The 72,089-nt window shown below is 36.2% G+C and overlaps 1 long non-coding RNA gene and 1 pseudogene across 1 annotated transcript; one reads left to right on the forward strand and one right to left on the reverse strand.

Annotated features, from left to right (window-relative positions):
- Nucleotides 1-12,216: 12,216 nt before the first annotated feature.
- LOC144287947 (uncharacterized) lies at nucleotides 12,217-50,295 on the reverse strand. Its single transcript, XR_013355819.1, has 3 exons — nucleotides 50,116-50,295; nucleotides 40,652-40,760; nucleotides 12,217-12,322 (listed from the first exon to the last, which is right to left on the reverse strand). It is a non-coding gene; the product is annotated as an uncharacterized LOC144287947 (long non-coding RNA).
- On the forward strand, nucleotides 31,324-32,058 carry LOC144287552 (ubiquitin-conjugating enzyme E2 E2 pseudogene; annotated as a pseudogene).
- Nucleotides 50,296-72,089: the final 21,794 nt, after the last annotated feature.

Genomic DNA, 72,089 nt, shown 5'->3' on the forward strand with positions numbered 1-72,089 from the left:
AGTATTGTGCTAAGTAAAATAAGACAGAGAGGAAGACAAATATTATAAGATTTCACTCATATTTGTAATTGAAAACAAAACAAAACAAAACAAATGAACAAACAAGACAAAAACAAACCCATTGATACAAAAAACAGACTGGTAGTTAGCAGAGAGAAGGATGTGGGGGCTGAGCAAAATGGGTGAAGGGTGTCAATTTTATGGTAACAAATAGTAACTATATCTTAGTGGTAATCACCTTGTCCTTCAGAGAGATATCAAATTATGTTGTACACCTGAAACTTATACAGTTTACCTTTGAACAATGTGGGAGTTAAGATAACAAAATCCATGAATAACTTTTGACTCACCAAAAATCCAACTACTATTAGCTTACCATCGACTGAAGGCCTTACCAATAATATAAATGGCCAACTAATATCTATTTTATGCATAAGTATTATATACTGTATTCTTACAACAATAGCTAACTTTTTCTTAATTATTTTTTGTTATCTAGGCTAAAGTTCCATCTGCAAGTTTTTTTAAGTTGTCACAAATCTCCAAAAAATGTTCCAATATATTTACTGAAAAAAATTCACAAGTAGGTGGGCTCATGTAGTTCCAACCCGAGTTGTTCAAGGGTCAATTGTATAGTGTTATACACCAATTTCACCTCAATTAAAAAAAAGAAATCTAAAATAAAATTAAATGAAGAAATAAACAATATGTTAGACATTAGGAATATAAAAATGATTAGTTACATCCCTGCCCTCAACAATTTCAGCCTAGCTGGGGAGACATTTAAGGAAACATAATTTCAAAACCTGTAGTTGAAAAAACAAACAAAAAAACAAAACAAAACAAAACAAAACCTGTAGTTGTTATACCGGTTGTGTTCTGTGAGCATATAGAAGAGAGATTGTCTATCCCTATCCTTGTTCATAAAAAGATAAGCCAAAGTATTAGTCTCATGAGCTTTCTAGGCAGCTGGACTAATAAAGGTACAGAAGAATAAGAAAACAAGCCAGAAATGCACATGAATTGCTCAGACAAATGCTAATAGTAAATCTGGTACTCAGCCTAACTGTGACTAAATTGCCTATAAAAATATATAACCTCTGAAGGCTGGGCAGGTGGGACTGTCAGATCATGAAGGGCCCATATGCCATGCTCAGAGACTTATCCAATAGGCAATTAAAAAAACAATTAATAAAACTGGTTTTAAAATAAAAGATATTTCATTCCTTGTCCTCTCAAAAATCCTCCCAAAATAATAAACGCAAGGAACAAAAATTCTACTCTTATTTTCAATGAAACTAGAAACATTTGTAGCGAGAAACTAAAGTATATGAAGATTGAACTCTGAGGAGTGGCAAATAAATTTTCACAGCAAAAGGTCAAACCAACTGCCAGCAGGAGAGAATATTTAGGAGAAGCTGGCTGGTTTACTCTGAGGAACTTAAGAAATGGCAAGGACTCCAGCAGCCAAGTACTGCAGAGGTCCTGGGTGTGGGTGCAAAGCTGAAGATAGCTAGATTGTTTGAAGTCTGTATTAAAAGTACATTAAAAGTTTCCAAATGTTCACTAGGTTTGGCTACTATACCACAACTAGGGGAAAGGGAGGTATGTATCCTGGAGATTTTGAATCAGAGAAGTTCCTGACTCTGGGATTCCATACACAGAAGCAAAAGTATCAGATGCTTATGAACAATATGAATAATGGGACAATCCAGCTCCCTTTTGCTGCCCAGCTACAGAACAAACTTCTATCACTGAACTTATTCCCACCCAAATACCCAAAAGAAAGTGATTAGGACAAGTGGCTAGAAGACACTTTTCTAGAGAAACGTAGCTTCCATGGAGGGAATAACTGCAGATCTTGATGTGGAAGTCTCCAGTGAAAAGCCTGGACACCCTACCATCCTCAAGCAAAACCAACCTTTCAAACAATCCAAACAATCCTTGCCCAAACTCTAGGAACCTCCAATCATTTTTTCAATAGTTACTCTTAAATAGGTATAGACAAAATGATAACTAGACATTTTAGTGAAGCCTTCAACATAAAAGATAGGGACAAACATACCAAGGAACTTAAAAGAAAGAAAGGTAATGCAAGGATGAGAAGAAATAACAAATTATGGTATTATTAATATTCTTACAAATGTAAAGGAGAGAACCAGTATCACATACAAAAAATAAAAGGATAATGTAAAAGAAAGAGAAAAATAGCTCTTAAAAAAATTAGAGATCCAAAACCAAAATTTAACTAGAAAAGGCAGAAAAGGCAGAAATGGGAAATAGGAGAGGAAAAGACAGAAAATTAGGGAATACATCCAGGATATCAACATGACAAATGACAGAGAGAGAAAAGAAGAGAAACGATGACAATTTTAATTTCTCATAATTGAAAGGTACCAGTCACCAGACTGTAAGATTATATGAGCAAATAAAAAGATTATTGTTTGGACCCACCAAGTTTTTGAGCAATTTTATGCCAGAAGGTAATTATTAGGTCATTATCACCCAGCCTAAGTCATGCTCTACATTCTAGCTGCCTGGGGTGGAAGATGGTCTTGCCTTCCCTAAGAGTCATGCAATATATAATTTGCTAGTTTTAAGAAGAGAGTTTGCTCACATTTCTGTAGATCGGCAATTTGGGCTGGTCTCTGCTTTCATCTCACATGCTGCTGTAATCATCTGGCTATTTAACTAGGAGTGGACAGTATAAGATGGCCTTCTTCAGTTCTGGCCTATGTGAGCAGCCCAGCTCTGACTTTTTCACATGTGGTGGAAAAGTTCCCAACAGCAAGAAAGGGGAAATCCCAGGGCATAAGTATTTTTCAAGTCTCTTATTCTCTATTGGCCAAGGCAAGACTCAGGGCCAAACTAAGAATCCTGTAGGAAAGATTACATAAGGATATAATAAGGCAAAGGAGGATTCCCAGGGGATCTTACTATAACAATACATCTATTTAACCAAAAAAAGGTTACTTAGAACTTTAGATCTAGACTGAGTAACTTACAGGAAAAAGAACAGTAAATAATATTCCTTATGATATTGACTTGGCTTTAAAAAAGCTTCCTGGGCAGCCCCGGTGGTGCAGCGGTTTAGCGCTGCCTGCAGCCCAGGGAGTGATCCTGGAGACCCTGAATGGAGTCCCGCATCGGGCTCTCTGCATGGTGCCTGCTTCTCCCTCTGCCTCTCTCTCTGTGTCTGTGTCTCTATGAATAAATAAATAAAATCTTTTTTAAAAAATTAAAAAAATAAAAAATAAAAAAGCTTCCCAATCTTAGCATTTATAATTATTGTCAACCATATATTTAGTCATTCACTTTCTAACAGGTGTCTCTTGCTCTAGATTGTAAGCTCTATGAAGACAGAGACCCTATCTTCCCTTTTTTAAAATTTCCACTTCCACTAAGGAAGTGGCTAAATGCTTAACCATTGCTTTTTAAATGAAGAAATGGGGTAACAAATGTACACACAGAAACGGGCAGGTTCTAGGGTCCATGATAGCACCAAAGACAGGTAGAGACCAGGAGAGAGAAAGTTATTTAGCTACTTTACTTTAGTACACAGGCTGATGTTAGGAGGACACTTGTGTATCTCACACATAATATGAATATACCAAAAGTTTGTGACCTCTGATCCTTGTTAGCATTTTGCTCTCTATCCTGTTAAGAAGCTTCTAAAACTATGTAGCCAAAACTTTGTGACCTCTGATCCTAGTTAGCATTTTGCTCTCTATCCTGTTAAGAAGCTTCTAAAACTATGTAAATGTCCCTGCAACCATAAATGTTTTATTTTAAGGGCAGTTCTCAAATTCTTCATTCTGGGACCATTTTACACTTGTAAAAATACTGAGGACCCCAAAGAGCTTTTGTTTATGTGGGTTATATCTATCAATATTGCTCATGTTCTGTATTTCAACTGAGACAATTTCAAATAGGTAATTATTTTAAAATAATAACAAACTCATTACATGTAATGAGTTATTACATAACATAAAATATGTTATTTTGTAAACATAAATAGCATATGTTTACAAAAAGAAAAACTGTTTTCCAAAGGAAAACACTTTACTGAGAAGAGTTGCACTGTTTAATACTTTTGCAACGCTCTTTTAATATCTTAGTAGAAGTAAACTGGATTCTCCTTAGTTGATGTTGTTGCGATTTTATGCAGCATAGAGCCTCTGGAAAATCCAACAGTGTATTTATTAAAGAAAGAAAGGGAAGAAAGGAAAAAAACATCTAAGTATTATTATGAAAACACTTGTCACTTTGTCAGTTCTCTAAAAGGGTCCTGGGTATTTGTCAGGCATTTGGCAAGTGAAAGTAGCAAAAATGTTTTCCCCTAAAGTTGGTCATCTTCAAGGTAATACAAGTGCAAGATACTATTTATATAACTGAGCTATTGGTATTTCTTAGTACCAAACAAAATACCACTCTACAAGGTCTGTTAATAAGTTCATTACGTGGTAAAATAAATTAGGCTATCTGATAGGTTCATAATATACAATGTGAGTTGTTTTTTTTGCTCTTTGAGCAAATAGGTAAACTCAGTGATTATTCACATTCTCTTCTTTCAACTGTCCTAAAAATGGAAAACAACTCTCCAGGCAGCCCTCTTCTCTTTAGATACAATCATAATCATATTAATTATGAGATAATAACTAAAACTTCTTGAGTGTTTCATATGTTTCAGGAAATGCTCAGTGTGCTTCATTGCATTATTTTATGTAATTCTCAAAACTAATCTCTGACATAGGTACTATTCTCATTATCATTTTATAGATGAGAAAACTAAAATCTACCACGATTAAGCTATGTGTGCAAGGTCATATAACTGTAAAAAAACAAATTTCCAGGGACTCCTGGGTGGCACAGGAGTTGAGCATCTGGACTTCAGCTCAGGGCGTGATCCTAGGGTCCAGGGATCAAGTCCCACATTAGGCTCCCTGCAAGGAACCTGCTTCTCTCTGCCTGTCTCTGCCTCTGTCTGTGTGTCTCTCATGAATGAATGAATGAATGAATGAATGAATGAATGAATAAATAAATAAATAAATAAATAAATAAATAAATAAAATTAAAAAAAAAAAACGAAACAAATTTCCAGCTTTAACTACTGTCCCACATAGCTTCCCTATTCATGAGAAGGGTAATAGTAATATTTTCTACTGATTTTCATTTTATCTGAAATTTTCACCATAGCTTTAAATGACTTCTGAGATCTAGTCTGGGAAACTAACTTGTTCTCAGAATCTTGCCAATGTAAATGTGTGCCCAATTCTATATCCCTTGTGGAATGAGACATTTGGACCACAACACTTTCCTGCATTGACTGCTCTGCTTCATTCCAAACAATTTCTTCTAGAGATCATTCTTCAAACAACACTATGTTCACTCCTGTCAATTCTTTGGTCATTCTTGCCTCTCCTATTTGAATTGTTCAGCATCACTGAAGGCAGATTGAAACCAGCCTGACAGTAATGGTGAAGAATCTTCCAATAGCCTGATTGCCAACATTATCAAAGATCTAGGGCAATCTTGTGGCATATGTCACACCTTTACTCTTCTTTTCAGAAATCCTGTCAGCAACAACTTTCTGAAGACCCCTGTGACTTAGAAAATAGTCACTCTATAAACTGTGTAGAAATGAATAGCAGATGTGTGCTAGCAGCCCTGGGAAATTCAGAAGTGTCAGTTTAATATCCTGGGTGTTGCTGGCTGAACCTGAAAAGTCAATTCAGGTTATAAAAATTTCAGTAGATTGCCACAAATCCCCGAATGTTCTCTTCAGTTTAAGTAGAGCAAAGGTAATGGGCCACAAGAGAAAAGCAGGAGAAAAAAATAATGGATCCATCTCACTAATTGAGAGCTGGCTCTTGAAAAGGATAATGATACTAAAGTCTCTATTTCCCCCATAACCCCTAATTTTAATACATGAGCCATCATACATTCCAGTGTTATCACATGCAAGTCAGAATTGGAATCATAGAAATGTTCTTTTCTTCTAGGATAACCTTATTTATACCAGATACAGTACACATTTTTTTTGCCTCTTGGGTTATAACTCCATTGCCAAGCATTTTAATTATCAGTTATCCGTACTACAAATAGGATTATCACTGATGCAACTTTTGAGAAAATTACAGTAGCAACTTAATTTAAATAATGGAACAATGTGCTTTTCTTTCCTCCAGAAACTTTTTTTATTTTAATCCTTAGAGCATTATACATTGTTTTTTATCAGTTGAACCACTTACTCTGTTAATATGATTCCAGAGAAAACATCCATTTATTACCAAAGACATAACCACGTTATTTTGGCATGAATGTCCCAAAAGAACCCAGCTTTCATGAAGCATACAGAAAAATGAGAAGAGCCAAAACTATTCTCAGTTCAGTTAAGCATGATTAATTGAATGTACTGTCACTAAACTGATATTACAGTATTCTAATATAATGCAGCGTTTCAACTGATACCTACACTCAGTACTTAAAATTGGTTTATTTATTATACAATCACTTAATAAGCATCTATTCGTAGCAGTGTGCCAGATGTTGAAGCTATGAAGATTGATGGGTGTTGGTCCTTTCTCTCCAAGAGTTCACAGTCATATCTAATAGACCTACATGTAAAGAAATTAAATACAAAGTGATATGCTTTATAATAATAGAATGTACAGATCATATGAGGCCACTGATCAAGAATCTAAACCATGCATGGAAAGATTAGGAGTTTCCAATTTTTTTTAAATGTTCTTCTGAACTCATATCAAGTTCTTTTACCAAATGGTTTGTATTACTTAACTAATCATAAATAAATACATTAGCAATCAAAGCAGCCTGTCTGCTTGAAGAATCTATCCTAATAATAATATTACTCTTATTGTCACAAACACTCTGTGAGGAGGTGAGAAATATCTCCATTTTACAGATAGTAAAGGACAATACAATGAGATTAAATAACTGCCAAACATAGACTTGTAATAAATGCTCTACCTGGAATGGAAATTGATTCTTGAGCCTAAGGTTTTCCTGCTTTGCTAGCTAACTACCCAGCTAACTAACCTGCCCAACAAAGCCATCAGAACTATGTTCTATGTACATTCTCAAACATGCCTTTCAATGATTTATTTAGAAGCAGAGTTGAAATGTCCGCACCTCACATTTGAGCAACTGAAAGATAGTATATCACCTTAGTGAGAAGACACAAAGACGCTGGAAGCTAACGATAATGAGTAAGATTGGGAACTACAGCAATTATATGTGTTGCATTTAAAGCCTTACATCACTGACTTCAAAACTGCTTGTTTCCTGGTATGTTCCTGCCATATTTTCTATATGTGCATTTCCTTGTGATATAGTCTGAAATGAGTTTATTTCCAGGCAAGAAAAAAAAATAGAATAAGCAGTACTGCAATTACTTGACTGTAAATGGTAAATCCATTAGTCAAGTCATGCATTACAGTGGGAAAATGAATGTTGTAATTTGCATAGTTAGATCATGTGTGTCCAAAGAAGCAAGAGGATTTAAGACATAGAATCACATTTTCTGTGCTCAGTCTTGGCCTCTATTAGATAACTGTTGTGTAATTTGGGGCAATCTTAACTTCTTTGTGTCTTACTTTTATCATCTATAAAATAATAATAAAAGGTGATGTCCACCTCAAAATGTTATTATGAGGAAAAAATGAGTTAATACTTGTTAAAACTTAGAATAGTGCCTGGATCAAAGTAGTGTCCCATAAATATGTGCTATTATGCTAAACATAAAGTACATTTTTATCACTGCAGTATTATTATGTGGTCTAATACTATCTTGTTCAGAAAGAATATGTAATGTAAATTCAGCCTTTAAAATAGTTATGTACACTTTGAATTAATTTTCAAGGAGTACTGCCAATTCTGTTTGGCATTCTATTTGAAGAAAAAAAAAAAAGAAACTACTTTAGTCAGGATGGTCCTCACAGACTACTTCCTTCCATAATAAAGAGTAATAAATGGCTACACTCTATCCAATGTCAATCTGGAAAGATTCTAAAACACTGCACTTTGGATGTGCTGGACTAGATCCAGCTTTTCAGTGTATCACTTCTAAGGCTCCTGCTGCGATTTCAGGATAAACATGGAGAAAATTCTGAAATGGGACTGAACTATACCCAGTTAAGGATGGTTCTTATTTCAGTCTTAGAAGGGAGAAAAGAGAGGTGTATTCAGTGTAGCAAGATGACTTCATTTTACATCTCCCTGTATTTCTTCCTCCAAATGTGTAAAGACCACGATTTTTAAGGCCTTCTGCTTTTCTGTTCTTGTCAATGTCACTTCTGTCAATGTCCTCAAAGAGGTAATTAACCTTATACTGATAAGCAATTTTATCCCAAGAGCATGCTTTACTAGTCCTCTTACAGCTATTATGCCCTGAACAGGAATTGTATCCACCTCCATGTTCCCTTCAATACCTGTCAAGGCTCTGCAAATATTATTAGGTAATAACTTCTCATTAGCATTTCCTTTGGCTTTATGCTGCTAAATTTAATTTTGCCATGACGCCAGCACATAAAGTCAAGATATCATCTGCCAGGTCCTAAGTTCCTTATGATTCTAAGAGATGCAATTTCTGTATTTTCTCAATGTCCCCAGCAACTCCCAGTATAACCTGTATGGAAGGTTTTAGCACTACAAGTGTAGGGAATGGGATGCCATTTCAAGGCCCAGTAGTAAGCCTAAGCCCTGGGAGTATGACATTTCCTTCCAATCCTCTCATATACCCCCATAACACAATTATCAGGGACAGGAAACATATTTTAAGGCAAAGTGGTGAGAGCATTAGGCAATTATTTAACAATGTGCCAAACAAAAACTGAATCTCCAAATGTGGCTCCTAAAATTGTTTTCTGTCCATTTCTACCAGCTGATTTAACTACTCTTTTAACATGTGAGTTACTGGGTTCATGACATCTGCAATCCTTCCCATTTTATAGCTGAGATTCTGACTATTTTAATAATAATCCTTTCTTTTTGTTCCTTTAGGGAGTAAAAGAACAAGAATGGAGTTTTAAGAAAGAGAACATAAATTGTATTTTTGGCTTCACTACCTAGGCATTGTACATCCTTAGAAAAGTTATTCAGTCTCTCTGAGCTTGAAGTTTCTCATCTACAAAATTTAAATAATAATAATAGCTACCTTGCCATGCTGACATGAAAACAGAATGGCTAATGCATATAGAAAATTATTTGTAAATATTAAAGACTTTCCTCCTCCCCCAAAAGGGAAGAATTCTGGTAGTGTTCTGAAACTGTGGGAACATTTGAACATACATGAGTGATGAACCAAACACAGCAATTTAAAGCAGTAGGCCTGGAATGTAATGACCCAGACCTAGAAGCATAGGTGTGCTTACTGTTTCCACTCTATTCACCTCAGGAGAAAAGAAGCTATCTGCAAAAATTGTAAAGAAAGACAAAAAGTATTATTCAAAGTGATGCTGTGGAATAGCATCTAACAGCAAGAGTAAATTATTTATTACTGTATGACAAAAAAGGAAGAGAAATTTATAAGTATGTAGATATATGTAGGTGTAATATAATTGCATCTCGTAAATATATAGATGGATCAGATAAAAATACGGGAATATTAACATCTGTCCTCTGTAAGTAGTGGGATTATGACTAATTTTCATTCTTCTTTAAATTTCTTCTATTAACATATTTCCTTCCATTAATTAGCATGTATTACTTTGGTAGTAAGATAAAACATGTTATATTAAAAATAAAAAGATAAAATTTTAACACAGTGCTTTTCTGTGTCACTCTAAATCCTAAAACCCAACTATTTTCATGCCAGCTTTGCCATCTTCATTTCTTTCCCAGTCGCTTTATAAACATTCAGGTATCATTTTTCCTTTTCCTCTTTCCCATTTCTTTGCAATCCCCAAGCATTTACATTTCTGGCTTTTGATTCTCTATGATCTATTGATCAAACCATTATAAATGATGTTTCTCTTTCTCTCCTTCCTCCCAACTTCATCTCATGTTCCTGTGAGTTTCCAAACCCACCTTCCTAAGCCTTTATTTTTTTTAAAAAGATTTTATTTATTCATTCATGAGAGAGAAAGAGGCAAAGACACAGGCAGATGGAGAAGCAGGCAGAGGGAGAAGTAGGCTCCGTGCAGGGAGCCCAACGTGGGACTCGATCCCAGGTCTCCAGGATCACACCTTGGGCTGAAGGCGGCACTAAACCGCTGAGCCACCTGGGCTGCCCTTCCTCAGCTTTTAAACCCACCTTTCCGCATTCCCATTCTCCACAACTGGACACACACACTATCCCAATTTCAAACCCTTTAAGAACATACCCATTTCGCTTGCCTATCTCTTTCTCAAAACTATTCAAGTATGGGGGGAAAATTTTTCAAATTTTAATTTAAATTCCAGTTAGTTAACACACAGTGTAATATGAGTTTCAGATGCAGAATTTAGTGATCCATCTCCCACATAAATACCCACTGCTCATCACAAGTGCCCTTGTTAAACCCTATCACCTATTTAACCATCCCCCACCCACCTACCCTCTGATAACGCTCAGTTTGTTCTCTATAGTGAGAGTCTATTTCTTGGTTTGCCTCTCTCTTTTTCCCCCTATGTTCATTTGTTTTGTTTCTTAAATTCCACATATGAGTGAAATGATATGGTATTTGCCATTCTCTGACTTATTTCGCTCAGTCTAATACTCTCTAGCTCCATTCATCTCATTGCAAATGGCAAGATTTCATTCCATCAAAAAATTACTAGAACTGATACATAAACTCAGTAGAGTCACAGGATACAAAATCAATGTATAGAAGTCTGTTGCATTTCTATGCAACAATAATTAAGCAGCAGAAAGATAAATCAAGTAATCAATCCCATTTATAATTGTACCAAATCCCATAAAATACCTAGGAATAAACCTAGCCAAAGAGTGTAAAAGTTCTATACTCTAAAAACTATAAAACAATAGTGAAAGAAATTGAAGATGACACAAAGAAATTCCATGTTAATGGATTGGAAGAACAAATACTGTTAAAATGTCTATATTACCCAAAGCAATCTACATATTTAATTCAATCACTATCAAAATACCACCAGCATTTTTCACAGAGCTAGAACAAACCCTAAAATTAGTATGGAACCACAAAAGACCCCAAATAGCCAAAGCAATTTTTAAAAAGAAAAGCAAAACTGGAGGCATCACAATTCCAGACTTCAAGCTATGTTACAAAGCTGTAGATATCAAGACAGTATGTATGGTACTGGCACAGAAACATATAGGTCAATGAACAAAATGGAAAACCCACAAAATAAACCCACAACTATATGAGCAATTAATATTCAATAAAGCTAGAAAAATGTTTTTAGAAGACATACAGATGTCCAACAAGCACATGAAAAGATGCTCAACATCACTCATCATCAGGAAAATGCAAATCAAAACCATAATGAGGTATTACCTTATACCTGTCAGAATGGCTGTAACTAAAACCACAAGAAATAACAAGTGTTATGAGGATGTGGAGAAAAAGGATCCCTTATGCACTATTGATAGAAATATAAACTGGTACAGCCACTATGGAAAACAGTATGGAAATTCCTCAAAAATTTAAAAATAGAATTACCGTATGATCTGATAATTCTATTAGGTATTTAACCAAAGAAAACAAAGACACTAATTTGAAAAGATATATGCACTTCTATATTTATTGCAGCATCAGTTACAACAGTCAAGATATGGAAGCAATTCAAGTGTCCATCCATAGATAAACAGATAAAGAAGATGGGGCAGCCCCGGTGGCTCAGCGGTTTAGCGGCGGGCGTGATCCTGGAGACCCTATATCGAGTCCCACGTTGGGCTCTCTGCATGGGGCCCACTTCTCCCTCTGCCTGTGTCTCTGCCTCTCTCTCTGTGTCTCTATAAATAAATACATAGAATCTTTTAAAAAAAAAAGGGAAGATGTAGGGTATGTGTGTACACACACACACCCTGGAATATTACTTGGCCATAAAAAATGAGATCTTGCCATATGCAACAACATAGATGAACCCAGAGGGTATAATGCTAAGTGAAATAAGTCAATTAGAGAAATACAAATGCCATATGACTTCATTCATGTGTCGAATTTAAGAAACAAATGAACAAAGAAATAAGGAGACAAACACAATAATAGACTCTCAAATACAGAGAACAAAGTGGTAGTTACCAGAGGAAAGGTGGGGGGGGGGGGGGGAAGAGGTTAAGAGTACACTTATCTTGATGGTCACTAAGTAATGTATGGAATTGTTGAATCATATTGTACATCTGAAAGTAATAGAATACTGTATGTTAATTATACTTCAATAAAAAGAAAAAAATGTATTTTAAAAAAAAATTTTTTGACCTATTTGTAACCTATTCATTCTATTTCTATCATTCCAGTGACCTGAACACCCACTGAAAATTTTCCATCTGTGCTCATCCACATCCTCATTTTCTTCTAACAGTAAAAGAAATGTATTTGGCCACTTGCTTTCTTTTTTCTATGTCCTTTGTATTATTCAGGTTTAATGTCTCAATACCATGCCTCTATACAGTTTCAAAGTTTATCTGTCCCTAGTCTCTCTTTTTCCACTAAAATCATGTAACACAAACTTAAATTTGAGCATGAAATTTCTCTTACACAAAAATTTGCATTTTGTTACTATTGCCATATTAAATATTCCCTCTACTACCTTTCAGCCCCAGCACCATCTCAACATCATATTGTGGGGTTCTAAAGAACCTATGTTTCTGCAGTTAGTATTTTTAGTGCTTGCTAAGCAAATTTTACTAAAACTTACCTGGGCTTAAAGTAAGCTAAATTACAACTGAATTGATCATGAAACTCTGAGAGATTTACCTTCTAGGAGCTAGGTGTTTACATTTCAAGGGGGAATAAAACCCTAAACAAACCCTGGGTTGAAATGTCAGAGAGAACAGTTTTTTCTTCTCACTAGAGACCTATATTTACATTACAAAGGATAAAAATCTCAGGATCCTCCTTAAGGAGAATTTGTTTACATTAGGGAGCAAAGATTTCTCCCCATCTCCCAAGAGGGTATGGGGGATAACTGTTCCTTTTTGTTATAAGCCCTAGATTCTCAATTTGAGGCTTCCTCACCTAGAGTACAGATCCCAATTTGTACAGGATGACACCTCGTCCTTATCCCACTACTCAGAGAAATGTAGGCATAGAGGACAGGCCCAGTTAAGTAATAAATAATCTTACTCTCCCCCAGAATTATCATATCCACTCTAAAGACAATACAGATAAATATGAGTACTGAACACTTATCACAGACTAAGTCCATCAATCAAACTCATTCCTCTGCTCCTCCCTGGCTGCCTGTCTAGTCCTTTAAATGTTTCTGAAAAGGCCATATTATGCAGAATTTATTTGTTCACACATCCTGTGTCATCACAAATTCTGATTCTCCATCTGAAAGCCTTCTTTCATTTTAATCAACTCTAATTCCTCTTTGCCATTAAAAATTTGAGAGAAGTCTACCTTGAGTAAAATCCTTCATGTTGCTCAGTTTATTGAGCCTCACCCTAGACTATATTTCAGAGCCTTACCCTAAACTAGTAATTACACAATATACAATGTCATGTTAACTCAATTTCAAGGCAGATATTCTTAACTCTGTTTTAAATACAAGGAACCAGAATATCAGAAAAGTGAGGAAAATTTTCCAGTCACAGAGTTAGTAAGGGAAAGGACCATGATTCAGATACATGGGTGCTTAATATAAGGCCTGGCTATGTGACGATGACCAATGAAATATCAGAGGTGTGACAAGCCACCTCTCAGAATTGTGAAGGCACTTTGAATGTTTCCTTCTGCCACAAGCCCAGAATTTCCCAAATGGGGCCTTTTCATCATATACTAACCTTAGTGAAAAAGTTACAGATAAAAGGTGTAATCAAAAAAACATGATATGCAGGTACCAAAAGTAAGAAATAAATCTTTGTTAAAGCCACTAAAATTTCTACAGTCTTTGTTACTATAACTTATTTCGTATAAGCTAACCAGACACAGAAATTGTTACAAGGAATAGAACACAGCCAGAACAGTACCCTAAAATATGTAGTAACCAATATTGGGCAAAGAAACTTATTTTTGGAGAAAGAAAATAATCTATATCATGCAGAAGCAAATATTTGTTAAAATTGTCCCTTTCACTAAACTGAAGGGGACATTTTGTGACTTCAAACAAGGAAGTGGGCAAAAAGAATATTGCTAGCATGAACTGGTTGCTGTTGGCTGTTTTTTGGCAAGGTGCTGTAAGAAGGAGATGAACATAGGAAAAAAAAAAAAAAGGCCAATTTGCAAGAGAATTGGAAGTAGGGGGACCCAGAGGAGAGTCTAGAAATTCCAGGCCTTGTAGAAATAAAAGATGCAATTTGTCTTGATTTCTAAATTAGTAATAAATCTGAAAACAAAGGCTGATTAAAACTCAAGTTTCAGTGACTTCTTGTGCCTTGCATTCTGCCCTTTTTCAGATAGGGATATTTGTCATGGTTATCCAGTCCCTATTCTATTGAACACATTGGAGAATATGGGAGATGAAGGAGTGACTTGCTTTTGGTTGTTTTCTAATAAATCTCCAGCTTAAGAAAGATCACACAAGAAGCTGCTGTGGAGACTGTCATATAATCCCAGACTTTGAGCCTAACAGGATGGAACTTTTAGGCTGTCTCTATTAGGAAAGAACTCTAACATTTCATATATTTTAGGTACAGAAGGGAGATGAGTAAATTTTTGTGACCCAATAGTAGACTAAGACAAAGGTTATTATAGTTTCTAAATATTTTATGCCCCTCCTTATGAAACAATTGTACCGCCCTGCCCTATAGATGTCAGGCTTGCTTACGTGACTTGCTTGGACAATAAAATATGAATCCAAGTAAGATATGCCACTTGTGAGGAGAAGTTTTAAGAGACATTGTAAATCCAGCAACTCTCTGCCAACAAGCCCCACAACACTCCAGAGGGTCTGCTCCGTCAGCTTAGTTCCCAGAGTAAAGACACTGAAACTGAGCCACAGGTAATGAATGACCCACGAGTAAGATGTAACATGAACAAGCAAGAAGCTTTGTTGTTGTGTAAACTACTGTAGTTGTGATTGTGAGGTTGGATGTTACTGCAGTATAACAGCCTAAGCTGATGCAGTAGAGGTAAAGAAAAATGACTAGTACCCACTGTTCCTAATAGAATGACCCAGCACTATTAAATAGATTGGATTAATTCAGTTCAATAAAAGGCTCTGACCACAGTAATGCACAAATTAATCCATGTTCATGTGTGGTTTAGAATGTATGTAATAGGCACTGAGGTTTATATTTAAGAACAGCTGCAAGAAAAAGAATCCCATGTGATACTAGATGAGCCCTGAAGAGAAAGCAATCATTTGCTTGGGAAAAAAAAAAAAAAAAAGTTAATCAAAGGATAAGATATAATCTGTGGTCCAATCTTGTGACATGTTAGAGTCACACAATTCTTCCATAACAAATGGTAGATTTCCAATATGACACAGAGAAGAAAATAAATGAGGCTCTGACATCACAGCCCGTACATCACGTATTTAATGATCACGGGTAAATGGCTAACATCCGTGAACCAACATGACTTGCTAGCAATAGCACCATCACAAAGCCAATGAATATGCATCACCACATATTTCTAAAGCACAACCACAAAGCTAAGCCTTACAATCTGTTCACAAGGCAGAAGTTTGAACTTGTAATAAACAAGATCCACATATGTACATGTTAATACCAAGGTAGTGAATATCTGGTTCAGAGAAGGCAGGGCTATAGATCATATCACAAGGAATGCTGTAAAATTATGACTACATGAACATCAAGCCTGCCTTAAAACGGAAAAATTTCCTACAGTTTGCATAAAATACAATTATGGAAGCCAAGAAGGCAGTAACCCCCTCTCATCTTGTTCATGTCAAGAGGGCAAGGGGCTGATGAGAGTCTGAGACTGTGCTGCTCTGTTACACATGTGGCTGCTGTTGCCAATGCTGCTACAACTATTGTTGTTTTAGGTCTAGATCTTAGCCCCCCCTACCCACTGTCTCATTGAGATGCAACCCACTTTGGAGGCTTTTTTTGTGCTTAAACAAAGGATACGGTTTGAAGACACTGAATAAGCAGAAAAAGAGCAATGACTTTTAGACTCTGGATCATATGCCTCCCAAACTCAACAGCATGCCTTGGGCATTGTGCATAGTGGCTAGGAGGCATACCTTTGAATATGCAAAATGATTTCAATATTCCTTCTATAACACACCTAAGGAGGTGGTAGGTGTTGAAACTTGCCTCCAAAAGCTCACCTACAGGGAAGCAACTGACAATGAGGAATATAAAAGCTGCCAAGAATAGGAAGCACAAAAGGGAATGGCTTTCATTAATGACATAGAAACTTAGAGTGTTCCTTCCAACTTAATATTAGTAAGAATATTATGCTCAACCTATAATATGCAACAAGATTCCCATATACAATACCCAATTTATATTATACATTTTAATACCGTGATATGTTGCATATAGAAAATATTTTTATAGCATTGTGACATGAAAAATTCCAATTATTTTAGGAGGTAAAATAGGAGTCACAAACTTAACTGTAGGAATAAGAGAGAGAACCTCAGAGTTGGGAGACAATACAAAGCTCCACCAAGTATTCCCTAATAGAAAATTAAGCCCAGTGTAGTCATCTGATTTTTCAAGAGAATCCAGAAACCCAGAATATTATGTGAAATTGCTTGATTTTTAAATGCTGCCTACTAATTCAAAAAAGTAATAATAACTTAAACCCTGTGAGTAGTAATAATTTGTGGACCCAACAAAACACATCTACCTGACAGACTGGTCCAAAGACCCATGTTTCCAGTCTGGTAATGAAAGGGAGGGTTTTTTTTTAACCTGAAACTAAATTTTAGATTAAAGGAAAAGTATATATTTTGTCATCAAGCACCATGACTATAAAGGTTCTTTACAAACAACATGTTTCTAATGGGTTAATCTTTTGAGGTTATTCTTAAATTTCAACTAAGAACTCTATGTTATTTTATAGAACTATTTTGCTGTGAGCATAATGTGGTAGGAAGTACACATAACTGGGATATAAGAGATAGAGATTCTAGGCGTCGGCTTCACTATGCTGCTCTCCACAATAAGCAGACGGATTTGACTCTCCAAGATAAAGTGAAAGATACAAGTGAGGAATTCTCTTTAATTTGAGGTTTTCTCCATGTTTACTAGGTAATTGCTACTTGGAGGTTTGTTTCAGTGAGGGAGACTGCACGGCTTGGGGTAGGATAGGACACAGGATTCAGGACAATGGATCAATCCAGAGTCAATAGTTTCCTTGGATCCTATCAAATTCATGAGGAAACTATACACCTCATTGTGACTGGGATACAGTTGAGTAAATGGTGAAAATACCTAGAAAATAAGACTGAAGGCAGCTCTCAAACAAATGTTTGAATGGCTTCCAGGAGATGAAGATTTTTAAGCCTACATATGTAGTCCCAAGGGATAGAGAAACCAGGGACAGATTATATAGAAAGGTGGAGATATCCAACAGTGGATCTGAGTCGTCAGCCTCAATTCTGTTTCTATCCTGCCAAGGAAAGTACAAGTCATTATTCACAGATTCCAAATCTGTGAATCCACCTACTTGCTAAAATTTATTTGTAACCCCAAGTTCAATACTTGCAGTGCTTCCACAGTTGTCATCATTCACAGACATGCACATGCACTGAGTTGTGAAAAATCTGAGTCATCCACTGCACGTGTTCTCACCCTCAGGTGGAACGAGGAACCTGCTGCTTTTTTGTTTCAGCTCTCCTACTGTAAACAAGTATTCTTTCCTCAGTCTATTTAGTGCCACATATTTCATATCTGCATGCTTTTTGTTGGTGATTTCACGGTTTAAAATGGCTCCCAAGCATAGTGCTGAAATGCTGCCTAGTATCCCTATGCACAAGGAGGCTGTGATGTGCCTTACAGAGAAAATACACAGAATAAATAAGCTTCCTGAGACATGGGTTATACTGCTTTTGGCTATGAGCTCAATGTTAATGAATCAACAATATATATTAAATAAGGTGCCTTTAAACATAAACACATAAAACAAAGCTATTCATTGTTTGACAAAAATGTGACCAGAGGCTGGCAGGAATCTAACCCTGTATTTTCCCCAGGGGCAGTGATTTAGTATGCACTAACTCAGCATTCAAGGTAACTTTATAAAACATAACTACCACAAATAATAAGAATCATCAAATGGCAACATTATTACCTCTTAAGAAAAATGTCATGGAAAGATTTCATATATCAGATCAAAGGACAGCAAAGAAGCCACACAGTGCCCTTTCCAGTCTCAAAATCTAGTTCTCAGTGAAGAACTGATCCATGCCTCAGATGGGCAGTTAAATAATTTTCTCCTTTGAGCCCCCCAAATTCCATCATTCTACAATTGGTCAGGGATCTGATTGAGTCTCAGATTCCACTTTTATATAATATGAATGTTGGAAAAGATAGCACTTTAGATTTCTTCCTAGCTCTAAAATTTTATTATTCAAGGAAAAGATTTTCCTAATATTCTTCTGGAAAAATACACATTTTGTCATTAAGTACCTTGACCATAAAGATTTCTCTTTTAACATCAAATCGGATCCCATTTTTTACTCTCCATTCAGTATTTCATGTATAGAAATTTTCATGTATAGAAACTTGCTATTTCTCATTTATGATCTTTTTAATAAGTTGGTTACTATCTTCAATTCACTGGTACAAGAAAAGATTCTCAAAGTTTTCCTACATATCAGACATTCGATACTTCTAAGGAAGAACCAAAATCTCTTTGCCTTCCCCATGCTACCTTTGCTCATTCCGAAGAACTATACCCACAATATTGTGATGGATAATGTGCCATGCACTTTGGCCTTAAATCAAATGGATAGGGCACCTGGGTGCTCAGTCAGTTAGGCGTCTGCCTTCAGCTCGGGACAGAAACCCTGGGTCCTGGGATAGAGCAGATCCTGGGATCAAGCCTTCTCTCTGGCACCGCGCTCAACAGGGAGCCTGCTTCTCCCTCTCCCTTTGCCCCTCCCCCGGCTTGTGCTCTTAACCGCTCTCTCTCAAATGAATGGATAAAATCTTAAAAAAAAAAAAAAAAAAAGCTTTAAAAAAATAAATAAACCAAATGGGTAATAAGCTTATAAAAACCTACATAGTATCTCTTTCAAAATGAAGACAGCCTTGGAGTAACAAGTCTTGTTTTCCTGTAACCCTATTTTTAGAACAAGCCTCCTAACCTCCTAGTAGTTCCCTAGAAAACACTCAGAATTACATCTAGGACAATTGTGACCAGTTTTAAATCAATCCATAGCTGGGTTGGCAGCAGTAAACCATGAACATGCCTGAACTGGGTAAGAACACAGTCCATGAAGTAAGTGATAATACCTGGACAGCAGCCAACTTCATTCATTTTCCTAATTCCCAAGAAGGGGGAAAAAACACACAAAAACAACCAAAAAAAAACAAAACAAAACAAAAAAAACAACAGTTCTGAAATGGTGTGATTATCTGCATAATTTAATATTACCTATCTCACACAAAAAGGAAATGGGCTTATAGGTGTGAGTGCCTCTAAAAAAGACAAAGCAATACACAATGAAGACAGACACCAAACTAGAGAGAAAGGGAAAAAAACCCAACAGATAGAGAATGCTGTATCACAAGCAAAATAGAAGAATCAATATAGTAATTCCAATAAAGCTACTCAACTTGTTGCAGCCATGTTTGTCTTCCCCATTAAGCTCTGACTATATTGGTGATAATGATATAATTAAGTATCTTAATGACAACTATATCATTTGAGATAGTATGATTTAATTATACATGAATTCATAAACACAGTACCTAAAATGTACGTGCCTGTTAATAAATGTTGAGTTTAACAGAACTGAAGGCTTTTATTATTTTGGTTACTCACATCACTGCTTTTCAAAAAATTATGACACTCTCAAAGAAAGCATCAGGATCTCTTAGATCTCTTAGATCTCTTAGATTTTGACCAAAATAAGGTAAAAAATACTAGTGAAATGTAAATAGAAATATATCATCCTTTCTTCCCCAAAATAAGATTTATTGATTTGTCCTTAAATGTACTCAAGTATATTTGCCTTTGCCTAGAAACTTGACCAGATTGTTGAGAACATTGCTAAGTTTAATAGATTATTAATCTAGCCTAAAATCTAAGATTCAACTATGATTATTTTATTGTCATGAAATTAAAAATGATAGGAAACCATTATATTACACTCACAGAAACCAGTAAATCCCCCTACTTCATCTAAAACTCAGTTGTTTTATGTCATTAACAAAGTGTCATGAAATCCTTATGAAATTAATCTATTAATCTTACAAACAAAACTGAAAAGAGGAGGATTATATTGCTGTTCACATCACTGATTCACCTCATTATATTCAACATCAAACATTTACCAAATAACTACTATACTATGTGAGGGAATAGAAAGATTGGTAAATCAGAATTCCTGTCCTTAGAGAGATTACAGTTTTATTAGAACTATGAACAATTAAGTAGTGTGGATAGTATAGTCTCATAAATACTATATCAGCAGTAAGCATGCCATAGTGGGACAGGGAGGGATGAGTAATTAAACATGGGGAAACAAACATAACCTAGATTGGAGAAGTTAGGTAAGGAATGACCAGAAATGTTTACCACAGATTGCTGAGCCGAATATATTGACTCATTTCAATTCTCCAAATCTGGAAACACCTTAAGTGAAAGAGGCTATATTTTTATGTACTAGGCATCAGAGCAAAGTAATCTCGTAAGACATTCTTTCAGTATCCCTTGGCTAAACCAAATTTGACCTTTAGTGATGCATTTAATGGTCTTATCCAGAGAGAATATTTCAAAAATCAAAGTCCACTCTTGTAATATATAATTGGTCTTCAATCAAGACTGACAGCAGACTCATGCTTGCTGGAAAAGCTGAGGATACCACTCCCATCAACACTGCTGGCCTTTTCTACTATAAAAAGTACACCAGTGTACTACTACAAGGTCAAGTAAGTAATTTGCACACTACACAAAAGAAATATCACTTAGAGAGGGAAGGAACTAAAATACAGGTAAATAATTCCAGAAACTGTCATAGCAGTTTACATTACTTGATATCTGTAAGCTTGAGTGTGATCATATTTACATGATCCACAGAAGGATTCTTCCAATTAATCTATTTATAGATATCAATATCTATCTATCTGCCATAGTGAACAAAGCTTTCTACTATCATCCTTTATCCATAATTGGTAATGATGTTATGCAAAGAGTTTTTAGCGAAGACTATTTAGGCCAAAATATTCACATTTATACTGACAATACTGTTGATATCACCAAGATTTATTATGAATATCTCTATTAGACCTTACATAACAGTAATATGACTCTTGTAGTAGAAATGGATTGAAGTCACAGAAATCAGTTTCCAACGCATAGGTGATTCTTAAACAGTGATTCTCAAATTTTGACACAAATCGGATTGCTCAGCTCTACCTCCAGATTTTCTGATTCAATAGATCTAGGGTGAAGTCTAAGGATCTGCATTTCTAAACTCCCAGATGAGGCAGCTCTGCTAGCCTGGAGACTGTATTTTGAGATCAGCTGCTCTAAAATAACACAGCTATTGAAAATTGTTAACAAATCTACAAATGTAGCCTCTGCAATACCTAGCTGGACAAACAATAAAAGTAAATTAATAAACTTATTAATGAGCATCATGAAAAATATAACAAGCATTCACAGAAAAGACAAATGAAGACATAGAAAAGTCATCTAAATCATAATGGGGAGGGAGGGATATCAGAAAACATTCCTAAAGGGAGGTGTTTTGAAAGAAAAAATTACTATGAAGGAGAGAAAGAGTATTTTAAGTACAGAAAGCAGTATGTGAAAAGAGTCTGAGACACTGGGGTTTGGACTTACTTCCATTTATTCTAAGTGCATCCATCATCAAGCTTTTTATCCCTCAGTAAATGTGCTACTCTTAGATTATGATGAAGTGGTTATTGTTTTGTTTTGTTTTCTACAAAACAAATATTGTTGATATTTGTCAGATGCTACATATAGATCCTATGACTAATGTGTAAGGCAGTGAATGTTGAACACAGAGAGTTAAATGATCTATTTCATGTGTAGCTTCCTATGTGTTAAAGCCAAGTCATTTGCAAGTGATCATCAAAGTTGTAAAAGTCCACTGGAGGATTTTAAGCTAGAAAGCTGCAAGATCAGATGTACATTTCAGAAGGATCATTTCTGTTAATGTATGATATGTGAATTCATGGAGCTTAGACTATAAGCAAGAAGACTAGCTCAGTAGCCGCTGAATAGTCCAACCTAAACTACAGCAATGACAATGATGAATTTGAAGAATGAAAAGTGGATTTGAAGGCAACTTGCAATATACACAAAGAGTAAAGATGGCAGTTGGGTAAGACAGAATGATCAAAGATTACTTGCAAGTTTCTCTTAAAACTGAAAAAAGAAACAAAAAAGTGTACTTTATTAAAAAGTACACTTAATGTATTTATACTTAGTGGGTCACACCAATTCTGTCAATTATAAATACACAACATGAATGCAGAAAGCTAAGAAAAATGATCAAGCAAACAGAAGTCATTATAAGTTTAGGAACTGCATAGAAATATCAACATTTCTTGCTTTAGAAATAAATCTTTGTAATTATATCTCCAATTGCCAGCAACAAAATGAAGTGTTTCACATATCGCTGTCAATGAACATTGAGTAACTGCACTTAAAAGAAAAACTGCACAAAAGAAAGTGACAAACCAGACCTACCCTCTCTCCCATCTTTATTGTCTTTTTCCCACCAGCCCCACCCACATCATCACAATGAAGTCCTTGACTTCTGAATTTCTATGTTCAAGCAGTTTGGCCTATCCCTATTTACATGGATCATATAGTACTACAAACACTCTAAGAGGGACTGGGATACTAAATGTGTATTGAAATACAAACTGTCTAATGATTCAAGTGCCTAAAGGTATAGAAGTCCCCATACGTAGAATTACTGCTACAGAGAATAGAACATAAACACATTATAGATGGACACATTGCCACAGGATAAAACAATACAAAAAAAGACAGACTGCTGTTATGTAGCTATATCAAAATCTTCTAGGGCAATGTTAAGTAAGGTTCTAACAATGTCTATAAGGCAAATGACTTAGAAAATAAACTTTCCAAATGTGTTTAACAACAAAATAAATTATATACTGATATCAAGTAAGAGACCAAGGAAACCCCTTGTAATAGTACCAAGGGCAAAGTTAAGTAATATGAATCACAGGTAACAGAAATTAGCCTGTGAAGGTTTAATTCTTCCTGTTTTTAGAAAAGATGCTACAAATAAAAGAGCCACAATTATAACCTTCCATAAAGATTACATTCTAAAGACTTTAATCATTAAGGACTCATTTCAAAGTACATCTGGGATGGAAAGAGTATTTTAGAAAAGAAATTATCATTAGAAGTGGTTCCTTTAGGATATAGAATTGCATTTGCTACATATAACTAAAACCATTTCCATACAAGTCAAAGCATCACTAGAAAGAAGGAAGATAAGCACTGAGGAAAACATTCATTAATATTTATATAACTGTGAAACAACCATCAATATCTTTCCCATCCCCCTCCCAGAACATCTTCCAGAAGATGACTCAAAAGCTGCTCCTCCAATATATCTGTTTCTTTCCATCATTATCAGCACTGCCATAGTCCTCTGCTTAATTTTTTTCTGTCTTTCATACATCCTCGTCACTAGATCACCACTCTTTGTAAGGGGTTCCGTTGGTGTAATAAGAGTAAACAGGAAATAACGAGGTAGGTCATACATATTTCCTTTTATTTGTTACTTTATTCTTTACAACATACACACAAGTTTTTAAATGTGTATCAGATTTTAGTGAAGCGCTCTGCATAGATATAGGGAATACTGAAAGAGAAAAAGTTAAGTTCTCTGGAAAACATTACTGTTCCTGTAGTCAAAGAGAACAGCAGCTACAAGTAAAAAATCTTTATGAAACATTTCTCTCCTGTGAATATTCCCATTTTTAAATGTATTAATGTATTCTCCTATCCTCAAGTCTATCCCCACAAATACTCGAACTACATATATAATGGCCTTTCCTCCTTTTAATCTCTGTCCTCTTTGAGCAAGCATAAAACACAGTTGTTGATTTCACTGCAACATCTCATCTCCCAAGGCCTCAAAGAACTGCTGCAGGGTCAGCAAGAGAAGGGGCAAGATGACTTGGGTGATAAGGTTCTACAGTACAATCAGAATGTGAATGTCAGGGGATCCCTGGGTGGCGCAGCAGTTTGGCGCTTGCCTTTGGCCCAGGGCGCTATCCTGGAGACCCGGGATCGAGTCCCACGTCAGGCTTCCGGTGCATGGAGCCTGCTTCTCCCTCTGCCTATGTTTCTGCCTCTCTCTCTGTGTGTGTGTGTGTGACTATCATAAATAAATAAAAGAAAAAAAATTTAAAAAAAAAAGAATGTGAATGTCAGTCTAGCCCACTTAACATCTCTTCACCAGTGTGGTCTCAGATAAGTCTACAGGTTTTCCCAGTTGTAAAAAGCAGGTAACATATTAATCACCATACCCAGCACAAAATACACGTGTGTACAAAAACATGAAAATGCCCAAAATAAAGATGATTATTCCTCAGAAATAGTACAGTCCAAATACATTCAGGGAAAAGATAAGTATGTCTTTGTCCGGTGATTTATATGTTTTCTGATCTCACTGTACATTCTTAATTTATTTCTGTTCCTTTATTCGAATCCCTACTTTCAAACTGTGCCTTCTCTGGCTTGATTAGGATAAAAACCAAGCCCCAAACCATATACTTCTTAATGGCTACTTCCTTGATTCACAAATGTTTAACCAACATTCTGAACACGTGCAAATGCCTGACTTAAAATTATGGACAAGGCATCTTTCTTGGTCCCATTTTCAATTTAGGTATGTGTTTGGGGAATCACATAGCATCTGTGAGGTTTTCATTACACTAATATTTTTTTAAATTTCATCTAGTCATTATATTTAGATATAATGTTGTTTCTTGGGATCAGCAACACAATGAACCGGGATGAGCATATTATCTCAGTGTCTCTTGTATTCAATAGACCCTCTAGTTGTATGTGAATGTCCACATTTTCCAATGTTCTCACCTTTGAGGTACTTTATTCTCTCATCTTAATTATATCTTCTTTCTGTCATGTGTTTAGAGAGTTTGCCATCATTTCCTCTCCTCTCTTCCCCCAACTTTGCAAATCACTTCTACAAACATTAATTTAAATAAAATGATTGCCAGAGTTACTCTTATGTTCATACTAGTCTCCATAGATAAATTAATAATATTGGGCTGTGGAAAGGAAAACAAAAAATAATTCACTTTTTCCAATCAATTTTAAATTAAAGAAAAGTATATAATTGAGGGTAGCAGGTTAATTATTTGCACAGATAAATAAAGTAAGAAATAAAGAAACACAAGTCACTTAATAGTTACTAGAAATTGCTATCATAATTCAAATGGCAAGCCATTTAATTTACAGGAATATTACATGCTTAGAAAATTACTTTCTCAGTCACAAATGACTAAAATATGAACTTGCAAGTGACATAAATGAAAAGGATGTTAATAAATAAGAATATTGTCAATCACTATAAAACCCCTGAAATGTGTTTTATATGCAGAGACATTTCTTAAAAGTATAAAATTTCCAAAGTGTTCTTTAAATTATATAATTCAGAATTGTCATATTTCACAAAAGAAAAATTAAACACTAATCAATTTTACATAAATTCCAACTTTTTTTATTTTTTTAAATATTTTATTTATTCAGGAGAGACACAGAAAGAGAGAAAGAGAGAGAGAGAGAGAGAGAGGCAGAGACACAGGCAGAGGGAGAAACAGGCTCCATGCAGGGAGCCTGCTATGGGACTCCATCCTGGGACTCCAGAATCACACCCTGGGTTGAAGGCAGTGCTAAACCACTGAGCCACCCAGGGATCCCCAAATTCCAACTTTTATACCTATATTCTCCAAATACAGTGAAGATAATTATAATCTAACCAAAATTAAAACTTAACCCTCAAGTTTCAATTACCATAAGTCAATCTTTCATGAAAACTACTTAAACATATTACCAGTTTAAAGGCAAATATTACTGTTAATTTCCAGCTTCTAAACACTAATTATTAAAAACTAACTCATCCCACATAAGCACAAGGATATTCATTTCTATTTTAAAAAGTTAATTGTTTGGCTTCCTGAATATTTTTATTTTAAAACTATGATCGTAACAATATATACTAACATACATTACTAATTCACAACAATAGTGTCCTGAAATCCTCACCAGAAGGGAAGAAAAATGCTAAATGTATAATTTTATTATTTAATTTCAAAGCAAATGAAATGAACATGTCAAAACTCCTGTTTTTTAAAGCATGTAAATGAAAAAGACATTGTCTCTGGTATAAAGATTCTCACCGTAGTTATACCTTTGAACTCCACCATGTTGCCAAATAGTCACATGGGAAAATTGCTGAATGATTTACCAAGTGAATAAGCAGCAAAACATTTAAAGGTCCAGGGGTAAATTAAATGCTAAGGCAAAACAGGCACTTGAAAGGGATGTCAATTTGATACCAGAAATACATAAATATAGGAGAAGCTGGGAAAATAAAAAGTGGCTTACATTATTTCTAAACAAGAAATTCCATGATAGAAGAAAGTTACTGAACACCAATAAATCTGAATTACTGTACCTACACTGGTATGGCAATATGGATCAACATTTTTAAAGAATGGAAAAGGCCAGTTCTGGAAAGACGAAATTAGAGGTCACTATCCTAAGAGGTTATGTTAATGTATGGTAAGTCCCAGTTCCTCCAAATGGAAGATGAGCTGTTTGTACTGAGGCATCAGACAGAGCTTTATTATTCTTACACCAACTGTGAAAAGTCTTGTTCAATTGTCCTAAAATCATTAAAGTATCAACGGCTGTTATCCAAATCTTTGGGAACTGAGTAAATCTGTGTCTATATTACCTAGCTGCAACTACTTGGGCTATCTGTTCTGGGATTATTTTAGTTCCAACACATTCTCCAAAAGTAATACAGCAGCTTCTGCTGTAGCTATATGCACTGTAGATACACTGCAGTTGTAAAGAAGGGTAATAAAAAGAGTTGTTTCCTAATATCATTCTAAATTATGTCCAAAGTTGCCTCTTTTCTAATCCTTTGGCTAGGTAGACTAGGCATTTGTTGTGCTTTTTTTGTTTTCATCCATTTATGCTTCTGAGTTGCTAGTTTCTTCATCTCCACATGGGAAATATGTGAAGCGAAAAGGAAATTCAGGGGATTCACCTGTGTTGTTCTTTAGGTCACAAAGTCCCTAGGCTGGACTGCCTTCTTCTCTTAAACTTTCAGTCCTATCATGTACTGCTATATATAATGTCCAAGTTTTTTAGTTTTATTTAGTGGGAATAATAGGTAAAAGAATGTCAACTTTATCTTTCCGAAAGCAGAAGTCTCCCTTGGCTGACATTTGATGCTTTATTTTATATCAGTATCTTATAAATGATAAGGTATAGTAGTTCTCAGCTATGCTATTTCATACTAATATAATGAAGCTATAACTTGTAAATTTTGTGATAGTAGTTCACTATTTAAATTGGTTTAGCTGTTTATATTTTAATAATGTGGTTAGATTAATCACTTTCAACTTCCTGATGAACTTTAGAATTAAAATTCTCTGTCCCCCCCCAAAATAAATAAATCTTAAAAAAAAAAACAAAAGTCACAAAGGAAATACAAAATTTACATTAAGTTAATAAAAATGGGAATAAAACATACCAAAATTTGTATGACACAGCTAAATCAGTGCTGAGAGGAAAATTTAAGGAACTAAATGCTTATAGTAGAGAAAAGGAAAAGTCTCAAATTAACAATTTAAGCTCCTACCTCAATAAGTTTAAAAAAAAAATACAAACCTAAAGCAAGAAATATGAGAGAAACAAATTTAAAACAGAAAGAAAATAGAAAAAAATCAAGAAAATAAAGAGTTATCTCTTTGAAACCCTCATCAACATTGACAAAATTCTAGAAAGACTGACAAAAAAGAAAAGGCATATTATCAATACTAGGATTGGAACAGGGATTAACATTTCAGACCTACATATATCAGAAATATAATAAGAGAATTCTGTATGCATCTATACGAGAACTTAGATGAAATGGATCAATTTCTCAAAAAAAGAAAAACTACCACAACTCACATATGAAACAGATCATTTGAATAGCCCTATTAAGGAAATTGAACTCATAATCTAAAAACTCCCAAAAGAGATTTTCTGAGAACAGATGATTTCATTGGTTAATTCAACCAAATATTTAAAGAAAAATTAACAATTCTATAGAACTTCTTCCAGAAAATAGAGAAGGAAAAACACTTCTCAATTCAGTTCATGAAGCTAGTTATCACTCTAATATAAGACTAGAAAAGCCAGTACAAAATAAGAAAACTACAGATCATTATGCCTCATGAATACTACAAATACAAAAAATTTTTAAAAGATTTTATTTATTAATTCATGAGAAACACAAAGAGGCAGAGACAGGCAGGGAGAAGCAAGATCCCCAGTGGAGCCTAATACAGGACTTGATCCCAGGACCCCAGGATCACAATCTGAGCCAAAGGCAGACACTCAATCACTGAGCCACCCAGGTACCATCAAACACAAAAGTTCTTAAGAAAAGTATGAGCAGATAGAATCTAGCATTATGTAAAAAGAATCAGACACCATGATCAAATGGGATTCATTTCAGGGATGCAAGGCTGGTTCAATGTACAAAAAATTCAGTAAACGTAATCCATCACATGATTGTACCAATTGATATATAAAAAAACATATGACAAAATCAGAATTTTTATCATAGCAATTCTGAGGAAAAATATAATAATAAAAGGGAAATTTGGAAGAAACTCAAACACGTGGAGGTTAAAGAGCATCCTGCTAAAAGATGAGAGGGTCAACTAGGAAATTAGAGAAGAATTAAAAACATTCATGGAAACTAATGAGAGTGAAGATACAACCATTCAAAATCTTTGGGTTACAGCAAAAGCAGTCCTAAAAGGGAAATACATCACAATACAAGCATCCCTCAAAAAAACTGGAAAAAACTCAAATACATAAGCTAACCTTGCACCTAAAGGAACTGGAGAAAGAACAACAATAAAACCTACACCAAGCAGAAGAGGGTTCATAAAGATTCGAGCAGAACTCAATGAAATAGAGACCAGAAGAACTGTAGAACAGATCAACAAAACCAAGAGTTAGTTCTTTGAAAGAATAAGATAGATAAACCATTAGCCAGCCTTATTAAAGACAAAAGAGAAAAGACTCAAATCAATAAAATCATGAATGAAAAAGGAGAGATCACCACCAATACCAATGAAATACAAACGATTTTAAAAACATATTAAGCAGCTATACACCAATAAATTAGGCTGTCTACAAGAAATGGACTCATTCCTGGAAAACCACAAATTACCAAAACTGGAACAGGAAGAAATAGAAAACCTGAACAGGCCAATAACCAGGGAAGAAACTGAAGCAGTCATCAAAAACCTCCCAAGACACAAAAGTCCAGGGCCAGATGGCTTCCCAGGGGAATTCTATCAAAGGTTTAAAGAAGAAACAATACCTATTTTACTAAAGCTGTTCTGAAAGATAGAAAGAGATGGAATACCTCCAAACTTGTTTTATGAGGCCAGCATCACCTTAATTCTAAAACTAGACAAAGACCGCACCAAAAAGGAGAATTATAGACCAATATCCCTGATGAACACAGACGCAAAAATTCTCAACAAGATACTAGCCAATAGGACCCAACAGAAGATTATTCACCATAACCAAGTGGGATTTATCCCTGGGATGCAAGGCTGGTTCAACACTTTTGATAGATCATATCAACAAGAGAAGAAACAAGAACCATATGATCCTCTCAATAGATGCAGAGAAAGCATTTGAGAAAATACAACACCCATTCCTGATCAAAACTCTTCAGAGAGTAGGGATAGAGGGAACATTCCTCAGCATCTTAAAAGCCATCTACGAAAAGCCCACAGCAAATATTCTCAATGGGGAAACACTGGGAGCCTTTCCCCTGAGATCAGGAACAAGACAGGGATGTACACTCTCACCACTGCTATTCAACATAGTACTGGAAGTCCTAGCATCAGCAATCAGACAACAAAAAGAAATAAAAGGCATTTAAATTGGCAAAGAAGAGGTCAAACTCTCCCTCTTCGCCGATGACATGATACTCTACATAGAACACCCAAAAGACTCAACCTCAAGATTGCTAGAACTCTACAGCAATTCAGCAGTGTGGCAGGATACAAAATCAATGCCCAGAAGTCAGTGGCATTTCTATACACTAACAATGAGACTGAAGAAAGAGAAATTAAGGAGTCAATCCCATTTACAATTGCACCCAAAAGCATAAGATACCTAGGAATAAACCTAACCAAAGAGGTAAAGGATCTATACCCTCAAAACTACAGAACACTTCTGAAAGAAATTGAGGAAGACACAAAGAGATGGAAAAATATTCCATGCTCATGGATTGGAAGAATTAATATTGTGAAAATGTCAATGCTATCCGGGGCAATTTACACATTTAATGCAATCCCTATCAAAATACCATGGACTTTCTTCAGAGAGTTGGAACAAATAATCCTAAGATTTGTGTGGAATCAGAAAAGACCCTGAATAGCCAGGGAAATATTGAAAAAGAAAACCAGAGCTGGGGGCATCACAATGCCAGATTTCAAGTTGTACTACAAAGCTGTGATCATCAATAAAGTGTGGTACTGACACAAAAACAGACACATAGATCACTGGAACCCAGAAATAGGCCCTCCACTCTATGGTCAACTAATATTCGACAAAGCAGGAAAGACCATCCACTGGAAGAAAGTCTCTTCAATAAATGGTGCTGGGAAAATTGGACAGCCACGTGCAGAAGAATGAAACTAGACCATTCTCTTACACCATACACAAAGATAAACTCAAAATGGATGAAAGATCTAAATGTGAGACAAGAATCCATCAAAATCCTAGAGGAACTTTCCAGGACTCAGGGGCAGCCATAGCGGCAGTGGCGGGCAGCAGCCTTGGGAGGCAGAACTGGAACAGCCGCGGGTGGAGGCAGCAGCGCTGAGGGATCTAACATGTCCACTGAGGCACAAAGAGTTGATGACAGTCCAAGCACTAGTGGAGGAAGTTCTGATGGAGACCAACGTGAAAGTGTTCAACAAGAACCAGAAAGAGAACAAGTTCAGCCCAAGAAAAAGGAAGGAAAAATATCCAGCAAAACAGCTGCTAAATTGACGAGTGCTAAAAGAATTCAGAAGGAACTTGCAGAGATTACATTGGACCCTCCTCCCAACTGTAGTGCTGGACCCAAAGGAGACAACATTTATGAATGGAGGTCAACTATATTGGGACCCCCAGGATCTGTCTATGAGGGAGAGGCGTTCTTTCTTGACATTACCTTTTCACCAGACTATCCTTTTAAACCCCCTAAGGTTACCTTCCGAACAAGAATCTATCACTGTAATATTAACAGCCAGGATGTCATCTGTCTGGATATCCTAAAGGATAACTGGAGTCCAGCCCTAACCATTTCTAAAGTTCTCCTCTCCATCTGCTCACTTCTTACAGATTGCAACCCTGTTGACCCTCTAGTGGGTAGCATTGCCACACAGTACATTACCAACAGAGCAGAGCATGACCAGATGGCCAGACAGTGGACCAAGCAGTATGCCACATAGGGGCCTGCTGCTTGATGCCCCCGTCGGACCTGTGCAAGCATATATTCACCAAGTACATCAATAGCCCTACCCACCCCTCCAGACCTCGGTTCTTATTTTCTTATTTTTATTAAATTTTGAATCTTTTTCTGATGGTATGTCATCCATTCCCCCACTTCCTTCTCCCTCCCTCCTTTTCCTCCTTTTCCTTGTCTCTTCCCTCCACCCCCCTTCTCAATTTATTCCCTTTTTTGATTTCTATTAACTTGAAAGATTTGGGTTGTTTTTTTTTCCCCCCACATCAACATGGATAGGAACTTTTGTTTTCAGTGCAAACAATGTTGGATCTGTAATAGTAAGAGCTTTCTTACAAAGCTTTGTATTACTGTGTGGTTTTGTTTTTTGTTGTTTGTTTTATTTTGATTTTTTTCCTTTTTGTGATCTTTGGGAAAACAAATTCAGAATTATATCTCATTTCTACTTAAATGTAGTGCTTAGGCTTAATGTTTTGTACTGAAGTCTTTATTGGTGGGTGCATGCTACAGGGAACAAGTTTTTTGTACAAAAGCTTCAATCGGAATCACCGTGCATTACTGAGACTCTGTTTATCACTAGCCTTCTGTCCCCCACACAGAAGACTGTTGGATTGAACAAAATAATATGTATTTTGATTTACTTAAAGTGCTTGTAAATTTCTTAGGGACCTGCCACTTTTGATTGTGGACCGGTTGATGAACACTTGTATTATTAAAGCACTCAATAAATCACTGTAGCTGATAAATGAAAAAAAAAAATCCTAGAGGAGAAGACAGGCAACACCCTTTTTGAACTTGGCCACAGCAACTTCTTGCAAGATACATCTATGAAGGCAAGGGAAGCAGAAGCAAAAATGAACTACTGGGACTTAATCAAGATATAAAGCTTATGCACAACAGAAGAAACAGTGAAAAAAACTAAAAGACAACCTACAGAATGGGAGAAGATATTTGCAAATGACATATCAGATAAAAGACTAGTATCCAAGATCTATAAAGAACTTATTAAACTCAACAGCAAAGAAACAAACAATCCAATCATGAAATTGGCAAAAGAAATGAACAGAAATTTAACCAAAGAAGACATACATATTGGCCAACAAGCACATGAGAAAATGTTCTGCATCACTGGCCATCCGGGAAATACAAATCAAAACCACAATGAGATACCACCTCACACCAGTGAGAATGGGGAACATTAACAAGGCAGGAAACATCAAATGTTGGAGAGGATGTGGAGAAAGGAGAACCCTCTTGCACTGTTGGTGGGAATGTGAACTGGTACAGCCACTCTGGGAAACTGTTTGGAGGGTCCTCAAAGAGTTAAAAATAGATCTGCCCTACGACCCAGCAATTGCACTGTTGGGGATTTACCCCAAAGATACAGATGCAGTGAAACGGCAGGACACCTGCATCCCAATGTTTATAGCAGAAATGTCCACAATAGCCAAACCGTGGAAGGAGCCTTGGTGTCCATCAAAAGATGAATGGATAAAGAAGATGTGGTCTATGTATACAATGGAATATTCCTCAGCCATTAGAAAATGACAAATACCCACCATTTGCTCTGACATGGATGGAACTGGAGGGTATTATGCTGAGTGAAAGAAGTCAATTGGAAAAGGACAAACATTATATGGTCTCATTCATTTGGGGAATATAAAAATTAGTGAAAGGGAATAGAGGGAAAGGAGAGAAAATGAGTGAAAATATCAGTGAGGGTGACAAAATATGAGAGACACCTAACTCTGGGAAATGAACAAGGGGTAGTGGAAGGGGAGGTGGGCGGGGGGTTGGGGTGACTGGGTGATGGGCACTGAAGGGGGCACTTGGTGTGATGAGCACTGGGTGTTATGCTAAATGTTGGCAAACTGAATTCCAATAAATTTTTTTTAAAAAAAGGAATATTACTCAGCATTAAAACCAACAAATACCCACCAGTTGCTTCAACATGGATGAAACTGGAGGGTATTATGTTGAGTGAAGTAAGTCACCAGAGAAGGACAAACATTATATGGTCTCATTCATTTGGGGAATATAAAAAATAGTGAAAGGGATTAAAGGGGAAAGGAGAGAAAATGAGTGGGAATTATCAGAGAGGGAGACAGAACATGAGAGATACCTAACTCTGGGAAACAAACAAGGGGTAGTGGAAGGGGAGGTGGGTGGGGGGTGGGGTGACTGGGTGATGGGCACTGAGGGTGGCACTTGATGGGATGAGCACTGGGTATTATACTATATGTTGGCAAATCGAACTCCAATAAAAAAATATACAAAAAAAAAGAAGTCGTGGTACATGTATACAATGGAATACTACTACTCAGCCATAAAAAGAATGAAATATTGCCATCAATGACATGGATGAAGCTAAAGCGTATTATGCTAAGTCAAATAAGTCAGAGAAAAACAAATCTGTATGATTTTACTTGTATGTGGAATTTAAGAACCAAAAAAAAAAAAAAATGAGCAAAGGGGGATAAAAGAGAGGCAAACCAAGAAACACTTCTAACTCTAGAAAACAAAGTGATGGTTATCAGAGGGAAGATCGGTCAGGGGATGGGTGAAATAGATGATGGGGATTCAGGAGTGCACTTGTGATGAGCACTGGGTATTGTATGTAAGTGTTAAATCACTGAATTGTACACTTGAAACTAATATCACACTGTATGTTAACTAAATGGAATTTAAATTAAGACTTCTAAAAAAGGGATCCCTGGGTGGCGCAGCGGTTTGGCGCCTGCCTTTGGCCCAGGGCGCGATCCTGGAGACCCGGGATCGAATCCCACGTCAGGCTCCCGGTGCATGGAGCCTGCTTCTCCCTCTGCCTGTGTCTCTGCCTCTCTCTCTCTCTCTCTCTGTGACTATCATAAATAAATAAAATTAAAAAAAAAATAAATAAAAAATAAAAAGTTTTAAAAAAAAAAAAAAAAAAAAAAGACTTCTAAAAAATTAGGGATGCCTGGATGGCTCAGCAGTTAAGCATCTGCCTTCCATTCAGGGCATAATCCCAGAATCCCAAGATTAAGTCCCACATTGGGCTTCCTGCATGGAGCCTGCTTCTCCCTCTGCCTATGTCTCTGCCTTTCTCTCTCTGTGTCTCACATGAATAAATAAATAAATAAATCTTTAAAAAAACTTCTAAAAATTTAAAAATAAATAAAAATTTAAAACTACCTTTAAAAATTAAAAAGAACTATTACTTAATTTGTGTTTATCTAACTAGGGTTAAGAATCTTATTTATAATCATCACAATTAATCCTCCTCTTTATTAAGTATGCATTTATAACTCCCAGTTATACACATTAAGAAATTTAGGATCAAATACATTTTCAAAGGTAAAAAATTTAGTAAGTGGATGGCCATAGTTGAAGCCTATGTCTAATTGAATTCAAAACTCTCCGGTCTTGCTTGACCTCTGCTCCATACCTACCTATTTACAGAGATAAGAAGAAATAAGAGTCAACAGGAGTTCAAGTCAGGGCTGAAATACAAAAATTTAGTGTTTGCTTTCTGAAAATGAATATTCTTAAATAGTGTATATCTAACCCATGCTCTCAAATTGGGAAGAATAAAACTTTGTCTGATTTCAATAATTCATAGGTCATGTTTGTTCACAAAGCTAAGGGATTGTCCAATTACTCAACCAGAGAGATAAATGAATGCAGAGCATAGGGAGAAAGTAGTATAAATTTCTAAGGCCTGTTTTGACCCCACCCCAATCAGAGATCTAAAGTGATCTACGTAACATCAGCCAAGTAGATGTTCTCCAGCCTGTCAAAGGCCTCTGAGGTTTAGGGTCTTAATTCTGTTGATTAAAGCATCTGCTAACACTCTGGGCATAGCAGGAAGAAAGCAGTACTAGAAAGTGAGACGATGAGATTCTTATAGGATGCTGTTTTTCTTTGTATATCACATGTCTGGACATAACAGTATCGCACACTGAAAGCCAAATGAGAGCCTCTGGGGCTGACCAAATGAGCTCAGTAACTCATCATAGTCCCCAAAGAATTATTTTGTCTTTTCAGCCTATAACCTAAAGGGAGTGCTTCAGCAGAAATGTGAATAATTCTAAATAAAGCTATCAGAGAGCATATCCCTATAGTGCCAAAGGGAATTATTCTAAAGCATTTGTTAGAAATACTCAAATAACAATAACAGTTGGTGCTAAAGCATTCTGGTTTTATAGGAAAGGAGTTCAACTCCCATCAGAATTTAGATTAATCATAATTTAATTGTTAATATAAAAAGGCTTAGGTATCCCATAACAGAAAGACTGGAGAATACAGCCTTTGTATCATTTCAATTTGAAAAATGTATTAATACAGCAATCCTACTAAAAGGTCCATCACTCATAATGCTTTGTTTTAGTAGTGAATCATAGAAGCTTAATAAATGTTCACTAGCATCACATAATATCAATTTTAATGTTTCTAGAAACCAAATATGCTTTACAATTAAAAGCTAGATGGGGCTTTATATATTCTGCCTAAACTTACCAAAAGATTGATTCCTAACAAATTACTTCTCTTCTCAAAAATATCCTTAAAGAAAGATTTTCTTCTTAAACTTATTCTTGAAGGAAGGAATGGGAAAAAGATAAGCAAAAAGACATGCAGTAGTGTAACACAGATTAGCACTTAATTCAGCCTTACTGCCTCCCCCTACCCTGCCCTGCCCTGCCAAATGCCAGAGAAATCCACAGCAGATGCCAATGAAACACAGATATTTTAAGGCGGTGTTCAATAAATAAAACACAAATTGTAATAAATATTCAGAGTAATGCCATATTTATCAAGGCCTGGTTATAACTGCTGCTAGGGAAAAAGGGCTATAAGGAAAACAATGCCATACTCATAGTCCACAGACAAGACTAGCAGGGGATCCTGAATAGGAGGAAAGTCACACTCTGAGCAGTCAAATTTCATAACCCCTGGAGGTGTCATTTACATTGTAATCATTACAAATGGCAACTCCTGGAGTTGGGCAATGCATATCCTGCATAGCTCTGATATCAGAAAACTAAACATATAACAAGCACGGATTTTTAAGACCAAGATAGCTCTATCTGAGAAATGACAGGAGCCATATAATCCAAGTCTAGTAGGCAGAACAAAACACAGGGTCACTTTTTTCAAATCAGTATAAGAATTGTAAGCCTTTTTCACAATTATCAACAGTATTTACCTTAAAATTGTGCTCTCAACTAGCTTTGATGGCTAAAGTCAGTCCACTTTTACTTCTACTGACCTTTCATCTCTGCTTCAGCTCTCACTGTGCCATAGCCACCCATCATCTGATACCATATTCACCCCCATCTAATAACTGCGTCTGTCAGCCTGAGAACCCAGCCCACACCAGAACCTCCGCTAAGCAACCAGAGACAAGCTGTAGTGGGAGGGAGAGGAAGGAGACCAAAGTAAATACTAAATGCAATGTTTAGAGATCGTTGAGATAAGAAAGTAAAAACAGCCTTTACATTTGTTATTCAATAGGTGCCATTTTGTTTTTGGTTTTGGTTTTTTTTCAAATACTTGTATTTTAGGAATGGGAGATTCCCATGCATTTTCTCATGCAGAAGTACAGCAGGAAATATTACTACATGGCGAGCAAGCTTAAAAAAAAAAAAAAAAGGCACATCGAATGCCAGGAGAATTCTTATCAACACCACAATATGGGGCATTTCTTAGTGCCCAAAGCAAAAGCATTATAAAGACAAAGAACAGCATAAGGTAAAGCTATAAGTAAAGGTGGAACACACCAAAAAATTTTTTGAGCCTGATTTTTTTTCTCATCACCGATTTTTGTCTTTCTAGCCCTCAAGCCCAACTTCCACCCTAAAAATTTCCCATCCTAGCTTTTTCCTTGAACTTCTGCTCAACTTGAAGTATTTTACAGAACCTGCCTCTATGATCATGTACCACTAAGTGCTTTGATACACAGTACACCTCTGCTCAAACTGGTCTTTCAATATTGCAGACCTGATAGGCCCTTAGGTCTTAAATACTGAATATTAGTCTCATGTGTTTTTCTGCCTCATTATGTTTCCCAGATAGTAGGACCCGATTCCTTACAGGATTGCTGTATTCATTCCAATAGGGGGCTCCTTTCTCTCAAGGCCATATTAAAGACAAACTGTTCCCCCTTAACTGCTGCCAAAGTAACAATGACAAGATGGGGAATTTCCTTGTTTCCTGAAGTTAGAGCAGCAGAAACACTGAGAGGATTTGAAAAGCATTAAAATGCATTTCTCTCTTTCTTACTCAGTTCAAATGGACTGAAAGAAAGAGAACATTTATTTCCATGACTACTTCAGGTAAAGCCTCAAATCCTCTGGTTTCTCTAAAGTTTTTGCTTTTGTATGAGAAATCATACTGCCTTTCATCAATAAACCCGTAAGGGCTTTAGAGCTCTGCAGTCCTTGTAAGCAATCCCAGAATGATTTAATGTTATTTTCTGGGGTTTTTTTCTTCACCTCAACAGCAATTCAGAATGGATTATAATGAATCTATTTTTGTTTCTAGGCTTCCAATTGCTTCACAAAATATGCTTTTTTAAAAAATCAAAATTATTTCAATGTTACAAAATTGCTTCTATACCTCCATATAGGCCTAGAAAAAAATCTTAAGGGTCCCTACCAGATAATTTTCTGGTCACAAATGAAACCACAGTCAAACCATTCCAGAGAAATAACGGTTTCATCTTCTTATAAAGGCCCACACAAGTAGAGATTCCACAGTCTCCTTCAGTTACCCCAAATGTTGACAATCCTTAGTGTTGACAAATGCATTCTCATCTGTAGAGTCTCCTGTTCTTGTTAAACCTGTTCTGTTTATACTTCAATTCTGAAGAGATGTTTCAGACATTCACTTTTTTTTTTTTAGAGAAAGTACATGCGTGTGCCATGTGTATGCCATGCCACATACAAATGGGTAGGGGAGAGGAGGAAGGGAGGAAAGAATCTTAAGCAGGTGCCAACCCAGTGCAGAGCCTGATGACGGGCTCAATCTCATGACCCTGAGGATCATTACCTGAGCCGAAACCAAAAGTCTGACCCTTAACTGACCAAAGCCGCCCAGATGCCCTTCAGATGGATATTTATCACTTTTAATTCAACTCAGTAATCATTTATCAAGCAACTCCTATATTCAAGCACTTTACTAAGCATCAAAGATACAGAAATGAAGGATATAATCCCAATCCTGAAAAAATTTGAAACCTAGCAAGAAAGATAGACATGTAGACATTACAGTGATGTTTGTTACAATAAATGCCGGGTAATATTCAAAATATTTACTGTTATAACATGGACACCAATCCATCAAAATAGAGACCGAAAAACAGAGGAGGGTTGTAGAGGACCCTCTCTCAACTCTACAATGATAGCATTGTGATGATAGCCTAGGAACAGAAGGAGTGACTCCGCAGGCCAAGGTATTGGCTATTTTACTACTGATAGAAAAATACTTTTGTATTTCACAACTAGCATAGTCATTCTGGCACACAGAACATAAAATATTAACTTCAGAAAAAGGAACCATTCTTAGAGATGATCATACATAAGAACCCCTAGACCACTATCCTAATCCATGGATGATCACTTGAACTATCCTGTGATAGTCCTTAACATCGTTCACATAATATCTTAGTCTTCCTTCTTCCAAGTACATAGTAGGGTTGCACTTTCCACCTCTTTTTAAGGCAAAACATAACCATGTGACTTGTTTGGGCCAGGAACATGTAAACAGAAGTGATATAAGTGTTAGAAGACTTTAAGAGTCAAGTAAAGGATGTGATTAGATCCCCATCCTGCCAACATACCCACTCAATAAACATGTAGCATGATCTAGAAATGTACCCTTGTTACTTTAAGCTCCTAAAATTTAGGGGTGTGATATATACCTAATGTATCCTGACTGATGCAATAACTAAGATTAATTTTATAGAACAAGTCAAATTAAGCCAGAAAGAAAGGGAGGGATGATAATTCTAAGCAGAGGGATAGTGGGAACAAAGAGTATTTCTGGATCAACATGATGACAAAGGATAATTTAAAAACATAGGCAGAAGCTTGTCATAAAATAGCTTGTATGGGATTCCAAGGAATATAGATTTAATTTTATAGGCAGGATTGAGGAGCTAATGACCAAAAGAGCCTTAACATTCCCCTCAGCGTAGTTAAACTTTAGAGAGATTTTTCTTGACTGTAGGCCCCTGACCTCTCTTTTCTTAGAGCATTTATTTTAGAAAACTTGCAATTGTAAATTATTTCTTTGCTCCTTTGAGATGTAAATTCCTCCCAGCCTCTGGTCAGTTTCAAATCAAGAACCTATTTCTTCAAGAAAGGGTTGAAGACCTTTATTCTTTATTTCTTTATTCTTTATTTCTTTATTTTCCCTTTATTTCTTCAAGAAATAGGTTCTTCAAGAACCTATTTCAAGGCCTAGGAACCATCTCTTTGAAATGTAATCTTAAGGACATAGGGCTCCTAACACCCAGTCTCTGTGGGAGGGTAGGAATCTAAGTTGATGGGAACCAATTAGCAAACACAGATCGCCTAATTACACTGACCACCTTCCACTCACATCCTTCAGTACTTTTCTACTAGCTTACCTCACTGCCTTTTGTCTTGTCAGAGTTGAGTTCAATCTCTCCTCACACTGCAATAGTCTTGAATAAAGCCCTCCTTGTTTAACATGTCCAGTGTAATTTTTCTTTGACACTAAGAACAAAATTAAGGAGGTCATTTGTAGCAATCCACATGAGAATTAATAAATTAACATAATCTGATAACTAAATATGAAGAAAGGAAGAAAAAGAAAACATCTGAAATCACTCCACCTATTTTGGGATGATGTTGCCCACTGTTATGGAAAAGAAGAGAAGGGATGCTTTGTAGTAGTAGATTAACTATGAAGTCAACAAATTTTTAGGGTCCCCCACTTTTTTGGTCCCTTTCAAGGCGTGGAGCCTAGCAAACAGTTCATATAATCATGTTTTTTTAAGCTTTGCAAAAATATTATAACTGTAATCAGTAAAAATAGCTTCCAGTTTCTTTCCACTAAAACTTCCCTTATGTAGCATTTTTCTTGTGTTATTTAATATATATGAGCATTTGTGAGACTCTCTTTGAGAGAATGCTGAAATGGGCATATGTCAGTATTTGCAACTTGGAAATAAATTAAAACATTTTAATAAGTGAAGATTAACCAAACTCCTGATTTGGGTTTATATAAAGTATATCCACCCTTTCATCTTTTTTAATTAGTTAAAAAGTAATGGAATGAAAGTGACAGCTATAAATGAAATCAATAATGTATATTATTCTGACATTGAAAAGTAACTTCTAACAAAAAACAAAGGATCATAACCACTGCATTAATTAAGAGGAAGAGATAAATGAAAACAGAAGTAATAAATAGGCCTTACTTGATGAACAAATTAATGAAAAGAAGTGAATCATTAACACCTCGGAAATGGATTTAAATTTCTGTCTGATTTGACATGACATATTGCTATTGACAAAATAATATAAAACATGATTCAACATTACAGATATTCCACAAAACTCATGATTCAATATTACAGATATTCTACAAGGTAGATATTGATAAAAAAAACAACTAATGCATATCATCAAGAGTACATAAAATGAATCACCATGTAAGAAAACTTGAAATGTTCTGAAATCTTAAAATTCACATAATAGTGAATTTGAGAGAGGTTTTCAAAATTTGTCAATAGTCTTAAAAATTCACCTGACATTTCCAATACCAAAGAAAACCAATCAAAATGTTTAAAGTGTTTAATACTAAAAAAATTCATTCACCAATAAAAAAATGAGTGAATTTTCTATTCTATTGTAAATAATGTAACAAAATCAATGTCATATAAGAAATATCAATGAGTATGCAGCTAAAAAATGATGGGGAGAATGTATTACAGAGATCAGGCAGTTAAGAAGAATAATGGCATTTTCTGAATTTTATGATGTTTGTGGTACTATTTTTTAATTTGTAATTTGTTGAGATTTCCTTCTCTTTCAAAATATTCAACTTCATACTTAATGTATTATTTTTCTTAAAGAGGGTTTCCAAAAAAATTGTATAAACTTAAGCCTCACAAAATCTGGATCTACCCTTAAAGACAAGATTTTTAAGTGTGTTGGTTAATTTTATGTATCAATTTGACTAGGCCATGGTGTGTCCAGATATTTGGCCAAACGTTATTCTGGATGTTTCCATGAAGATATTTTTGGATGAGATTAACATTTACATTGACAGACTAGGGATGCCTGGGTGGCTCAGCGGTTGGACATCTTGCCTTCAGCTCAGGGTGTGATCCTGGAGTGCCGGGATCAAGTCTCACAACAGGTTCCCTGCATGGAGCCTGCTTCTCCTTTTGCCTATGTCTCTGCCTCTTTCTCTGTGTCTCTCATGAATAAGTAAAATCTTTTTTAAAAAATAAATAAATAAATTGACAGACTAAATAAAGCAGGTTGCCCTTAGAATACGGGCAGGACTCATCCAATCAGATGAAGGCCTGAATAAAACAATAGCTTGATCTTCCCCCTTAATTAAAAGAGAATTTTCTCACTTTTCAGGTTTTGAGGTAAGACATCAGCTCTTCTTGTATCAATAGCAAACTGCTGGCCTTCAGACTCAAACTGGGACATCAGCTCTGCAAATTTTGAGCTTGCCAGCCTCCACAATCACAAGAGTCAATGCTTTACATCTATTATATATATTATCTATGTCTATAGATACAGACAGATCAATATAACGCCTTGGTTCTGTTTCTCTGGAGAACTCCAATACAGTAGGTGAAGAGGATGAATTCAATTTCAGGCATGCTGCATTTGTGATCTCTTTGAGATATTTTACATACTGAAAACATGCCTTAGGTTATTGAATGTACTTTTATCAGCCTAAAAAACATACATGAAAGGTGAAAGTTCCAAAGAATTTTTCTGCTAACCAGACTTTACTTTTTCTAAACTTGAAATGGGCATGCTGCTATAAAATCATAGTATTTACCTTGGGGGTTTGGGGGTGTCTCAAACCCCTTTGATTACCTGAGGGAAGACTACCCTCCATTGGAATGCAAACTCCATCGTGGAAGGAACAGTATCTTGATCAATGCTCTATTTCCAGTGGCTGGGACAGTATTTGGCATACAATAAATATTTTGCTTATCAACCAGTTATTGGCGAATTCTAACTCACATGCATCTCCTGAAGTAAACTGAATAAAAAAGATGTCCATGTGCTATGCTAATCTCTACAATCTGTAAATGTTACTTTAGATGGCAAAAGGCATTTTGCAAGCATAATTAAGTAAAGGATCTTGAGATGGGAAATGTACCCTGAATTACCTGGGTTGGCTCAATGTAATCAGCTGGGTCCTTAGAAGAGGAAGCAGGAGGGCTAGAGAGAGATTTGAAGATGCTGTACTTTGTACTCTAAAGTACAAAGATGGAAGAAGGTACCGTGAGCCAAGGGATACAGGGAGTCTCTCGAATTTGGAAAAGGCAAGGAAACAGACTTTCTTAAGCACCTCCAGAAGGAAAGCAGCCCTACTGATGCCTGTTAGACTTCTGACCTTCAGAAATGTAAAATAATAAGTTTGTGTCATTTTAAGCCACTAGACTTATGTTAATGTGTTACAGCTTCAATGAGAAATTAATGTAACTCTCCAAAATCTCTCCATCTTATTGCCACTGGCTAGATCCAGTTCCCATCATCTATCCCCTCCACTACTTCAACAGTTTCCTAACTGTTCCCTCTGCCTCCAATTTCTCCCACTCAAGGGAATCCTAAGGTTCTCAGAGGATATGTATGATTACACCATGGCTTCATTCTCAAATGATTACAAAATCCTTAGTATGTCAAATTTGATTCTCAATGGTCTGTCCTCCATCTACATACCCAGCCTTATCCCTAATAACTCAACCAATAAGTTCTATGTATCTCCCTAAAAATGCCTCACTCTTGCATGTCTCTTGAATGTTACCCAAACCTTTTCTCCAGTTAAATTTGTACTCCTTATTTGTTATTCATCACTCAAGTATATATTCTCCTATAGAAGTTTTTCCTGAATACTGAGTGTTGGCAAAATGCAGGAAAACTAGACCTTCATGCATACCTGGTGGGCATGTAAATTGGTGCAGTCACTTCAGGAAATAATTTGGCAGTTTCTTACAAATTTAAACATAAATTTACCATATAATCCAGCATTTCCACTCTAGGTACCTACTCAAGAGAAATAAAAATGCATGTTGACACAAAAACATGTACTCAAATATTCATAGCAGTATTATTTATAACCCCAAACTAGAAATATCCAAATGTTTATCAACTGACAAATGGATTTTTTTAAAAAGTAGTACATCCACACATTTGAATACTAATCTACGATTAAAAGAAACAAAACATCAATACATATTTCCACATGGATGACAGTCAAAAACATATACTAAGAAGTCCAATATAAAAGACTACACATTGTATGACTGTATTTATATAAAATGTCTAGAAAAGGCAAATTAAAAGAGAAAGAGAAGGATAAATAGTTTCCTAGGATTGAGGTGGGAGTCAATATTAACTGTAAATGAGAACAAGGGAACTTTTTGAGATGAAAGAAATTCTAAAACTGGATTGTAGTGATAATCATATAACTATAAATTTACTAAAATAATTGAATTTACATTATCATTGGGTAAATTGTGTATATAAATTATGCCTCCATAAATATATTTTTTTAAAAAATAATTACCTTGGAACCAAAGAATAAATAAATTCTACAAGAAACCTGCACTGATATACTCACACAACATATCAAATACAACTTTGCATACAATGTCTACATTCCATGAAGTGTCTTCTATGGTAGTTGGCTTAAAAAGATTTACTTTTAAAAAGTTCCAACCAGGAATTAATTCAAGAAAAACATTACTTCATAATTTTTATATTTTTCTATTTGTAGATTTTGACATTATACTTGTTGAAGAAAGAGACTTAGGAAAAAAAAAACAGAGAGAATGAGGGACAAAAAAGAAATAGAAATAGGCAACCAAGCTCTGGAAAACAATGCACTATTGCCCACAGGTTCTAGTCTGGTGGGCTCATATGACAGCACCAGATTGCCCACGATAATTTTTCCAAAGAGATATGCAGATTTAAACATGTCTTTTTGATTTCCCCTTTTCTGTCAGTGAGTACAATATAATGGATTTGTGTTTCATGAATTCGTTCCTAAAATATTTCATAGAAAACCAAGGGAGGAAAAAATGTAATAAATGTCAGACTTTGATATGTCCATAAAAGTTCTTTAAAGTCCAGCTTATCAGAGGCTATGAATATAATCCTTAGCAATGCCATAAAACATAGTAAAGACTTAAGTTCAGTAGAACTGCAAAGATCCTAACCTACTGCTACTTACCAGGGGCTAGGAAAAGAATAGTCTTAACAGTACTTCACTAAATTCAGATAGCAGGAAACTCAGTTCTGAAATCAACTTGAAAGAAGGTCACTGGAGTCCGAAGGATCACAATGTGGAAATAATAAAAAGCTAACTAAAACTTGAGGTCACCTGAGAGCTTTCAAAGCAGCAGCAATAAGTAGCATTTTAACACACTTACTAGAACATTTGAGTCACATGAAAATCTAGTAACGTAAATATAATTTTAATTTGAGGAAAACGCAACTCCAAGATGTGATTAGTAAATGGCTCTACTATGTCTCGTGCATGGCTTTAGACCACAGTTTTTAAGTTCCAACCACATCAGTTATATGACATAGTTGGACTAGACTCCAGTCAGTGGCTAATGGAAAAGAAAATCAGCTCAGTAGAATGAAGCAGAGTGCTTCAAATGGCAGAGTGGTTGTGAGAATCCCCAATGTCTGTGACCTAAAATTAGAGAACAGGTTGCCTTGTCACATTAAGACCATGTGTCCACTTTTAGTTCCCATGAGAAGGCAAAATAAACGTGAGGATGTTAAGACAAGACTGACTTTAATTATTCTTTGTCTATTTTAATCTGTACAAATCAGTTTCCTCCTTGCCAGCAGGTGTCCTCTGGCTAAGGAAATTGAGTAATGGTGTGTGGTCTGCCTGCTATTCACACATATTGTGAACCAGGTGAGCAGCAATAACTTATTCTGGGACATAGAGACTTTATTTTCCTCTGCCATAAACAGAGAATATTTCAAGAAATCTGTGTACTTCAGTGAAATACACAGGATGTTTTGACATTTGGGAATCACAGTTTTTCTCCTCCAGAATATAGATAATATTTCCACAAGTGTTTTGGCAGTTATATAATCTTAGTATTTATTTCTAAAATATTCATCATAAATGAAACATATTGTTACTCGAATGCTTTTACTGGTTGGTGTGGGCTGTTTAAAAACAAGTTTGAGTATAGTTTGTTTTTTTCTCTTCTGGTCTCTTCAGAAAAATGTTGCTTCTCTTCTTAAGAAACAATTCCATGTTCTTGACTCTATGCCTGGTTATAAGCCATTACTCCAAATTATATTTTACAGTATACTGAACAGAATATTGGTCATATAACAATAAAGCTCATAGCCTATATTCCATTTTCCAAGGTTTATACCTGGAAGTCCATAAGGATTTCTTTTTTGCCTTGTCTAGTTTTCTATTTACATCTGCCTACCACCAGATGTTATTACTTGACATGGCATTGTATATCATTGCCATGTAGGTGGCATAAAGATTTATGTCCTATTCATGAATAGTTGACAAATTCTATTTTCATTTCACAATGGATGAATGCAAATCACTTGGCCTTAATGTTTCAAAAACAAAGTTATTACTGTTTGGCATTCTTTTTGGCTTGAAAAATGTTTGGCCTTTTGTACAGACACACACACACAAACACGCTATATACATATTTTTTTCCCTTTTAGGTTGTGTATTCTGAATCCCGACTGCCCTATAAAGCCTTGGGCTTCAATTCTCTTGCCTTAACATCAGTATATTAGGAAAATAAGCATGGCTTTATTTTTCATTTGCATTGCTTATCTTCCTTGTGTGATTTTTTTTTTCTAGAGCACTAAGTTACCAGGGCTTCTGATTGATGCACTTGCTATCTTGCATATTGATTTGTAACTGACTCTTTCATTTGTCTTCACAATTCCATCTTTCATAGACTGGAGTCATTCCCAAACACATCAGATCATATCATTTCAGAGATCAGATACTTAGTTCTTTTCAGCCCCAGGCCTCTCTCTGTACATGAAATACTCTGCTGTGTGTAATCTATTTATTTTTGTGCTTAAAATATATTTTAGACCTTACTTTACATATTGCATGGAATTGGCAATGTACTCGTACAAAGTAGCATGATTTTACAGTATTAGCGTAGGCTTTAACATCTAAGAAGCACTAGGAAGGGGGTCAAGGGCTGGGGCTATAAGGTCCACTCTTGCTCTGTTATCCCACAAGTACCCACAGCAAGAGCTTAAAAATGTTCTTTGACTGATATAGATGAGTGGTTTCTGAATGATATGGAAAATAAATCTCTTCATGAGACACCAAGGATGACTGAAAGTATAGGAATCCAGGGATAAGTTATCCCAGATTTGGCCTAAAAACCTATTCCTTTATTTTCCAATTCTGAATTTCAATTGTAAATGTAGTAAGCAAAATGCTAGAATTATCCTAAACAGGTGGAGGGATTCGATCTTGATTTCTAAAATATAACAGTCTTGGCTTCAAGTCAATAAAACCACAGTACAAGTGAAAGATGAAAATACTGGGGAGGGCTTGTAATTTGACCAAACCAATTTCCACCACCATTTCCTTCAAACTAAAATATTGGCATAGGAAAGAAGAGAGAGAGATTAAGAAAGAAATAAGCTCAGTTTGAGAGGCTTTGCCCAGAGAATTCACAATCTCTAAGGCCAACTTACACACCAGGAGGAACCACTGAGCTTTCTTTAATGTTTAGAAAATGAAAGTAGTATGGCCTCCTTTCTAGGTACCTTACTTTCAAAGTCAAACCCAAGGATGTTGCATGTTTCCTGTGGAAGCCACTCAAGCCTGCACAGCATGTCAGAGAAGTAGAGTAGAAATGGTAGCATGGCTGGTGGTATAAGAATTTGACAGAGACAACCTCCTGAGGTGAGATATCTATGGCACCATAATGGAATGAGAGAGCACTTAAATGTGTCCTAAGACTCCCCAAAGGGGTATGAAAGCTTGCTCTAAAACACAGAACCCACAAGTCATTTCACAAACTCAGCATTGGATAATACATTATGAAGGAAGACGTTCTGTATAATGGCATTGTGGAAGAAGACCACACAGAATGAACAATATCCTACCACAAGACTCAGACTCAAGATCAGTATCTAAAAGAAGATACTTTGGAGGTGCCTGGGTGGTTCAGTTGGTTAAGTGATCAACTCTTGATTTCAGCTCAGGTCATGATCTCAGTTGTAGGATTGAGTCCTAAGTTGGGCTCCTCCCTCAGCAGGGAGTCTTCTGGAGATGCTCTCCTTCCCTCTCCCTTTGCCCTTCTCCCCAACACTCGCCCTCACTCTCACTCACTCTAAAATAAATAAATCTTTAAAAAAAGAGAGAGATAGATACTTTCTTCTCCTCAAAATAATAGATTTGCACACTTTATCCCTCTCCATTTTAGGTTTAAATTTGAATGACTGATGCAATTATTCCACTAAGTTTACCTGAAATGGACTAAATGAAGTCTTCCTAACTGTAATGAATGTGCTATCTCATACTGTTAAGAACATCAATTCAGGAACCAGGTCCACTGGGTTCGAATTTTAGCTTTGCCTAGGATTTGTGACATTAGTCAAGTAGCATTACCTCTATGTCTAATTCTTCATATATAAATTGGGAAAAATAATAATTTCCTTATATTATTTTCTTATACTACTATAAAATGATTTGAAATATATAATGTGCATAGAAAAGTACCTATGATAAGCAATTATATATATAATACGCATTATAATACAGGTTATTATTTTATTCTCATCAAATGGACTGGGTGCTGAAAATAGAAATTAATTTTAAGCAGTAAGCTTTTGCCACATCAAGTTTGTGCTGTGTTAAATATGTAAATGCTATATAAATATTATAGAATTTTATTTTTTTTAATATTATAGAATTTTAGAGAAAAAAATAGAATTAAAGATCATAGTTCAAGATTTATTTTTAAAGATAAGAATATATTTATAAATGTCAAATAATTTTTCCATGGCTTTGTAACTAATAAATCTCAAGACCTGGGATCAAACTGAGGTCATCACTTATTCTTCATTCAAGGTGCCAAGTACTGGGCTACATTTGGAAATAAAGCAGCATTCTAGGAACGTACACATCTACCTTACAGAGCTTACAATATGCCAGGAAACATACCTGGAAAGACAGCAGTGTACTATGATAAGAGAAATACATGGTGCTATATTCCTAGGAGTCAAGCAAAGCTTTCAAAGTGACTGGAAGCCAAAATCTAAATGAAGAGCAGAATTTCGACAGATGGAGGGATGAGGTTAGAATACTTAAGGACAAGAATGAGCTACGAAGACGCCCCAGAGTTGAGAAATACTATAACTTGTTGATGGAACTGATATAAATTTAGTGCATTTTAGCAAAGAATGCAGAAAAACAAGGTGCCCAGAAGCAGCAGATAAGATACTTGGGGAGTCTTATAAACTACTGTAAGAAACTTACAGTAGTTAAAGACAATGAAAACTTAAAGACAATGAAAACCAAAAAGCTTTTAAGCAGAGAATCAAAGACAGAAAATTCCCCTGTTGGAGGATCCCTCTAAAAACTGTGGGAGAAAAGTCTGGAGAGGGCAAGGGAAGAGTCAGGGACACCATTTAAGAGACAAGTTTATCCACGAGAGAAAACTAGGTCTTAATAACCTTGTTCTTTTGAATGACATCACTGTAAGAAAACAGTAAAGATAAAACAAGGGAAATTAACAGAGACTAAAAACTATTCTTGCTCTCCTTGAGTTGTCTGTGATCCTTTTCATATCAATCACAGATTGTTAGAGTGAGAAGTGATCTTAAGGAAACCAACCTTTGAAATGTATAGAAAGGCTATGTGTCTTGCTCATGTTCTATTAAATGGCAGAGTCAGAACTAAATCTCAGATCCTGCCAGCCCAGTGTCCCTCCCTGCACCATCCTGAAATAAATCCTTTAGAATGAAGGCCAGCCACAGCAGTCACTAAGAAACTGAGAGTTCTAGAATCCTGAGCAGACTGTCCTGAAAAGAGGAGCTCCAACAGACCCCGTGTCCCAGCAGCCTGGGCCAGAGGCTATGCCTCTGTCAGCTGAAAATTTGTCACTCTGGAGGGTTGTGCACTAAGTTTTAGAATAGTTTTCTTCCACTGACAAGGAAATTTGCAACTAAAATTTGTTTAAGATTCAAACTCAATGAATAATGTAGTTCAGTTCAGTATGGAAAATACTCTAATAGTACACTTATGAAAAATTGTAATGAGTAGCCAATTGCTCTCAACAATCTTTTAGGTTATCCCAGTGCTTAGGGAAAAAAAATCATATTAAACTGAAATCTTCCTGCCTGTAATTTCTCCTCACTGGTCTGATTTTTTCCTAAGCTGCCTCAAATGCATCTTACAAATAAATAGGGGGGAAATAATAAAGCTTTGCCCTCTGGAGTTTCTGAAAGCATGCCTTGGTTTATCTTTCAGTTGAATAAAAAACATTTGGGGTCAAGCCTGGGTTTGGCAAATGAGCTCAATTAACACAGATTCATTGTGGGAGGAAATTTTTTATTCAGAATAACCCAGTTGTCTAATAGAGTCTATGCTTAAGAAATGGACAGCAAGGAGATTAAATGCCCCAGAATTCTAGAAAACACTTTCAAAGACAAGCCCTAGAAGCACAAGGCAATGACAACCAACCCAGTGCCTTTTCCATAGCAATGCCTGGCTCTTGATGGCAATGGGCAGTAACTCTAACAGCCCAGGTCTATTGTACCATTGGCCTAATGTGCCCAGAACAGTATATCAGCATGATGGTGATACAAACAAGTTTAATATATCCTAGAATTACATTACACTTGAGACTTGGGATTCACAAATACCCACCTCTCTTATTGAGTGCCCAGTTCCTTCCCATCAGTGCAGCAGAAAAGCATCCTTTAGGCCTGATATCAAGGGAATAGGTCCAAATCTAAAGATTTCACTTACTCCTTCTACAAGACCATGCAGGTTTGAGTTTCCTCTTAGGAAAATGTCATAATCTAAAATAATCCCTAACACCTGTCATATAAACAGGATGAGACTTATTATCTTTAACTAAAGCACTGTTTATTATAAGAAATATTAAATGCATCAGCAGAGGTGGTTCCCAGCTTAAGGTGGTTTGGAATTGTAAATGCTGGTTAATTTTTAATCCAAAAAACAAATCATTTATTTATAGTCATCACTGGTTCAGCATTTAATTCTCAGGATGTAGATAAAATGAAGGATTTCAGAGACTGGTGCTGTAACGGTGAAATAACAAAAGCACCTATAATCTCTGACCCCCACGGTTCCAAGAGGTTTTTTTTTTTTTTTGTCGATCAATCAGCTGACTATATTGACAAGATACTGATTGGTTACATGTTGAAGAAAACATACAATACAAAATACAGAAAAAGTTGGTTCCATCCCCTCCCACTCCCCCCCCCCCTTACCCACCTACCCACCCCCAAATACTCATCATCATGATTTGGTCAGAACAGGGCTCAGAGCCAGAGGTCCGGGTGACCAGGGGTGGGGGAGGGGGGCAGGTTGTGGGCAATGGGTTGGTGGCTGTCACAATAATGCTGTGACATCAATTTTACAGTTTTTATAAAAAGAAAATGGTGACACTCAAAATGACTCTAGGCTGTTTATTCATTGGTTAGTCTAAGCATATGATATAATTGCTCCTATAATTGTTTATTCATTGGTTAGTCTAAGCATATGATATAATTGCTCCTAAGCATATGATATAACAAGTTCAAATGGGAGATTGTTAATATAGGCTGCTACTAGCTAAAATTCAGTCTGGGACAGGCTGTTACTATTGTAATTTTGTACAGAATTACAAATAAGCATGGGATACAAGAAGTTAAGAACCTGAAAGTAGAAGTTCCTTGGGCATCTATTTTGTGTATTTTGCTAATATATTTCCCTGGAATCTCTCTGGATAGAGAACCAGAGCCACTTTCCTACTATAAAATCAGACACTTAGCCTAGGCTTTTAAAATGGCCTGTGTTAATCTGTGTGTGTGGCAAGGGGGGAGGGGTGCGCATGTGCACACATGCACATACTAACCATCAGAAATAGGATCTGCCTCATTTCTGGATAAAAGAACATCACGTTCTCTCTCAGTCTACCCCAGGCAATACCTAGTTCAGTCCACAATGATTAGGTTTAGCTGACAGCTTCTTATGGAGCAGTAGCACCCATACTCTTCTTTCCAAAAAATGGTAGAAGGAATATTGTTTCTAATTCTTCACTCTTTCTTTGCTAGGGAATACTAATTACTCTTTGCCACATGTCACTAAACCTTCCATTCAAGTAAGCCAATGTGACTTGGCCATGGGATTTGCTTCAGCCAATGAAATAGTAAATGTAATATGAGCAGAAGCTTTACATTTGTTTGGATAACTTGATAACTTAGTTTGGCTTTTAGCATATCTGCCATCATGATAGGAAAAGCAAGCACCTAGCAGTTACTTTTCTGAGTGAGTCATGCAGAACACAACCAAAGTCAACCTATAACACAGAGCCAAACCCAGCAGGAGCCTTATCAACCCACAGATTCATGATCAAAAAAGTAAATATCTATTGTTGTAAACTGCTAACAGCTTTTAAGCTTTTTAGGTTATTTGTTAGGGACTCCTGGGTGGCTCAGTGGTTGAGTGTCTGCCTTGGCTCAGGGCGTGATCCTGGAGTTTTGGGATGGAGTCCCGTATCAGGCTCCCTGCAGGGAGTAATAAATATTACTTTAAGTAATAAAAGTTATTTGTTATACAGCTTCTTGCTGCAAAGCTGACTAATACAAAAGATATTCCAGGTTCAAATTAACAGTACTAATAAAGCACAGTATGATATCCAGATTCAAAAGATATATATGCCCACACAAGCAAGTGAATGAAATAGAAATAATCTTCATATCATCTAAATAAACTACCTAAGAACCTAAATAGTCCATTACATTGTTTGTATCTTTTTATATATTTTTTCAATGGAATAAATAGGTTGAAATGTAAAAGAAATCCAAAAGAGGAGGAAAAAAGTCTACAAATAAATGTTGGCCGGAAATACTAGACTCTATCCTGTTATAAAACCTTTTACGAAAGAAAGAAAGAAGAAAGAAAGAAAGAAAGAAAGAAAGAAAGAAAGAAAGAAAGAAAGAAAGAAAGAAAGAGAGAGAGAAAGAAAAAAGAAAGAAAGAAAAGAAAGAAAGGAAAGAAAGAAAGAAAGAAAGAAAGAAAGAAAGAAAGAAAGAAAGAAAGAAAGAAAGAAAGAAAGAAAGAAAGAAAGAAAGAAACTTTTACTGAAAACTAAATTGTTTTCTTAAAACTAGTCAGCTTTTCCTGATATGTCCAGGAAAGTTTTTTGATGGAAAACAGTAACATTTACCATAGAAAATGTATTTTAATTATTTCTATAATAATTGTGATGGTTAAAGTTTTAATGGACTCATAAAAATAGAAAGTATCCCTTTCCTCTAATAAGTTACTAACCACTTTTTCATTTCAAGAAAATCTAATAAGTTACTGAGCTGACACCTCTAAAATGACCAATTTAATCATTTTAGACAATTCAGTAATCAATGGGAAATTCTCTACAATAAATTCAATGGTAGAAAACAGTATTGAATGTCAACACAACTTGAAGTGGCTAGATCATAGATTGATCACAACCTCTTGAGGCTAGAAAACAAAACAAAACAAAACAAAACAAAAAAAAGAAGAAATCCTCTGTCTCCATCATGTGCCAGGCATTTCAAAGACAGGGAACCAGTACTCATCTCCCCTTTCCCAGGACAATGCATATGAGCTTTCCCAATAGTTTATCAATGATGATCAAACCAAGTCTTGACAGACTGATGAGTATCACCTAACTGCAAATTATGAGGGCCTATCTACTCAGACCGCTTTACAAGTATCAACTCCCAGACTTTTCAGGAATCAACAACCTATATTTGTCCTCTCCACTTTCTCAGACCTTTTTTTGTCACAAAGATATCTTCCCATTCCCCAAAGATACTCCATTCTCTAGTTTATTTTTAAAAGCCATTGCCCTTCTGATTTTTTCTTTTTTTTACAATAGACTCTAACATTCTTTTAGATCCAGTGTAGGAATGGAGCCAAGACTAATCCTTTCAGTACTGCAAAGAGGAAAATTACAAAACTTAAGGTCTATGTTAAAATAGTCTGACTCATGTAGAAAAGCTGAGAGACCACCAAAAAATTGCTGGAACTCATACATGAATTCAGCAAAGTCACAGGATACAAAATCAACATGCAGAAATCGGTTGCATTTCTGTACATTAATAACAAAGCAGCAGAAAAAGAAATCAAGGAATCAATCCCACTTGCAATTGTACCAAAAACAATAAGATACCTGGGAATAAATCTAACTAAAAAGTAAAAGATCTATACTCTAAAAACTACAGAATACTTATGGAAAAAGTTGAAAAGGACACACAGATATGGAAAAGCATTCCATGCTTATTAATTCGAAGAATAAACATTGTTAAAATGTACATACTACCCAAAGAAATCTACATATTTAAAGCAATTCCCATCAAAATACCACCAGCATTTTTACAGAGCTAGAACAAACAATCCTAAAATTTGTATGGAACCACAAAAGACCTCAAGAGCCAAAGCAATCTTGACAAAGAAAAACCAAACTGGAGGCATCACAATTCTGGACTTCAAGCTATATTACAAAGCTGTAGTCATCAGGTTTGTAATATTGGCACAAAAACAGACACATAGATCAGTGAAACAGAACAGAGAACCCAGAAATGGACCCACAACTATATGGTCAACTAAATTTCGACAAAGCAGAATATTCAATGGAAAAAAAAATAGCTCTTCAACAAATATGTTGGAAAAACTGGACAGCAATATGCAAAAGAATGAAACTGGACCCTTTTCTTACACCATACACAAAAATAAATTTGGGGATCCCTGGGTGGTTTAGTGGTTTAGCACCTGCCTTTGGCCTAGGGCATGATCTTAGAGTCACAGGATCGAGACCTGCATCAGGCTCCCTGCAGGGAGCCTGCTTCTCCCTCTTCCTGTGTCTCTGCCTCTTTCTCTATGTCTCTCATGAATGAATGAATGAATGAATGAATGAATGAATGAATAAATAAATAAATAAATCTTTAACAAATTAATTAAAAAAATAAATAAATCCAAAATGGATGAAAGATCATAATGTGAGACAGGAAACTATCAAAATCCTAGAGAAGAACACAAATAGAAATCTCTTTGACCTTAGCCATAGCAACTTCTTATAAGACATGTCACCCTATGCAAGGGAAATAAAAGCAAAAATTAACTATTAGGACTCCATCAATATAAAAAGCTTCTGTACAGCAAAGGAAACAGTCAACAAAACTAAAAAACAGCCTATAGGAGAAGATATTTGCAAATGCCTTATCTGATAAAGGGTTAATATCTAAAATCTACAAAGAACTTATCAAACACAACACTCAAAAAACAACCCACTTAGGAAAGGAACAGAAGACATGAATAGACACTTTTCCAAAAAAAAAAAAAAAAGACATCTAAATGGCTAACAGACAAATGAAAAGATACTCATCATCAGGGAAGTACAAATAAAAACCATGATGAGGTACCATCTCACACCTATCAGGATGGCTAAAATTGGGATCCCTGGGTGGCGCAGCGGTTTGGCGCCTGCCTTTGGCCTAGGGCACGATCCTGGAGACCCAGGATCGATTCCCACATCGGGCTCCCGGTACATGGAGCCTGCTTCTCTCTGCCTGTGTCTCTGCCTCTCTTTCTCTCTCTGTGACTATCATAAATAAATAAAAATTAAAAAAATATTTAAAAAAAAAAAAAAAGGATGGCTAAAATTAACAGCACAAAAAACAAAAGGGGTTGGTGAAGATGTGAAGAAAGGGGAGCCCTCTCACAATGTTAGTAGAAATATAAACTTGTACAACCACTCTGGAGAACAGTATAGAGGTTCTTCAAATGTTAAAATTAGAATTACCCTATGAGCCAACAACTACACTAGGTCTTTACTGAAAAGATACAAAAATACAGATTCAAAGGGATAGATGCACCCCAAAGTTTATAGCAGCATAATCAACAAAAGCCAAATTATGGGAGCAGCCCAAGTGTCCACGGACTGATGAATGGCTAAAGAATGTGTGGTATATATCTAATGGAATATTACTTGGCCACCAAAAAGAATGAAATCTTGCCATTTGCATATGTGTAGAGCTAGAGTGCATTATGCTATGTGAAAAAAGTCAGTCACAGAAAGACAAATACCATATGATCTCACTCATATGTGGAATTTAAGAAAATAGATGAATATATGTGAAGGGGAAAAGGAAAAAAGGAGAAAGAAACAAGTCATAAGAGATTCTTAACCACAGAGAATAAACTGAGGGTTGATGGAGGGATGTGAATGGGGGATGGGCTACATGAGTGATGGGTATTCAGGAGGGCACTTGTTATGATGGGCACTGGGTGTTCTACGGAAGTGATGAATCACTGAATTATACTCCAGAAATAAATATTGCATTGTATGTTAACCACCTCAAATTTAAATTATAAATAAATAAATAAATGACTTAATATTTGGGTTTTTTTTTAAGATTTCATTTATTTATTCATGAGAGACACAGAAAGAGGGGCAGTACATAAGCAGAGGGAGAAGCAGGCTCCCTGCAGGGAGCCTGATGCAGGACCCGATCCTAGGACCCCGGGATCACAACCTGAGCCAGAGGCAGACGCTCAACCACTGAGCCACCCAGGTGCTCATAAATTTGTATTTGTAAAGCACTTAGTAATAATTTTTAAAAAAATCAAATGAAATAAAACAGTCTCTATATCCTGTCAAAGATATTGGAGGCCATTTAAACTAACAAATCTAAATGATAGGCATTTTCATATTTATTTTTCAATCAAAGAAACAGAGATTCAAAGAGGCTAAATAACTTGTCCAAATTCACACAACTAGTAAATGATGATGTTAAAATTTATTTTTTAATTTAAATTCAATTAGCCAACATAAAGCACATACTTGGTTTCAGATGTAGTGTTCAATGATTTATTAGTTGCATATAACACCCAATGCTCATCACATCATATACCCTACCTTCCTTAATTCCTATCACCAAATTACTCCATCTCCCCACCCACTTCCCCTCCTTCAACCCTCAGTTTGGTTCCTATAATTAAGAGTCCTCATGGGTATTCTCCCTCTCTGTTGACTTCCCATTCAGTTTTCCCTCACTTACCCTCTGATCTTCAATGTTGTTTATTATATTCTACACATAAGTGAAACCATATGATAATTGTCTTTCTCTGATTGACTTATTTCACTTAGCATAATACCCTCCAGTAACATCCCTGTCAAAGTAAATAACAAGTATTTATCCTTTCTGATGGCTGAGTAATATTCCATTGTGTGTGTGTGTGTGTGTGTGTGTGTATACACACACACATCTTCCTTAACCAGTCATCCATCAATGGACATCTCGGCTCTTTCTCTTTTTTTTTTTTTTTTTTTTTTCGGCTCTTTCTATAGTTTGGCTACTGTGGACATTGCTGCTATGATGTTAGAATTTAAAATGAGCATTTTTTTAATAAAGTACCCATATAAATGAGTTTCTCATTTTATAGGTAAAGAAGATGAAACTGGAAGGAAAAGGTGAACAGCAGGTTTGTAATCTGTTCTTGCCTCAAGGACACCTAAGGATTTGATTCTTGATTGAATCTTCCTTATTGAAGAGATCTCCAGAAATGGGGCTTCCCTGCCCTCACCCATTCTTGTCTCATGACCACTTGCATCCCAAGTGGGGAGTGCCTAGTATATGTGTAAGCTGCACCTTGAAAATACAAGGCCACCATTATGTTGTTGCTACATGTGTTGCATTGTTGCCTATTCTGTATACTTTCTTAAAGCTAAGAAAATGTGGTGATGGGTAAAGCCTATGGTATCTTGAGAGTCTGACTGTCAATATGAATTTAATATAATGTTGCTGGTTGAATGCACTAGATTTTTACAGAGGCCAAAGAAGTTGATTTAGTCCCATAGCAAGCTTATTGCAAAATCCTGATATTGATATATATATATATATATATATATATATATATATATATATATATAGCTTCATGCCTCCTAAATCAATGTGTTCTACACTGCATTACTATAATAACTTCAAATGACTTCAAAGTAGCAAAAGCATGTATTTTTTTTACTATGTATATATCTAGTTTCTACTCAACCTTTAAGACCTATGTCAACTCACAGAATTTTTCATAAAGATTCACTAATATTATATAATGGATAAGCCATTGCCTTCTTCCTGACCTCCCATATCATGTGTCTTCTATATGAGGTATTTGGACATTTAATTATTATTATTTGCTTCATGTTGTTTTCTGTGCCTCTCTTCCTCCCTCCACCCAATTAGATAGTGAGATCTTCAAGGGCAAGAAATATAACTTACACTTCTTTAATCACTTTTGAGAAGTTCCTAGCCTAATATTTGACATTTACTAAGTTCTCAGTAGGATCTTCTTGAATGAATGAAGCACACTCAAGATTTTTAAATTTGTAATACAATATGTTCAAACATCCATAATTTTTTTAAAACTCAGTTTAAACCCAAATGATATAGCATGTATAATTAAACTGAATGCTTACTAACTATAAAGGTTATCAAATTGAAACATTTAACCGTGAGACATCCATTAACAAATTATTGGATACATAAAGGAGCTCAAAAGTAGGGTCTTTATCATCATCAGCCAATTTCCAAAGCACGTTAATATTAATTTGGCTAAACTCAGTGTTTTGATAAAGATAGGGAATCTGTTTTTCTCCAGAAATATAATTTCTTCCCTAATGGTATGAGTAGAGCCAAAATCAACAAGTTTATTTTGTTCAACAACTTACAACACACAGTTTTTACTTGTAATCAGCATCCGTGATGTCAGCACATCTCTGAAGTAGGTTTTTTTTTTTTTTTTTTTTTTTTTAATGATAGTCACAGAGAGAGAGAGAGAGAGGCAGAGACACAGGCAGAGGGAGAAGCAGGCTCCATGCACCGGGAGCCCGACGTGGGATTCGATCCCGGGTCTCCAGGATGGCGCCCTGGGCCAAAGGCAGGTGCCAAACCGCTGCGCCACCCAGGGATCCCTGAAGTAGGTATTTTTTTAAAGCAACAACTTCTGCAAGGATAACCCTAAGAACACTGATTTCACATAACTTGTTCTGAAATAACAGGATTCTTTTTTCCTTTTAAATAGAATGGTAGTATTTTTTTTCTAAAGAAGTGATTAGTGTTTATTACTAGAAAGCTCACAATTAAACTTTCAGCTAAGAAAACTTTAATCTCATTCTTTAAATAATGATATACACCATCAAATGATTATTTTTTTAATTTATCTAAGTATCTTTTATTAGTGCCCAGTTGCCTAATTTTTCTAATCGTTCCTTAAAATTATATACAGTGAGTCTTTAGAATTCATTTTTAACCAAAGCAGAAAGTGGCTAAGAAACAGAAATAGCTAGCTTTCTTTAAATGCTCTAATACATAGTCAGACTGAAACAACACTGTAATTGAACCACATTATAGGAAATTACTGAAATTGCCTCCATTGGCAATTCTAGAAGTACCAGAAGAGATGAAATTTACGTGGTATATCTGTAACCCAAAGTTTCTCATGCATAAAATTGAAAAAGATTATTTTCCCTAGAAATGGTACTTTTATCAGTCACTTGAATGGATGTTAAAAGTTCTGAGAAAATTAAATAAATATGAGTAAATATCTTTATTAATACATAGATATTAAAATTAGAACACAAAATCATAATTAAGTAAAACTTCTAAAATCCTGAGCGATATAGAAAACTATTTCTTAAAGTATTTCAAAAGACACTTGTACCATAATCCTGATATGCTTGTAAAAAACTAATAGTAATACCTGTAAAGTAGGAGAGAGGAAACTAAGCTTTTAAAAGCAGCAAACCATAAAAACATAGACATCTTGGTCAATGTAGCACTGGGATAAAGGATGTTATATATGTCAATAGCTCTTGAGTATATCATTGTATTTTAAATTTGTAGTTTTTAATGGTTATGATAACTAACTTCAATGTTCTGATTTACTGGATTCAGTATAGGTATGTTAACGAAGGCAAGGAAATGTACACTAAATTTATACCATCCCAAATTTTGTAAAAATAGCAAGCTTCTTGTGATGCCTGGGTGGCTCAATGGTTGAATGTCTGCCTTCAGCTCAGGGCATGATCCCAGAGTCCTGGGATCGAGTTCCACATTGAGCTTCCCACAGGGAGGCTGCTTCTTCCTCTGCCTAGGTCTTTGCCTCTCTTTGTGTGTCTCTCATGAATAAATAAAATCTTTAAAAATAATAATAATAAACAGAATATCAAACTTCTTAACCTAAATGTCTATTGACAGATGAATGGATAAGAAGATGTGATATACATATACTCAATGGAATATTACTTAGGCACAAAAAAGAGGATGAAATCTTGCCATTGGTGACAACATGGTTGAACCTAGAGGGTACTATATTAGGTTAAACAAGTCAGACAAAGACAAATACCATAAGATTTCACGTATATGTGAAATCGAAAAAACAAAACAAAAACAGAAACAGATTCATAAATAGAATAAATGTGGTTGCCAGAGGGGAGTGAGAGTAGGAGTGAGGGGATAGGTAAAATAGGTAAAAAGAATTAAGAGGTAAAACTTCCAGTTATAAAATAAGTAAGTTGAGGAGATGGGAAGTATAGCATCGAGAATAAGGTCAACATTATAATAACTTGGGGGGAGGAGCAAGATGGCGGAGGAGTAGGGTCTCCAAATCACCTGTCTCCACCAAATTACCTAGAAAACCTTCCAATCATCCTGAAAATCTATGAATTCGGCCTGAGAATTAAAGAGAGACCAGCTGGAATGCAACAGTGAGAAGAGTTCGCGCTTCTATCAAGGTAGGAAGACGGGGAGAAAGAAGTAAAGAAACAAAGGCCTCCAAGGGGGAGGGGCCCGCGAGGAGCCGGGCTGAGGCCGGGGCGAGTGTGCCCAGGACAGGAGAGCCCCGTCCCGGAGACGCAGGAGCTGCACCGACCTTCCCGGGCGGAAAGGGGCTCGCGGGGAGGTGGAGCAGGACCCAGGAGGGCGGGGATGCCCTCGGGCTCCCGGGGACACTAACAGACACCTGCGCCCCGGGAGAGCCCCACACCCCGCGGCCGAGCTCCCTAAGGGCTGCAGCGCGCATGGCGGGACCCGGCGGGACCCGGAGCAGCTCGGAGGGGCTCGGGCGGCGGCTCCGCGGAGGGGGCTGCGCGGCCCCGGGAGCAGCTCGGAGGGGCTCGGGCGGAGGAAGAGGCTCCGCGGAGGGGGCTGCGCGGTTCCAGGAGCAGCTCGGAGGGGCTCGGGCGGCGGCTCCGCGGAGGGGGCTGCGCGGCCCGGGAACGCGAATCCAACAGCGCAGGCCCCGGAGCACAGGGCGCCGGGACACAGCCCAGGATCCGGCCTCCCCCGGGACAGGCAGAGGCCGGGAGGGCCCAGGACAGCGAGGAGGCTCCTGCCCCAGCTGAGCAGATCAGCGGCCCCGCCCCGGAGCCTCCAGGCCCTGCAGACGGAGAGCTCCGGAGCTACTGCGGGGGCTGACTCCAGGGCTCCAGAGCTGCCCCGCCACTGGGGCTGTTCCTCCTGCGGCCTCACGGGGTAAACAACCCCCACTGAGCCCTGCACCAGGCAGGGGCACAGCAGCTCCCCCAACTGCTAACACCTGAAAATCAGCACAACAGGCCCCTCCCCCAGAACACCAGCTAGACTGACTGACAACTTCCAGGAGAAGCCAAGGGACTTAAAGTACACAGAATCAGAAGATACTCCCCCCGTGGTTCTTTTTTTTTTTTTTTTTGTTTTGTTTTGTTTTGTTTTGTTTTGTTTTGCTTTTTGATTTGTTTCCTTCCCCCCACCCCCTTTTTTTCTCCTTTTTTCTTTCTCTTTTTCTTTTTTTTTCTTTCCGTTTTTTTTTTCTTCCCCTTTTTTTTCTCTTTCTCTTTTCTTTCCTTCTTTCTCTCCTCTCTTTTTCTCTTTTTCCCAATACAACTTGCTTTTGGCCACTCTGCACTGAGCAAAATGACTAGAAGGAAAACCTCACCTCAAAAGAAAGAATCAGAAACAGTCCTCTCTCCCACAGAGTTACAAAATCTGGATTACAATTCAATGTCAGAAAGCCAATTCAGAAGCACTATTATACAGCTACTGGTGGCTCTAGAAAAAAGTATAAAGGACTCAAGAGACTTCATGACTGCAGAATTTAGAGCTAATCAGGCAGAAATTAAAAATCAATTGAATGAGATGCAATACAAACTAGAAGTCCTAACGACGAGGGTTAACGAGGTGGAAGAACGAGTGAGTGACATAGAAGACAAGTTGATAGCAAAGAGGGAAACTGAGGAAAAAAGAGACAAACAATTAAAACACCATGAAGATAGATTAAGGGAAATAAACGACAGCCTGAGAAAGAAAAACCTACGTTTAATTGGGGTCCCGAGGGCGCAGAAAGGGACAGAGGGCCAGAATATGTATTTGAACAAATCATAGCTGAAAACTTTCCTAATCTGGGAAGGGAAACAGGCATTCAGATCCAGGAAATAGAGAGATCCCCCCCTAAAATCAATAAAAACCGTTCAACACCTCGACATTTAATAGTGAAGCTTGCAAATTCCAAAGATAAAGAGAAGATCCTTAAAGCAGCAAGAGACAAGAAATCCCTGACTTTTATGGGGAGGAGTATTAGGGTAACAGCAGACCTCTCCACAGAGACCTGGCAGGCCAGAAAGGGCTGGCAGGATATATTCAGGGTCCTAAAGGAGAAGAACATGCAACCAAGAATACTTTATCCAGCAAGGCTCTCATTCAAAATGGAAGGAGAGATAAAGAGCTTCCAAGACAGGCAGCAACTAAAAGAATATGTGACCTCCAAACCAGCTCTGCAAGAAATTTTAAGGGGGACTCTCAAAATTCCCCTTTAAGAAGAAGTTCAGTGGAACAGTCCACAAAAACAAGGACTGAATAGATATCATGATGACACTAAACTCATATCTCTCAATAGTAACTCTGAATGTGAACGGGCTTAATGACCCCATCAAAAGGCGTAGGGTTTCAGACTGGATAAAAAAGCAGGACCCATCTATTTGCTGTCTACAAGAGACTCATTTTAGACAGAAGGACACCTACAGCCTGAAAATAAAAGGTTGGAGAACCATTTACCATTCAAATGGTCCTCAAAAGAAAGCAGGGGTAGCCATCCTTATATCAGATAAACTAAAATTTACCCCAAAGACTGTAGTGAGAGATGAAGAGGGACAATCTATCATACTTAAAGGATCTATTCAACAAGAGGACTTAACAATCCTCAATATATATGCCCCGAATGTGGGAGCTGCCAAATATATAAATCAATTATTAACCAAAGTGAAGAAATACTTAGATAATAATACACTTATACTTGGTGACTTCAATCTAGCTCTTTCTATACTCGATAGGTCTTCTAAGCACAACATCTCCAAAGAAACGAGAGCTTTAAATGATACACTGGACCAGATGGATTTCACAGATATCTACAGAACTTTACATCCAAACTCAACTGCATACACATTCTTCTCAAGCGCACATGGAACTTTCTCCAGAATAGACCACATATTGGGTCACAAATCGGGTCTGAACCGATACCAAAAGATTGGGATTGTCCCCTGCATATTCTCAGACCATAATGCCTTGAAATTAGAACTAAATCACAACAAGAAGTTTGGAAGGACCTCAAACACATGGAGGTTAAGGACCATCCTGCTAAAAGATAAAAGGGTCAACCAGGAAATTAAGGAAGAATTAAAAAGATTCATGGACTAATGAGAATGAAGATACAACCATTCAAAATCTTTGGGATGCAGCAAAAGCAGTCCTAAGGGGAAAATACATCGCAATACAAGCATCCATTCAAAAACTGGAAAGAACTCAAATACAGAAGCTAACCTTACACATAAAGGAGCTAGAGAAAAAACAGCAAATAGATCCTACACCGAGGAGAAGACGGGAGTTAATAAAGATTCGAGCAGAACTCAATGAAATCGAGACCAGAAGAACTGTGGAACAGATCAACAAAACCAGGAGTTGGTTCTTTGAAAGAATTAATAAGATAGATAAACCATTAGCCAGCCTTATTAAAAAGAAGAGAGAGGAGACTCAAATTAATAAAATCATGAATGAGAAAGGAGAGATCACTACCAACACCAAGGAAATACAAACGATTTTAAAAACATATTATGAACAGCTATACGCCAATAAATTAGGCAATCTAGAAGAAATGGACGCATTGCTGGAAAGCCACAAACTACCAAAACTGGAACAGGAAGAAAAAGAAAACCTGAACTGGCCAATAACCAGGGAGGAAATTGAAGCAGTCATCAAAAACCTCCCAAGACACAAGAGTCCAGGGCCAGATGGCTTCCCAGGGGAATTTTATCAAACGTTTAAAGAAGAAACCATACCTATTCTCCTAAAGCTGTTTGGAAAGATAGAAAGAGATGGAGTACTTCCAAATTCGTTCTATGAGGCCAGCATCACCTTAATTCCAAAACCAGACAAAGACCCCACCAAAAAGGAGAATTACAGACCAATATCCCTGATGAACATGGATGCAAAAATTCTCAACAAGATACTGGCCAATAGGATCCAACAGTACATTAAAAAAATTATTCACCATGACCAAGTAGGATTTATCCCTGGGACACAAGGCTGGTTCAACACCCGTAAAACAATCAATGTGATTCATCATATCAGCAAGAGAAAAACCAAGAACCATATGATCCTCTCATTGGATGCAGAGAAAGCATTTGACAAAATACAGCATCCATTCCTGATCAAAACTCTTCAGAGAGTAGGGATAGAGGGAACATTCCTCGACATCTTAAAAGCCATCTATGAAAAGCCCACAGCAAATATCATTCTCAATGGGGATGCACTGGGAGCCTTTCCCCTAAGATTAGGAACAAGACAGGGATGTCCACTCTCACCACTGCTGTTCAACATAGTACTGGAAGTCCTAGCCTCAGCAATCAGACAACAAAAAGACATTAAAGGCATTCAAATTGGCAAAGAAGAAGTCAAACTCTCCCTCTTCGCCAATGACATGATACTCTACATAGAAAACCCAAAAGTCTCCACCCCAAGATTGCTAGAACTCATACAGCAATTCGGTAGCGTGGCAGGATACAAAATCAATGCCCAGAGTCAGTGGCATTTCTATACACTAACAATGAGACTGAAGAAAGAGAAATTAAGGAGTCAATCCCATTTACAATTGCACCCAAAAGCATAAGATACCTAGGAATAAACCTAACCAAAGAGGTAAAGGATCTATACCCTCAAAACTACAGAACACTTCTGAAAGAAATTGAGGAAGACACAAAGAGATGGAAAAATATTCCATGATCATGGATTGGCAGAATTAATATTGTGAAAATGTCAATGTTACCCAGGGCAATATACACGTTTAATGCAATCCCTATCAAAATACCATGGACTTTCTTCAGAGAGTTAGAACAAATTATTTTAAGATTTGTGTGGAAACAGAAAAGACCCCGAATAGCCAGGGGAATTTTAAAAAAGAAAACCATATCTGGGGGCATCACAATGCCAGATTTCAGGTTGTACTACAAAGCTGTGGTCATCAAGACAGTGTGGTACTGGCACAAAAACAGACACATAGATCAGTGGAACAGAATAGAGAATCCAGAAGTGGACCCTGAACTTTATGGGCAACTAATATTCGATAAAGGAGGAAAGACTATCCATTGGAAGAAAGACAGTCTCTTCAATAAATGGTACTGGGAAAATTGGACATCCACATGCAGAAGAATGAAACTAGACCACTCCCTTTCACCATACACAAAGATAAACTCAAAATGGATAAAAGATCTAAATGTGAGACAAGATTCCATCAAAATCCTAGAGAAGAACACAGGCAACACCCTTTTTGAACTCGGCCATAGTAATTTCTTGCAAGATACATCCACGAAGGCAAAAGAAACAAAAGCAAAAATGAACTATTGGGACTTCATCAAGATAAGAAGCTTTTGCACAGCAAAGGATACAGTCAACAAAACTCAAAGACAACCTACAGAATGGGAGAAGATATTTGCAAATGACGTATCAGATAAAGGGCTAGTTTCCAAGATCTATAAAGAACTTATCAAACTCAACACCAAAGAAACAAACAATCCAATCATGAAATGGGCAAAAGACATGAACAGAAATCTCACAGAGGAAGACATAGACATGGCCAACATGCACATGAGAAAATGCTCTGCATCACTTGCCATCAGGGAAATACAAATCAAAACCACAATGAGATACCACCTCACACCAGTGAGAATGGGGAAAATTAACAAGGCAGGAAACAACAAATGTTGGAGAGGATGCGGAGAAAAGGGAACCCTCTTACACTGTTGGTGGGAATGTGAACTGGTGCAGCCACTCTGGAAAACTGTGTGGAGGTTCCTCAAAGAGTTAAAAATAGACCTGCCCTACGACCCAGCAATTGCACTGTTGGGGATTTACCCCAAAGATACAAATGCAATGAAACGCCGGGACACCTGCACCCCGATGTTTATAGCAGCAATGGCCACGATAGCCAAACTGTGGAAGGAGCCTCGGTGTCCAACGAAAGATGAATGGATAAAGAAGATGTGGTTTATGTATACAATGGATTATTACTCAGCTATTAGAAATGACAAATACCCACCATTTGCTTCAACGTGGATGGAACTGGAGGGTATTATGCTGAGTGAAGTAAGCCAGGCGGAGAAGGACAAACATTATATGTTCTCATTCATTTGGGGAATATAAATAATAGTGAAAGGGAATATAAGGGAAGGGGGAAGAAATGTGTGGGAAATATTTGAAAGGGAGACAGAACGTAAAGACTGCTAACTCTGGGAAACGAACTAGGGGTGGTGAAAGGGGAGGAGGGCGGGGGGTGGGAGTGAATGGGTGACGGGCACTGGGGGTTATTCTGTATGTTAGTAAATTGAACACCAATAAAAAATAAATAAAAAAAAAAACATTATAATAACTTTGTATGGTGACAAATGGTAACTAGACTTACAGTGATCATTTATTAATGTATATAAATGTCAAATCACTATGTTGTACACCTTAAACTAACAAACTATTGTCTATTACAATTTAAATAAACAATAAAAGGAGCAAGCTTTTGTAATCATATATATGCAAAACTCATTATAATACTAGAAAAATCAGATGCTGGTATTAGCACAAATACTGTAAATTGACTTTCAAAATCAAAAATAAATGAAAGGTTGTGTTGTTATTATGAAGGCATAAAATCCTAAGGTCCTATAGTAAGTAGGTATTCTGTAAATATTAGGTAATTAAAATGAAATGGCTAAATATGAAATATAAGGAACTATGGAAACTAAATACAATTAAGTAGAATAATAATACCATTTAGATATTTTCATAGAAACTATCTACTTTCAAGTAGGTAATAAGCTATGGGATAATGAGGTAGATTCTTTGACTTTTTGAAATTTGAGATAAATCCAAAAAATTTATTCCAAATATACTTTGGAAATGTTGCAATAGAAGCATCGTTTGAATAAGTTACCAAGACAATTCTGAAGTAAAAAATAAAATATAAATGTACACATTATAGGAAGTATGTTTCAGAATTATTTATGCTACACTTGTTATAAAATAAAATGTAAATCAGGACCTCCATTTACTTTTTACCTTTGAGAATTCATTTTTTTGGTTTAAAATATACCAATCTTTGTCCCAGTATTCTCTATAATTCCCAGATCTGCCAGCCCACAGTGGGCCTTAGTATATCATAGAAGTCTGAACTTCAGAAATTTCCCTCTTCAATAAAGTCTTTCTATCCAAAAGACAATATCCCTGAAAAAAAAAAAAATGCAGCTTTTCAAATCCGCCAACTGATTACAAAATGTCACGGGTGGAGATATTTCCACTGCTGGCAAAGATAGTGTATCAGTAACTAGATTTATCCTACCACCTAAAAAAAAAAAAAAAAAAAAAAAAACAAGAAAATGCAGACAACAGCTTTGAAGACACTAGACATAAGGCAATAAAGGACAATTGTCTCAGAAAGATAAAATTTAAATCCAGTGAGTGTTATGATTGTCCCAGCTTACAGACTTGAGAGAGTTGCCAGGTCACATCACAAAGAGGGTCCATCAGGTGAAGAAAGAGCTACCATTTCAGCAAGGTGGCCTGAGTATACAGGACAAAGTAGTGGATCAGGACGACCTTTACGGAGAGGATTCTGGCCATCTGTATAACCAAGCTGATAACTATGTGAGGGGATAGATATGTTAGCTAATGCTATGGTGGCGATCATTTTATAATATATAAATGTATTAAATCAATAGGTTGCAGACTTTAAACTTACACAATGTTATGTCAAATATGTCCCAATAAAACTGGTAAAATATATAAATAAAAAAAAATTTTAATGGCCCAAAAGAATTGCTATTGTTAGCTCAAAAGAAAGAAAAACTAAAGATCTGCCTTCTTTTCTACCAACCAGCATGGCCTCACCGTGTATTTTCTACAATAGCCTTTTAAAACAGTACTCTGAGAATAACTGCCATTAAAGTATCCATTGAGACCTAAATATTTATTACATATTTCTAAAACAGGTACCTATTAAACTTCCTGGATTTCTAAAATTCACACCATGGATGCAACAATTATTTGTTCATTTGATAAACATTTATTATAGATCTTTTCATGGGAAACACTCTGATAATATCTTTGAATGTATACAGAGGGGCAAAGAATGAAAAAATAAGAACAGTAGCAAATATCATTACAGCACTGTGCTAAAAACAACACTAGAATTATTATATGTAATTGCTACACTTAATATCAATGAGATGAATGCCTTTGCCCACTATTATGTTGTCAGATATGCCACAGTAACTATCACATAGTAAATATTCAATAAAATTTGTTGGCTCAGGCAGGGCACATGGATAGCTCAGTCAGTTAAGCAACCAACTCCATTTCAGATCTGGTCATGATCTCATAGGTCATGGCACTGAGCCCCATCTTGGGCTCTGCACACAGTGGGGAGTCTGCTTAAAGATTCTTTCTCTCTGCCCCTTCCCCCATTCGCTCTTGTTCTCAAAATAAAATAATAAAATTAAAAAATTAAAAATTAAATAATAAAAAATAAATAAAATAAAATCTGTTGGCTCAATAATAGTGAGTTAATTGTAACATCTAATTTATCAAGCAATATCAGTGGTGCAACAAACTAGGTGCTTTATATACATCAATTATTTTAATTTTCAAAAAAACTCTATGTCTCAACAAAGTACATTTAGAGGGACCATCCCTCAACATAATAAAGGCTTTATGTGAAAAACCCACAGCAAACATCATACTCAATGGGGAAAAAACTGAGAGCTTTTCCCGAAGGTCAGGAACAAGACAAGGATGTCCACTCTCACCAATGTCACTCAGCAAAGTACTGGAAGTCCTAGCACAGTGATTAGACAACAACAACAACAACAATAACAACAAAAAAAGGCATCCAAATTGGTAAGAAAGAGGTAGAACTTCCACTATTTACAGAAGATATGATACCACATAGAGAAAAACCTAAATATTCCACAAAAAAATACTAGAACTAGATAAACGAATTCAGTAAAGTCTCAGGATACAAAATGAGTGTGCAGAAATCTGTTGCATTTCTATTCACAAATAATGAAGCAATAGAGAAGGTAAGAGAATAACTCTATTTACAATTGCATTAAAAATAATAAAATACCTAGGAATAAACTTAACCAAGGAGATGTACTCTGAAAACTATAAAACACTGATGAAAGAAATTGAAGATGACATAAAGAAATGAAAGGTGTTCCATGCTCAAGGACTGGAACAACAAACATTGTTAAAATGTCCATACTACCCAAAGCAATCTACATATTTAATGTAATCCCTATTAAAATACCAACAACATTTTTTCACGTAACTAGAACAACCCTAAGGTTTGTATGAAACCACAAAAGACCTCAAATAGCCAAGCAATCTTAAAAAAGAAAAACAAAACTAGAGGTATCACAATTTCAGATTTTAAGTTATATTACAAAGCTGTAGTAACAAAAAGATCTAGTACTACAACAAAAATAGACACATTGATCAATGGAACAGAATAGAAAATCCAGAAATAAATTCACAATTATATGGTCAAATAATCTTTAACAACAGAAGAAAGATTATGCAGTGGGAAAATGTCTCTTCAACAAACGGTGCTGGGAAAACTGGGCTGCTACATGCAAGAGAATCAAACTGGACCACTTGCTTTTACCATACACAAAAATAAACACAAAATAGATTAAAGACTTAAATGTGAGACTTGAAACCATATAAATCTTTGAAGAAAGCACAGGCCATAATTTCTCTGACAGTGGTCATAGCAACATTTTTCTAGATGTGTCTACTCAAGCAAGGGAAATAAAAGCATAAACAAACTTTTGGAGACTACATAAAAATAGAAAGTTTCTGCACAGCAAAGGAAATAAGTAACAAAATTAAAAGGCAACTTACAAAGTGGGAGAAGATATTTGCAAATGACATATCTAATAAAGGATTAGTATCCAAAATATATAAAGAACTTCTACAACTCAACAACTAAAAAAACAAATAATCCAATTTAAAAATGAGAAGACATGAACAGATATTTCTCCAAAGACGACATACAAATGGACAATACATACAAAGATGCTCAACATCACTCATCATTAGAGAAATAAGAATGAAAACTATGTTGAAACACCACCTTGAACCTGCCAGATTGGCTCAAATCAAAAACACAAAAAACAGCAAGTGTTGGTGAGGATGTGGAGAAAAAAGAACCCTCATGAGCTGCTGGTGGGAATGCAAAATGTGCAGCTACCATGGAAAACAGTATGAGGGCTCCTCAGAAAGTTAAAAAATAGTACTACCCTATTATCCAGCAATCACACTACTGGGTATTTTCCCAAAAACACTAACTCAAAGGCATACATGCACCCTGATGTTTATAGAAGCCAAATTTATTTATAATAGCCAAATTATGGAAGCACCCCAAGTGTCCATCAATAGATGAATGGATAAAGAAGATAAGATGTTGTATATATACACACACATATATATGATAGAATATCATTTTCCCATAAAAAAGACTGAAATTTTGCCACCTGCAACAACATGGATGGATCTAGAGAGTATAATGCCAAGTGAAGTAAGTCAGAGAAAGACAAATACCATATTATTTCACTCATATGGGAAATTTAAGACTTAAGAAACAAAACAAACAAGGGAAAAGGAAGGAAGGAAGGAAGGAAGGAAGGAAGGAAGGAAGGAAGGAAGGAAGGAAGGAAGGAAGGAAGGAAGGAAGGGAAAGAAAGAAAAGAAAGAAAAGAAAAGAAAGAAAAGAAAGAAAAGAAAGAAAAGAAAGAAAAGAAAGAAAAGAAAGAAAAGAAAGAAAAGAAAGAAAAGAAAGAAAAGAAAGAAAAGAAAGAAAAGAAAAGAAAGAAAAGAAAGAAAAGAAAGAAAAGAAAGAAAAGAAAGAAAAGAAAGAAAGAAAAGAAAGAAAGAAAGAAAGAAAGAAAGAAAGAAAGAAAGAAAGAAAGAAAGAAAGACTAAGAAACAGTCTCTTAATTACAGAGAACAAAAATGGTTACCAGAGGA

Source organism: Canis aureus, chromosome 17 (genome assembly GCF_053574225.1).
Source record: "Canis aureus isolate CA01 chromosome 17, VMU_Caureus_v.1.0, whole genome shotgun sequence".
In the NCBI taxonomy this organism is placed as follows: Eukaryota; Metazoa; Chordata; class Mammalia; order Carnivora; family Canidae; genus Canis; species Canis aureus.